At 42.0% G+C, this 72,089-nt stretch overlaps 2 protein-coding genes across 3 annotated transcripts; one reads left to right on the top strand and one right to left on the bottom strand.

The window, feature by feature from the left end:
* The first annotated feature begins 2,185 nt into the window (after positions 1-2,185).
* Positions 2,186-7,724, top strand: LOC147626632 (cytochrome b-c1 complex subunit 8-1, mitochondrial-like). Its single transcript, XM_086816695.1, has 2 exons — positions 2,186-2,530; positions 7,478-7,724. Exons 1-2 carry the CDS (start codon positions 2,361-2,363, stop codon positions 7,524-7,526), a joined length of 219 nt encoding a protein of 72 aa, XP_086672821.1. The 5' UTR covers positions 2,186-2,360; the 3' UTR covers positions 7,527-7,724.
* A 10,061-nt stretch (positions 7,725-17,785) lies between these two features.
* Positions 17,786-54,935, bottom strand: LOC147626631 (protein DETOXIFICATION 46, chloroplastic-like). 2 transcript variants are annotated; one of them, XM_086816693.1, is made up of 14 exons: positions 53,627-54,935; positions 53,305-53,399; positions 51,060-51,168; positions 50,921-50,976; positions 46,616-46,671; positions 39,012-39,150; positions 38,768-38,902; positions 38,560-38,628; positions 38,366-38,476; positions 38,093-38,221; positions 37,820-37,897; positions 18,752-18,823; positions 18,508-18,570; positions 17,786-18,347 (listed from the first exon to the last, which is right to left on the bottom strand). In XM_086816693.1, exons 1-14 carry the CDS (start codon positions 54,393-54,395, stop codon positions 18,252-18,254), a joined length of 1,977 nt encoding a protein of 658 aa, XP_086672819.1. In that variant the 5' UTR covers positions 54,396-54,935; the 3' UTR covers positions 17,786-18,251. The 2 variants fall into 2 exon arrangements, with proteins under 2 accessions (XP_086672819.1, XP_086672820.1); XM_086816694.1 differs by lacking the exon at positions 37,820-37,897.
* Positions 54,936-72,089: the final 17,154 nt, after the last annotated feature.

Here is a 72,089-nt window from a genome sequence, read left to right as displayed (position 1 = left end):
CGCCGTGAAAAACTCTTATTTTTTACAATTGTGAAAAACTTTAATGTGAAATACTCTAGTTTTTTTTACAGCCTAGAAAACTTTGATATAAAAAACTATGACATGAAAAACCATGATGTGAAAAACTTGTAGTATTACTACCATGAGAAACTTGAAGATCTGGAAGTGGCAGTGAAAAACTCATACTCATCCTATGGTGAAAAACTCTTGTTTTTCATAGTGTAAAACTTGCTGTACCGTAAAAAACTCTCCAGAGTTTTTCTTATTAGAAGAGATATACACACTAATTGAAGAGAAAAGAAGCTTTAACCCACGTCCCTTGTATTCTCCATAAAATTTTTAAGTGTTTAATAGTAAATTAGGGTGTTAAATAAGCATAGTTGCCATGGAAGAAACAATTTCCTCTCTCAAGTTGGTATTAGAGTAAAGGTTCTAGGGGTCCAACACCCACAAGACTTGGTCCAGGTAAAGTTCATGACCTAGTCCATAACTTTAAACATGCATATGAGATTTGTATGAGGCTATGTGAGCCATGCAAAGGTGTCGATTTTCTCTCCGGGGGTTTACGAAAAAATATGCATTGTTGAGGTTCGCCGGGCTTTCTTCTCCTCAAGCTTTTATGTTGCCTCGCCTCCAAGCACAAGTCACAAGGACTGCTACAAGTATAGCACGTGAGTAAAAATGAAGGGGTTTTTTAATTCAAAATTCTAAGGTAAATTTATAGAAATACATTTTACAGAAGGGGTTTTTAAAATTGATTTTGAAAAAAAACTCGTAAGTCCATAATGAAAAAGGGATCATTTTAAAAATTCATGAAATATTCACAGGTAAGGGGTTTTTTAAATACCCCTTGAATGTACGTGATACATAGGGTTTCTTAAGTAGTGCACCCCGTGAGGATTTTCTACGGTTGTAAGTAGCAAAAATACAGTAAAACAGGGTGTTTTTAATAAAAAAATAGGTAAAACAGGGTGTTTTTAATAAAAAAATAGAGGTATCTATATGAAGCCATTGAAGCATGAGAGCTTGGGCATAATGTTAACAATGTATTGAGCTAACTCTAGAGCCAAATAGCAAGTGATTTTTTGCATTGGTGGTAGTGAAATCAATCAAACATTGAGCTGCAAAGTTTACACCAATGTATTGAGCTAACTCTAGGGCCAAGTGATTTTGTGCATGTGGTGGGGTAGAGAGATCAAACAAACATTGAGCTATAGAGTTTATACTAAAACATGGCATTTATAGCTTTTGTCATTATTTTAGGTGACTATTTGAGGGCCTTGCTTAAGGTCTTTTCAAGATCCCTCTTGTGCGAGGTTTAGCCTTTAGATTAAGCTAAGTGGATGTGGTGATATCTCAGTAAAAGGTAACGCATGTTCATGTTGTGCCATTTCATGCTCACCATTATAGGATCATGTTGAAAGACTTTATACTTATTTAAAGATCTAGAACTCCACCCCATGCCCCCCTCCCCTCGCCTCCCCTCCTCCCCTTCCCCTTCCTTTTTTTTTGGAGACCTTGAGTGGTGCAAAACACAATGAACTGCAAGTGAAGAACCTTATGCATTTCACATTTTGTATTGTTTATTTTTTGACACATTAGTAGAGATTCATAGAAGGTGATTAAATGTAATACCCATCTTATGTCTAGTGAGAAGTTCCCGATTAAGATCAAGGTGTTCTTGGGGCATGAGGTGTAGGCAATTTTTGAAACTTTCATCTCATCTAACATTTATGAAATGAGCACAAAATGCTTGCACATTGTTTATCCTTAGGTATGTAAATGCCATAAGCTGGAGATGCTTATGATTATACTCCTACTAACATCATTCTCATTTTAAATGAATTAATCTAAATTTGAGCCTTTCATTGCGCTACCTTTTATTTTTATTTTTTGCGGGGGAGGGGGGGGTGATTTCATTGTTGTCCCTCTAAGCATATATGGTTGGCGTGTTAACTTGTGGCCTGTTAACTTGCCATTTCAATTGGGGTTATAGCCCAAATGGATTGGTGTGCTCAATGGCCATGTACTTCCAAGTCAACATCCACATGTGTGATGAGCTTTTGTGATGTGTAATAACTGACATCAATCCCTTGGCCATTGCATTGGTGTCATGAAATGGGTGTGAACTTTGAGTGTGGGTGTGGGTGTGAAGGAATAACTTAAATCAATCCCTTGGCCATTGCATTGGTGTGAACTTTGAACTTTGAACTTTGAAGAGACTGATGTGAAGAGAGGAAATGTGGCTTGTGGTTCCTATTTAGTGATTCTGGGCACGAGAAACGAAATCTGAGAGCGCGAACCCTAACCCAAGTTCAGCAGAGCCAGGGTCGGATCGAGGCAGGGCAGTTTGTTGGGCGATGGGGAAGGTACCCGTGCGTCTGAAGGAGGTGGTCTACACGCTCTCCCCGAACCAGGTGCACGTGATGAGGGGCCTGTGGAAGGATATCCCGCACAAGGTCAACGAGAAGATATCCAGCAGTTGGCTCAATGCGATATTCCTGCTTACCCCTCTTGTTGGAACCTACTGGTAAGTCCCCCCCCTTTCCCCCTGTCTGTGTGTGTGTTTTAGGGTTTTTCTCTGCCCGCAGCGTTCCACTGTGCAAATCAATGCTGCCTTCCATTTTAGGGTTTTTCAGAGTTAAAGAACACGTTATAGTTTCCGATCATCAGTTAAATCTTTCCGCCTCTGATTTGCGAGGGATCAATTGGATAACGTTTGAAGTGTTCTGTTTTAGGGCTTTCTCACAGCTAAACGAATGGTTTAGTGTTTGGGTTTTCTCTCGCCACATTTCAGGGTTTTCTCTGTCTGCAGATGAAATCTATGACTTATTAGGCCCACATACCTGGTACTCCCATCAGGATTAGAACAGCTCGCTCAAGAATTATTGTTGATGACTGTGTTAGCGACTCGCTTGCGAACTGAAGGTCCCATTTTGGCAGGAGCTTGAGGTTCAGATTGCTGCGAGTTAGCCAAGCCCTAACAGCACGATCTAGCGTCCCATACCTCCAGATTGCCTACTTGCTTGCAACTACCCTTGGCCTTGAGGTATATCGCCTTGGTAGATGCCTCAATCATGAGGATCCCTCCTAATAATCATAAGTGAGCCCAAGACTTCCTATTGTCTCATTGTTCCATGCCTTCTTGTTTCTCTTGTATCCTCTTCCATTACCTTATGTTGTTCTTGTTGCCATTTGTATGTGGGCTTCAATCTTTTCAATTCTCTCCCGATTGTGGGCATCTATATTTAGGAACACACCTGTATCTTGGGATGATCAATGTAGCCCCACCTCTTGGGGGTATATCTTTAAAAGCATGACATAATCTACACGAAAATGGTATATGTGCTCTTGCATCTGGGCTATCTGTGCATTGAAGTCGAGAATGTCTCCTTGCTGTGAGAACTTCACAATGTCTGCAAACAAGGGGACATGTGAGATTAATGCTAAGCAAAAGATGATTAATGCTAATCCCTACTATTGTTGCAAACTCAAGGGAGACAAGAGATGTAACCCCAATCAACTGTTTATTTCAAAAGATGAATATGTAGAATGCTTCTTGAATCTTAACGTAGATCTAGATCATGCATGCTATCCTATTGTGCATACAAAAGATGTGTTGTTGAATCGTGCTCGCTGGATGCTGGCATTCTTGCCTGGAGTTGCCTCACAGTAGTATCTGAGAGCAGTGTTTCCAATGTTAAACATTATTCGTGCATTGTTAGTATGTAACTCTCTTGAGTACTTATTCCTTGCTCATGTGGAGGACAATAGGACATTAGATTAAATTATGCATTGTAGAAGCTTTGCAAAACAAATGGTTATAGATTTGAGTTGGGATGTTTGTTCATCATTGTATATAATCTTGTTTCGACACTACACATCACAGTAGTATCTTGTTTGCCTCACAATAGTATTTGAGAGTAGAGTTTTCAATGTTAGTCAAACATTATTCGTGCATTGGTAGTATGTAATTCTCTCTTGAGTACTTATCCCTTGCTCATGTGGAGAACAATAGGACATTAAATTAGATTATGCATTGTAGAAGCTTTGCACAACAAATGGTTATAGATTTGAGTTGGGATGTTTGTTCATCATTGTATATAATCTTGTTTCGACACTACACATCACATTAGGTCTACTTGCCTTGTCTTTCTTTATTTGCAGTTAAGTTGTGACCGCTCCCTACAGGAGGCATACAGATCTCGAAATACTGAAAATACACATGACACCAGCACTGGGGCCGGAAAGGGCCGGCCCCCTCCTCAATACTTTTTGTATTTCTTGAAGTATTTATATTTGTACAAGAGTCATGGGCCTAATAGGCCAGATTCCTCCATAACATGGAGTGAGAACAATGAAATACAACAAGATTTTGTCGATGAAGAATCAATTGTCGTAGTAGATCAAATCACAGGCAGTCTTCCATCTTCATTGGGTGAACACCTGCCCTCACTAGTTGAAACCGATCCCGTCAAGTGGGAAGACTCCGTTGGACACCCACACGCTTAATAGCATATCTTTAAAACCACAATTTGAAATGGACAACTTAATTCAACTTGAAATTGAAATGAAAATGAAATGGAAAGATGGACACCAGCACTGGGGCCGGAACGGGCCGACCCCGCCCTCAATATATGATATATTTATTGGGAGTATTTAACAAATACAATGCTCCATGGGTTCCAAGAACCAGATGATGTGCATGTACATATGAAAACAGTACCAAACAAATATGCTTGAAGTCGACGTTCGAAGTAGATACTTGAAGCAGAACGACCACTAGCGTGGCCCAGTCTCTACGGTCCTGTGCTTTCACTGGACTCCGCGGAGAGCGCCTCACTGGTGTTCCGAGACCACGCACAAACAGGCGCTCTCGTACTAACCTGTGGCTCTCCCGATCTCAGCACCTTTGGACCGAGGTTCGCCAATAGAGCTTGGACTACCCGACACCGAACGGGTGTTGGCCGTATAGGGAGTCGGGAATCCCTTATCAGATTTAATACGAAATACTTTACTTAAATCTGAAATTCACTTACTTGTGGATGGCAGATAGAGGACCAATACCCGAGGTATTCGTGTAGAAGATGTAGCCACCCAGGAGAGGTGAATTCCTCTTGTAGTCGCCCGTGGAGAAGATGTGCAACCTCTTTCAAAGTAGGAAATAGAGAGGCAGCCTTAGGAGATTTAACACCTTGTTGAAGAAACAGCCACCTTGTTAGGATGGCACAGTCGCCTCGTGGTGAACTTAGCACAGCCACCAAGACAAGTATCACCGCAAAGACCACAGTCACCTGCTGTGAAAGAAGGAGTACCCACTTGCAAGGGAGGAGAGGCCTGGCTGCAGCGTGGAGAGAAGTTGGCGTGGAGGAGCAGAAACGTAGCTTGAACTGTGGCAGCTGCCTATGAAGATGGTGGGCAGCCCTGCAGGTAAAACAGGCGCAATGAAACTCGGTCGCTCCTTGCTTCATCTCAGGTGATCATGCTCTTTGCCTCTTCTGTGTTGATGCTCTCCATCCTCTTTTAAGGTGTTGCTGCACATAGTTTTTGCTACACATTGCTATGGCACACCTACATTGAGCTCTCACATGGCAGACAAAGATTAGGTTGCTCGTGATGCTTGATGGAGTGTGGAATGTTGTGAAAGGCACTGATGAAATGAAACTACATCGACTAGGTGTGAACGTCCTTGGGCATCGTCTCGTGAAACAATACGCTCGCCAACACTAAAATGAACTAGCCACAATACACATAATCACCGAAAGATACATCATTGCCCAAGATAATCTGCAAAAGAGAAGCATTGCATAGTACACCACCATTGGGGCCGCGAATGGGCCAATCCCCCCTCAATACTGAAATATATTATTGGAGTATTTTATTTGTGTACAAAGTTCCAAGGTCTTGCCAGCCAGATAATCCATGCAATGCATAATATGAAGGCATATTACCCAAACAAGTATTTGCCGATGAAGAATGTCAACGCCGGACTCGTCGAATGAGTCAATGCAACCAACCCTAACTCCTTATACACTTGGAGTTGTGTGAGACCACGCATGAACACGCGTTCTCGTACTAGAGCCTGGCTCGCACAACTCGCAGAGGAACGGGCTTGGTCCTCCCAAGTGTAGGCACACAAACAGGTGCTCACGCTCTACAAGGTATGGTAGGTACCCACAGTAGGTACACAAGAAGTACGGAAGCTACAACAGGTACCTACCAAGGAAATAAGCCAGGGAGCAGTTGACCAGCAAAAAAAGGGAAGAGGAAGAGAGAGATGGGTGCCAGCTTATAGGAGAAGGAACCGTGGAAAAAGGTGAAGAATGGGGGAGAGGAGGTGGAGGGGTCCAATCCCCTTGTGCCATGTGGCGTCGCCCACCATAATTAATGGTGGGCACCTCCATTAAGTGTCCACACAATTATGAGGCCATGCGTGGGTGCCCAAAGTTTGGGTTGGCCACACTTGAACACTTTTAACCCTGGCCTCGGGCACTAAGCCAATGGCCGATGCCCAACTTTAAGAAGTGTGAACTGCCAAGGTTATAAAACCTTTACAATAATAAACAAGGGTTAAATAAATAGTTACCACCTGCTCACATGCCTGTGAATTGGACATGTCATAGCAGGCACTCACATGAAAACAAGGCACGCGAAAACAATTTCAAGTAGGCAGAGATGCATGTATATGCATTATGCAATGGAAATTTCTCCCGTTCTTGGAGCCTGTAACTAGTAGGTCTTCCCGAGCACGGAACTGGCTCAGTGGGAAGCCTAAATTGGGATCCCTGACAGTGGGTTCCACGTCATGGCCACATTATAGGTGACACGAGGCCTGGCGTCCTGTAGGTGAAGCGAGTCTTGGCCTAAGTACGAGCGACATGAATCTCCTTGGTCTTCCGTACCTTGGCACGAAAATAGAGGAAGACCACTTGGGCGGCCAACCGGTGACATGAGAAGCCAGAAGGTGCGGAAACATCTCCACAAGTTCAAGCTTGGAATGGCTGAAATGACAAGGCATTGGCACACATTGGCCTTGGTCTTGCCGACATCCTTAAAATAATTAAGTCATTTTTCTCAGCATGCAGTCATTCTCAGCAAATAATCAAGTCATTTTTCTCAGCATTCCTTAAGTCTAGCATCAGTAGAAGTTATGTAGAAGGGGCCAGGGGTCAACCCCTTGGGGCTGACCAAGGCCTAGACCTTTACAAGCATTTATGCAACCTTTTTGTACCATATAAAATACAAGAAAAACCCTGACACCAATCTCTCTCTTCTTCTCTCTCCTCTGTTTTAATCATGTTTATTTCAGCATCTTGTTCTTAATCAGGCTCCTGAGGATCTGGGTAACAGTTGTACAATGCTTGAAGAGAGAGAGAGAGAGAGAGAGAGTCAACACATCCTTGGTATTTTTTTGCATTTCTTTGCCCTCTTGTGCTGATTAGCCTAACAAGCGAGTTTGATTTTGGTGGTTGTGCAGGTATTGTGAAAATTTTAAGGAGAAAGAAAAACTGGCACATCGTTACTAATTAAATCTCTGCAAGCAGAAACGACACTTAATAACTCCCTTTTTTTGTTTTCTCTGAACGAATGCCCGCTTTCCGATATTGAACTCATGTATTTGAAAAATAAGAGTGATCACTGCTTCAAGCTTCATGGTAATCCAAGTGCCATGTATCCATAAAAGTAGCTTGCTTTATATCATACTGTAGATTTCTTATTTGAAACGTTATGGTCTATGATTGCTCTTAAAGTGAACAACTCCGTGGTGGTCATGATAAGACAGGTTTGTGACTGTCGGTTGCTTGATTTAAGTGACTCTATGGGTCCCCTTCGGCTCATCATGACTCAGATCATTATGGGCTCTTATGAACTGTTTTGTGTTTCTACCTAAGACTGTTCCGGTACTGTATAGGAAGGATACCTCTAAATGCAGGCAGGATTCCTACCAACAACTACTTGTACATACCTAGCTCTAGCTTACAGAGTTCTGAAAATGACATCTTAGGGTGGTATGGCCTGTGAGTCAGTGTCAGTTATAACGTTTTAACACTGCTGTCTACCAGGCTAAAGATGATTTTGATTGAGTTTAGCTTGATACTTTATTGTGGTGAAGTTCTCTACACTGCTTGGCCTTGATCAGATGGTGTATGGTATCTTTCTTCTGGGTATGTATTTGCTGATGGAGTTTTAACTTTTGTTCTTTGGTTGTGAAAACCTTATTTGCTACATTTTTGTTCAGGTAAGATATGGTATGTACAAGGGCTTTGGAGTTGATGATATCTAATACATTTGTTCTAGTTTTCAATATATATACTGATTCAGCAGCGTGTGATCATGCCTTGTGCTTTTGTTGGTGTCTTTTTCCTTCCCCTGCTTATGCGTTTTGTGTTAAATTGGTCTTTGTTTCTCAACGATATGTTCTGAGACCACTTAGGTGGCTGTAATACCATGCGTCTTATTTTGATATACTTGCAATAATTTATTGCAAATACGTGAACATGATCTTCTTTTGCTTATGTGATTCTCCACCAATTCATTTGTTTCAACTGTATGCACGCAAATGCGCATGGGTTCATTCTTCACAAAGAGCAAGGTCCATATATATGAGAGGGGTTTCTTGAGAGGGCAGATAGCAAGCACTATGCAAGCTTAGCTGCGTTGTGATCAATGATTTCAAAGAGTCAGATTCATGAAACATTTCTACACACTAACACAGACCCCAAGATTTGGAGGGGATGCAACAAAGGGTGTGGAAGCTTGGAGCACTGACTTCCATCAAACCTTTCGAGCAATTATGACACTCTTAGAGCATGTCATCGTCAACGGAGGAAGTGTAAGGAGATTAGTAGCAAATTATGGCACTCTTAGAGCATGTTGTTTTCAACGGAGGAAGTCTCAAGGAGATTAGTAGCAAATTTTGGCTGAAGCAATGTTGGTCATTGTCTCCAACATTGCTTTACCCTCTTGAGATTATAAGTTTTACCAAGATGGTAGCTATGTAAAGGTGTATGCATGTACGAGTGTGAGTGTGGGGTTTGTGTAAGTATGTATGTATCTGAATGTGCGTGTGCAAAGTTGTGTATATGTGCAAGTATAAGTGCATGTGCATGAATGATAGAATGTGTAGCGGAAGAATTGAAAGTGGAAACACAGGAGAGAGAGAGAGAGAGAGAGAGAGAGAGAGGAAACACAGGTGAGAACTTGCTCTCACTATCATCACCAAAAGGAATACATGTCCCAAGCAAGAGGGGAGAACCTCGTATGTGAGGGATTGTAGCTAGACAAGCAATGAGTATGTGAGGGAGGCATGCCGACTATATATACACCTATATGTAGGCAACTAACTGGAGCAAAAAGTACCTCCATGAATGGGAAAAATACCCAGGACCATAAATGGGAAATAAATATGGGTAAAATATATGTGAGGGGGGTGACGAGTCCCTTTGACTAACATGGTCAGTCCTAGAGGCTAAAATAGGACACTAAATAGGACGCCAGCAAGTAGGGGATGATGTCTACCACCCCCTCTCAACATCGGATGTTGATCAAACTCCAAGAAGCTAGAGATGTCGTCTTCGATCAAAGATGCAAGACTACAGAAACAAGTACCAAGAAAGCTCCACAAGCAATCTCCTGAGCAACTCAGCTACAAAAGCAACAGAACAAGCTGCCAGGAACATCACTCCTCTGGAAGAAAACAAACAAGTAGGTTACGACGTGTTGTCCCAAATAATGGTTCCAAACCCAATTGTAAGAACACTCCTCGGAGTTGAATGTCGTGTATCCAGCTTGGAGAAGGTACGAAAAACCTCATAACCAACCAAGATTTGATCCTGTATATAATCAATCCTGGGAGAAGCAAATTGCTCCTCATTGGAACCCTCAAAAATAGAGTCAATCTGCTCCAACTGTGTACCAAGAGTAGCCAAATGTTGTACAAAAGCATTCTCAGAAAAGGTCGCCATCGCAAGATGTAAAAACTTTGTAAAAAAGATGGGGTCCATCTGCTCAAACTCTGTACCATGAGTTGCCCAATGCTGTACATAAGTACACGCCATTGAGGTGGGCATCGCAAGATGAAAGGACCACTTTCCCCTTTGAAAAAAGGTATCGTCGGATTGGTACAAGTCCAATCTGATTTTGATCCAAATCCAAAAAACTTTGGAAGTACCATTGTGTCCCAGGCACGGTTAGCAACCACAGATCCAAAGCATCCCATTGGGTCCAAAAAACCATCCTCCAAAACAACAAACTTGCAGAATTGGCAAGGGGAGGGACATCCTCAAAAGCATCACAAAGAGATGCAAAGATACTCCTCAAAAAGAGGAAGGGAAGCAGGGATATAAATTGCAGTGGTAACAAAGTTCTGAAAAGCATCACAGATAGCAGAAGACTGTTCCAGAAGTAGAACCAGATTCCAAGAATCATCAATAAATAAATGATCCATGTGAAAGGATCACTGCAAAGGGCAAAACACCCTCCTAGTTTTGGAAACACTGTAAAGAACACAAGTTCGGATGAAATAAACTCTGCTTAGGATCTCTGAAAAGATCACTGCTCTCCTCCAAAATTTGTAAACTCTTGTCACAGTAGAAGAAAGTCTCCACAGACAAAAAACAACTCCCAAAATCGATCCTCAACTGAAGTAGCTGGAGATAGGCTCCCTCTGAGTGTAGAAAACTCATGTGGGAGCAAAACACAGCCAAAACACTATTATCCAGCAAAAAATAGCACTCTACCGCCAACAGAAGGCAAAGAACATGTAGAAACTGGAAAACCGTGTAGGCCAGGAACAAAACACAGGTATAGATGTTTCAAAATCAGCAAAACACTAACTGAAATTGGAAATTCAGAATCCTCCTTAAGTACCAAACTGCCTTGAAAGCCACAATCCAAACAAGAAACCTCCTCTGCAAGTGATTTGTGTCCATTGGAGAAGAAAATGCAGCCAAACAAGGGCTACAAACTTGAAAAATTCAAGTCAACCAGAGTCCACACCTCCTATGAGGAAAAACGTTGAAGAGAAGATACCTTTGGGTCCAACAAATGAAGCCCAGCAAGATTGGTTCAAAAAAACGCAGTAACCATGGTTGCAAATTTGAAAACGTAGAGGTAAAAGGGACTGTAGAATAGGCTGAATATGGAAACACTGAAGCCTCAAATCAAGAACTATTGCAGAGAATAAGTACAATCAGGGGAGGGGAGGGATGGCACAAGATAACCAAAAGGGACAGGCAAAAGAGGAGCCCAGAGAGCTCCAAGAACAGGGCGTGGGCAAGCCCAAACAGGCCAAAAACGTAGCCTGTTGGAACAGCAATGGTGCTGCCCAAAACCAGAAAAGTGAAGTGGTTATGTGGTTTTGGAAGGAGGTTTTGAAAAAGGTGGTGGAGAAACGGTATTATCCAATGATTAAGGCATTTGTGCTATTGCCCAAACTTATAGAAATCAACCTTTCACTTCACCATCAATTTTTAATAATGCCCTAATTTTTTTAGTTTTCCTGTGCCAGTATTCTTAATGCACAAATTAAAAGCATAAACTTATTAAACAAAATTAAATAAACAAGAGAGCTAGAAAATGCAGAAGAGTTCACCGTCGACACAAGATTGGGTCGAATCTCCCTTGGTTGAGTGTGGTCCTCATACCACTCATCCATATTTATGTGTTAGAAAGCTTGCTTTTTCAAAAAGATAACTCCAAAAACAAAGCATAAGTGCGTTTGAGTTTTTAAGCGTAAAAGCTCTTACAAAAATATAGCAAGCTACAAATATAAAGTCTTGGGCCTACCAAAAAAATAAAATACTAATTGGTATGTATAAAAGTGAGGCCTTAGCCTCATAAAAATATTAACGCTAAAATATGAAACTATATAAGATGGTCATCACAAGTCTTCCAAAATATCTCATGGTGGTCCAACACATGTTTCACCCACGACAATTAATGCATAATCTGTCACTCAATCATCACCTATATCTAAAATAATATTAGTTAGTGCACATAGTTGATTAAATACATTAATCATAACTATATCATCATACCAGCACACGCAACTGGATTAAACACATTAATCCTAGTAGATGATATAAATAAAAGGTGCATTCAAAATAAAAAAATATCTTGAAATAAAATAATGGGCGTCTCCATAGAGGTTATGACTAACACAATAAGTAAGGGTATTTTTATCTCTTTCTCTGTTTGAGAGCTATAGTAGGCAGACACGGAAGTCACTATCTTAGATTGAAACATCCTCTTGGGTAAAGAAAGAAGAACTTGTTGTGTGCAATTAACTTTTCACGTTTTGACACGATTCGGACGCGTTTTAGGTCTCGTTTTGGCTCTATAAATGTTCTATAGGCACTTTGTGGGAAGTGTTGATTTGATTATGTATGTCCACTTTTTGGTTTGGTGTAAAGTTACAACATACATTTGGTTGTAGGACGATCTGTGTAGTGAAACGAAGTGTTGCAAGTGTTGGGGTGGATGTATGTTTATGCAATTGGTTCACATACAATGGTACTATAACAGGGTGTACAATACAGCTATTGAAGATTGTAGATTTGCTGTAGTGTAGAAGATTTTTTACAATCATTATTTGGTAAGTTGCTATAAGTAAAGATGTCTAACAGTCTATCCCAGATTGTGAGCTAGTCTAAGCTAGACAAGAAGGCATAGAAGTTCAAGATGACCAATTTTCTTATGGGAAAAGAATATAAGGAGTTAATTATAGGTGATGAAAAGGAGCCAGAGATTGTTAAAGAAATTTTGATCCCATAACAGGTGCAAGAATATAAGGCATAGCATGAAAGACATAAAAGTGATGTATTGGTTGTCTATCAATGCGATAGATTTTATGATTGTGTATATATACATGATGCACAAACACCTAAGGAGGCTTGGGACACCTTGGTGAAGATGTACAAAACAAACACTCAAGCTCGAAAGATGCAGCTAAAGAAGAAGATACAGAATGTGACTAGAGGAAAGCTAAGTAAACATGATTGCTCGTGGAAGGTTAAAGTTCTTAATAGATACCCTTGCTTCTATTGGATCACTATGTGAACTTGACTGGTCTTGGTAAAGAATACAGCTAGTTTCAGATCTCTATTGGTGTTTAAGAGAACATTCTTGATTCTTAGGAACTGATTACTCCCCTCATCAATGAAGAGATAAATATTGGGGGAGATTCTTCCTTTGGAGATGCAAATAAGCATGCTTTCTACTCAAATATAGGTAGAGATAGAGGCAAGTCGTTATGTAGAGAATGAGGTGGTGGTCAGTTTGGAAATCAAAACCAACAGCAATAATAAGAACAAGAAAATCAATCTCATATAGGTGGGAGAGGCCACTCTAGAGAGAGGGGGGAGCTAGACAAGCTGAGGTGGTTGGTAAAGAAATCAAAATGCAAATAGCATAAAGTGTGGCAAAGGACTACTATAAAAAGCAAATGATACCAAAAGTGAGAAGTTGTAAGCAAGAGGCAACTATGCATCATCAAGTAAACAAGGTGATGAAAAAAGTGAGCAACTATTTGTGATACATCACACATGCTCAGCTCCACAATAGGAGATGTGTTTGTTATGGGCTACCACACCTCCAAGAGGGAACTCAATGCATTCACCTAAAGGAAGAGCAATAGAACACAACTGTCGTAGGGCACTTACTAATGCTTCAAACTTGAGTCCCTTGAGGCCTCCAAGCTCACTTGTTTAGCTCCAAACCTCCAAGCTCCACCTCCATGCTGTCACCGTAGAGTCGCTCGCACCGTCGCATAAGGCGATCACTCTCTCTCACTCTCCCGCACAAGCATGAAACATACAAGCATAGAAGAGGCACAAATGCTACAATGCTCTCTCTCAAGACACAAAGAAGAGCTCTAAATAGCACAAAGGGGGATTGTGTCTTTTCATTATGAGAAAATGCCTTATATACATTTGGCCCTTATTCACACTTGGGCGCCCAAAACTTACTTAACTAAGGCCTTGGGTGGCCAATGTCTCATAATGTATAACTTTTATAGTGCCTTTTCATGACACTTATTAATGTCCTCAATTGGAGGAGCATACTTGTTAATCCAAAATAAGATTAAAAAAAGTTATTCTACATTGCCTATATCTTTCATGCCACCTCAACAAGCTGCCGACTACCACTAGGCTACCCAAAGCTTCTCATCAATATGCCATGTATCTGCTTGGGAATCGGTCCCAGACCATACCACTTAACCTCACATGCCAACTTCATAGCATATCCTTGATCCACACCTTTTTAGGTAAGCAGTAGCTTCACCACCGACTTAGGTGATGTGAGGATGTGGTCACCATTAGGAATGGGGTTTGTGGTTTCACCTCTTGTAAGGTGCTTATCCATCTTACCCGCTTGAATGGAAAATTATCTTTTGTAAGACGACGTTGGAACGTATACATTAACCTTACCTTGTGCTTAATATCGAATAGAGAAATTCTAAGGACTTTGTGTACATACTTGCTTAAGACTAGTAATAGAGGCCATATCATTTTTAAGTTTAGCCAACCTAGTGTAAAAACTAGTTACTTGTGTATAAGTCATTTTTTACAATAATCAATATACAATCATTCCCTTGTAATACTTTACTTGTGTGCTCTCCTCTTCTCTCTTTTTGTTTAATTGTATGCTATTAAATATTTCTTACTTGATGGATGCATGCTACATAGGTTTGGTTGTATGTTGCCTTCTTGTATTAACTTCCTCTCATTCCTTACTTGTTGTGAGAGAGAACCATCAAAGATTATCTCATGTTACCTCCATCTAGGTATAGAAAGCTCTCCCTTGACCCCCATGGCAAAGGAGCATTTTGATGTGACCAACGAAGTAAGGATGCAACGGATGAGCTAGAACACCTACATAGAGAAGTTACAATTTGCAACTATACGGTAAGACCCAATGACACATGCTTTGGCAAGGTAAGGTAACCTCTTCACTTGAACATATTTGGCACCGTTGCCACATGAATCACATTTTTTTTTCATGTCTCGCATCTCATAGCACACACAAACACATGCATCTATAACTAACCTTGTCAACTTCGACTCTCTGGATGAAGGGACCATGGCAAGTGTAAGCTTGACTCATGGTATGACCAATCATTTAGAGAACCCTCAACCTTATAGATACCTCCAACGAGCTTCAATACACGCAACCTTTGCTTCAATTCCAATTCTCAACACCAACATAAACTCACCCCATAGTCCACATATTTGACATGAAGAAGCGCACTCTCTAGGCATCATGCCATGTGCTCGGGATAAAATATTATATCGTGCCAAGAAGATCCGGACCACCATCTACCCATGCAAATCATTCCATGTTGGTCTTGGCACTCATTCCGCCAATCACAAGGTGCAGACTGCCCAACTATCTAATTTTAAAGGATCCCATACATTTCCACAATAGGAGAGGAGGTCTCGTATGAAGATCCTCTACATCGCCTATATCACTTTCCATGCCACTTTGGCGTGTTGTCTGCCACCCAAAGCTTCTCACCACTTTGCCCTACATTTGGCTCTTGAATCATACCATTTAACATTTCATGCCAACTTCATGAGGTATCCTCGACCATCTACCCCAGAAACAACTTCACCACCATGGGTGATACGAGGATACAACCATCATTAGGAAGGGGGGTATATCAACCACTTTGTAGGTTAAGATGGTTTCACTCGTCCAATCTACCACTTTGGCATCTTATCGACTCGAACGAGCTCTTATCTTTTATATGATGACGCTGGAACACATAAATCAACCTTACCTTGTGCTTAATGTCAAATAGGGAAAGTCTAAGGACTTCATGTACATACTTGCTTAAGACTAATAATAGAGACCAAACCTTTTTCCATTTGGCCAAGCTAGTGTGAAACTAGTCACTTGTATATGTTATTTTTTACAATAAACAATAGACAATCATGCCCTTATAATGGTTTACTTGTGAGCTCCCCTTCTTCCCTCTTTGTGCTATGTTATTGAATTCTTACATGCTAGACAGATGCTTGTTTGAATAGGTAACACGTTTTGCCATCTTACTGGCTCGAATGGACACTTGTCTTTTATAAGACAATGCTAGGCCTTACTTTGTGCTTAATGTTAAATACGAAAAGTCTAAGGACTGCTAGTGTGAAAAGTAGTCACTTGTATATGTGTCATCTTTTACAATAAGAAATACACAATCATTTCCTTGCAATAGTTTACTTGTGAGCTCCCCTTCTTCCATCTTCTTGCTTGCTTGCATTCATTAGCCTCTTCTTCCCCCGCCTTCTGTGAGAGAACCATCACGAAAGATCATCTCTTATTGCCTCCATCTAAGCATAAAGAGCTCTCCCTTCACCCCTTTAGCAAAAGAGCATTCCGCCGTGACAATGGAGTGAGGATGTGACTGAAAAATCTAGCACATCTACAAAGGGAAGTTGGATTTACCTCTTGAAGGCAAGACCCCATGCATTTGCAAGACTCAAGGTTATAATGGCCAAACTTCCCACAACGAAAACATGTACCCAAAAAAGAAGAGTTGGATTTTCATTACCCCCACCTATCCTAACTCAAATCTATAGTTTCTTGGATGTAGGTTTCTCAAGCTATGCACACTTTTCAAAGGCTTTACCCAAGGATGATTATAAGGAGCAAATAGAGGCCTACCAAGAAAAATGGAATATCTCCAATAGCTGGCTAGAGGCAAGGTGGGAAATCAACTCAAGTAGGACAAGCATTGAATAAACAATCCCAAAGACTCAATAATATGGCTATTGAATGCCTCTGGCTTAAGGACATCTTTCTCAAGCCAAGTCGAAAAGTATCCATTTACCTCCATTCTTCCACATGCAATCAAGCTTGCTATTAGAAAAAAAGGGATGTATTAGTCTTCTACGAGGATACAAATGAAATGACTTGATTCATGCACGTTTATTATAACCACATTTATCTTTGAGAAATGTGGCATTTCTTGTTGTTAACAAATCTCATATTACAAACGAATCACAAATCTCTAGAAAAACATAGCTACTTTGCAATATATATGATTGGTTGATTTCATTCCACTCAATAATGCTAGAAGATATAGTTACTTTGCATTATGTATGCTTGGTTAATTTCACTCCGCTCAACAATGGAAACCATGATTTTGCCGTGGTGGCAATTGGTTCCTCAAGGTCATTTGCATTTTTTATGAAGGATCTAATAATGGAAACCATTTATCTAAACATAGAGAAATTTGATTGTATAACTTCATTCTAAGATCCTATTAAGGATTCAAGTATACCACTAGGCATGAAATCTTTGCCTAATTATATACCTAGATGAATCCAAGAACATGCCTAAATTCACCTTTTAGGAACGTGCATATTATATACTCATGGTATTCAACCCACAAGACTATATAACTATCAACTCCATTATGCATAGTATGGACTAGATATTACGACATCCCCACTAACGTCATCACTGCCGTATCAAGATATGCTCTCACACACGCACTTCACACACACACACATAAGAGCATATATTCACACAAAGCCCTTCGTACTGGGTTTCTGTCAAACCTCCGGAGATGCAAGGCAGACTCGACCATAATGAAGCCTAACACTAAGAGAAGTAACAAATAGAAAGAATTAGTACAGCAAATAAGTAGTTGATAGGACAAATGCACCGCTAAAGATAGAAAGAATAAGCACATAATGAAGCCTAGCACTAAGAGAAGTAGCAAATAGAAAGAATTAGTACAACAAATAAGTAGTTGACAGGGCAAATGCACCGCTAAAGATAGAAAGAATAAGCACAATATCAACTGGCCGCAACTTGGACGAAAACTTGACAATGTCAAAATTGCATGTCAGCTAATATGGTTGAATTATATACCTAGATGAATCCAAGAACATGCCCAAATTCACCTTTTAGGAACGTGCATGTTATATACTCATGGTAGTCAACCCACAAGACTATCAACTCTATTATGCGTAGTATGGACTAGATACTACAACATCCCCACTAACGTCATAAGTGCCCAATAGTGGGTGTAGAACTCTGTATCAAGATAATGCTCTCACACATGCACTCCACACACACATAAGAGCATATATTCACATAAAGCCCTTTGTACTGAGTTTCTGTCAAACCTCCGGAGATGCAGGGCATGGTTTAATGGTACATGAAAACCACCCACAAATATATGCATGCCATAAAAATTTGCCCAAATTTGATTCAAATTGTACCCAATTCAGGCACTACATCAATCAGATTTCGACTTGCAAGAACTTCTTGTTGGTTTTCGGATCTCTTAATACACTCTTCCCAGACTTTAGACGCACATAGGAAGCAAGGAAGCGTGCCTGCAAGCAAACAAAATTTGCCAAGTACGCCTGCTCAGATTCCTTATTTTTTTCCATTTTTAAAAATTAACCCAAAACCTTCCTCTGTCTCACATGCTTTTTTCCGTCTCAAAAGAATGATAAGGATATGGAGCAGAAATGGCCAAGTAAGAATACATACTGATTGAAAGCAAGCAAGAGTCCACCAAAAACCCTGAAGCCCAAAACCCAACTTTTTTAATGCCTGCATAAAATCAAGAAACATGTGAGATCAACAGAAGAGAACACATTTTGAGATTTTTGAGATAAACTTTACAAACATAGGAAAAGACTTTATAGTGATCTAAAGAGTTAAAGAGTAATGGATTTAGTGGACGGTTAAAGAGTAATGCCAGCATGTAGACAGAAAACAAAAACCAAATTACCATCAACAAAGCTGAACCACCAATGAAGCATGACACCATACTCAAACTGAGAAACTTTAGGTCCCGACCCGCCTGCACAGTTAGTAATTGAAAAGAGAATGAGTTACTGTTGGGCGTATTCATTCCATATTTTAATATTTATTTTCTGAATCTGTTTATCTCCCATTACATCTATCATCTTATTACACTTCCTGACACTGATCACAAACATTGAGCTGGATCTGCCAGAGGCTAGCGACAACAGGGGGCTGGAGCAAGAAGGCTGTGACCACGGCAGCAGGGGGCTGGAGCAACCACTGGTGGGAGGCTGGAACCAGTGACAACCGCAACAGAGGTCTGGTGTTCACAAGTAGCAACCATTGGCAATCACTAGGCTCTTTCAGGCAACCATGACAGCCACACAGTCTAGGCGATCTGAAACAGCTGGAACACAGCGACAGTGTACTGGTCTAAGGAGGGTTGGAACATGGTGCCCACCACGCACGATGACCACACTGGACAGGAACAGTAACAAGGGGCTGGTACAGTGCTGCTGAAAGACCGGTTGCTTTTGAAAGCAAAAAGTTGAATTGCTTGCAACAAAGTTACTCAGTATATGAGAAAAACCTTCATGTCGTAACTCATGCTTTAAAGAAGCAGCATCATTAGTTGTATGGTGCTAAATTTGAAACCCCAACTCATCAAAAAAGTATCAAATGAATTTGTAATCAGCGAGACCTTCGTAGCAAGTATAAGCAAAGAGAGTTTAATCTGGAAGCCAAACCTAAAACACCCCATAGTAAGAATCCAGCTACATGTTTGTCTGCCCATGACCGATACTAACAAAAGAAAGCCCGAGAAGCACATCTGATGCACTGCAATTATCATACACACAAACATCCACAGAACATAGAAGAGTTGGTCTAGTACTCACCAGCGAACCATAGGCTCCAAACTATACGCAATGGTAAGCCACCTTCTCACAATTACTATTGCAAGAATAGACATCTATACTCCTGATACACGATTGTACCAAGTGTGCATGTGCATGTGGTTGCACAACTTTGCCACCAACACCAAGAGGCTTCCTGTTGAATGGACACTGCACAGTAGCCTTGTCTATGACATTTAAAACAGGCCCCTTTATGAGCTTCAAGGATTGTAGCAAAATCTAGTCAAGGTCTCTTTCCAGGAGGTCTCGACTTTGGTTGCTCAAAAATAGAGACCTGCCCTCTAGGTCTCTGGCCTGTTGCTTCTGCTCAACGGTTCTTTTTCCCTTTTCTCTTCTTCTTCGTTTCCACTTCGCTGGTCAGAAGGACCTGCAAAATCCTTCCGAGCGGCCGCAACTGTATCATCATAGATACAAGCGTGGGAGAAACAGGAATTAGGGTTAGAGTTCATTCATGGGAGACATACACAGAGAAGCAAGGGAGAGAGAGAGAGAGAGAGAGAGTTGTGGGGATAAGTCAACTCATGAGGCATGAGTGTGTGACTCCCCTATCACACATGTATATTGCACTAGTACACAGTGTGCACTTAGTACATTAAAAGTACTAAGTGTACTATGTACTATAACTTATGGGCTTGTACACACTATAAGGGTGGGCATTATGCCTTTACCCCAACAACCTCCCACTTAAAGGCAAAGTGCCCTTAAGTAAAGGAAAAGAAAAAATCAGCATGTACATGATAATATACAAGGCCATATCAAGGCTGAAACTGGCCTCATCCAATGCCCATCAAGTGTCTGCAATGAGCAAACCGCTCCGGAGGCAAACTCTTTGTCAACAGATCAGCTGGGTTGTCATCCGTATGAATCTTAACAAGCTGAATTTGCTTGTTCTCTATCACCTCTCTGATGAAGTGATACTTCACATCCACATGCTTCGTCTTTGCATGAAAAACAGGGTTCTTTGCCAACTGGATGGCACTCTGACTGTCACAATGCAACAATGGAATACCCCCTCTATAACCCAAATCAACCACTAACCGAGATAGCCATAATGCCTCCTTGCAAGCCTCTCTGGCTGCAATATACTCGGCCTCTGTAGTAGATAAGGCAGTGCACTTCTGCATCCTGGATATCCATGACACAGCACCTCCTGTGAATGTAAATACATAACCGGTAGTAGACTTCCGGTTATCTGGATGACCGGCATAATCCGAATCCGTGTAACCATGCACTAATGCATCCGGTTTGCCAAAGCAAATGCACATATCCTGTGTGCCCTTCAGGTATCTCATGACACCTTTCACTGCTTCCCAATGCTTCTTACCAGGGTTGGCCATGTATCTAGAAACCACCCCCATTGCAAATGCAATGTCCGGTCTAGTAGCAACCATGGCATACATGAGACTGCCACAAGCTGAAGCATACGGAATCTTGGCCATATCAGCCCTGTCTCTATCTGACTGTGGGCTGTCCATAGCACTGAGTTTCACATATGGAGGCAAAGGAGTACTAGTCTTCTTCCCCCCGTCCATATTGAACCTCTGCAAGACTTTGCCAATGTATTCCTTCTGAGACAAATACAACACATGCTGATTTCTGTCCCGAAGTATCCGCATACCCAAGATGTGATTTGCATCACCCAAATCCTTCATATCAAAGGTTTGATGCAGCCTCTGCTTCAAGGCATCCATCTCCTTACGAGATTTTCGGGCAATCAACATATCATCAACATACAAGATGAGGATCAATAGACTGCCATCCAAAGCTTTCTTGGTGTACAAGCAGTGATCTATGTCACTTCTCCTGAATTTCTGAGATTTCATGAATGTATCAAATTTATGATATCATTCTCTTGCTGCCTGTTTGAGCCCATAAAGACTCTTTTTCAGCTTGCATACAAGCTTCTCCTTTCCACTTACTGCATAACCCTCTGGCTGCTGCATATATATCTCCTCATGGAGATCACCGTGAAGAAAAGCAGTCTTCACATCCATCTGAATCAAGTCCAGATCATCATGCGCAACCAAAGCCAACACAGCTCTAAGTGTGGTCATTTTGACCACTGGAGAGAAGATCTCATCAAAGTCCACACCATATTCTTGCTTGAAGCCCTTAGCCACTAACCTGGCTTTGTATCTTGGCTTTGCATCTGGTGCAACTTTGAGCCTGTATACCCACTTGCAAGGCAAAACCTTCTTGCCTGCAGGCAAATGCACCCACTTCCAAGTTCCATTTTTATGCAGAGAATCCATCTCTAACTTCATGGCAGGCTCCCAAAGAGCCTTGTCTGCCCTCTGTAAAGCCTCTTTATAACATGAGGGCTCCCCACAGTCAGTGAGCATCAAGTAGTCAACCCCTGGAACAAACCTGTCAGGGGCTCTGGAGGGTCTTGTGGACCTCCGTACCCAATGACCATCATTTGCAGGTTGCTGTCCAGCCTGCATATCACCCATTGGTGGCTCCTGTTCCATGCCATAAGGCTGAAAAATCATGCCCGGTATCTCCTCTAACTGTGGTATATCCATAGGGATATCTTCTGCCATCTCTGGCTGTCCATTTGGACCATTTTCAGCACCATTTAAGGGCTGGTTTTCCTGCTGTAATGGCTGATTTACAGCCCTTTGTTGTTGTCCATGATGTCCATCATCATCAAAGATGACTCTGCCAGGCTCCTGTTGCTTTGCAGGCTCCTTATACATGCATGTTTCATCAAAAATGACATCATTGCTGCGTATAATCTTTCTATTCACGGGATCCCAAAGTCTATACCCCATTTCACCTCTGTCACCATATCCTAGGAATATGCATTTATGAGACTTAGGATCAAGTTTGGTGCGCATTTCCTTGCGTATGTGCACGTACGCAACGCAACCAAACACTCTCAAGTGCTTGTATGACGGAGGCTTCCCTGTCCATACTTCCTCTGGCACTTTCCCACCAAGCCTCGTGTTAGGTGACCTATTTATAAGGTGAACGGCTGTCATAACAGCTTCAGCCCAAAAACCATGAGGTAATGCAGCATGTGACGACATAGAACGGACCTTCTCCTGAATGGTCCTGTTCATCCTCTCTGCTGTCCCGTTTTGTGGAGGATCATAAGGAGTAGAGAGCTCCCTCTTGATGCCTTTAGCATCACAAAAGTCCTGAAACTGTTTGGACATATACTCTCCACCATTGCCGGAACGCAAAGCTTTCAGTGTTTTACCAGTTTGATTCTCAATATGAGCAACAAACTTCTCAAACACTGAGAATGTATCACTCTTCAAACGAAGAGGATAAACCCACACCTTGCGTGTGGCATCATCTATAAAAGACACAAAGTATTTTGCCCCTCCCAAAGAAAGCTGAGGCATCTCACATACATCTGTATGCACAAGCTCTAACTGAGCATCTTTCTGTCCAAGAGCTTTCTTGTGGGGGCACTGTAGTTGCCTACCATATATACAATGCTCACAAAACTGAAAACTTGAAAACTTTAGAGAAGGCAAGTAACCCAAACGAGACAATTGCTCCATTCCCTTGACACTCATGTGTCCCAACCGGCTATGCCACATAGAAATTTCCGGCAGCTCGGTTGCATTTACATTAGCATGGTGACAAACACCTGCATGCATAAAGTAAAGAGTGTCCACCTTAGAGCCTCTGGAAACAACCAGTGAGCCCTTACTAATTTTCCACTTTCCACTACCAAATGTGGTAACATAATCAGCATCATCAAGCTGTCCAATAGAAAGTAGATTCTTCTTGATCTCAGGCACATGCCTGATATCATGGAGCTTTTCTCCCACTTTATGTGATGAAATCACCAAAATCTGGTTGCTGCAGATTTTGGACAGCACCTTAAATGTGCTCTGTTGCCCTTCCAAAGTACTGTACAGCAGTACCAAGTGCTCACCAATGATGTACCAAACCTGTACCGGCAAGTACAGCAGCTGAAATTGAACCTTTTGGTCACTCAAAACAATGTACAGCCATGCCAAAACATGCACAAAGCTGTGCCAAATCTGTACCAGCAAGTACAGTAGCAATAAATGCTCTCCTGGCTGTCCAAATGAGTGAAAATCAGACTTTTACAGTCCTGTACACTGCATACAACAGTCCCGAACAGAAATTGGGCAAAAGCCCCTTGACTGCAAGCTGATTTCTGAGGATTCAAGGCATAAAAGTCTTGCCTGCTGCTTTGCCAAGCTCAACAAGCATACGAACTTGAAAAGCCCCTTGATTTGAGATCAATTTCTGATCATACATGGTACATTGACGCACATGAAGGCATCCAGAGTGTTCACGATGCTTCCCCCTGGCCACATATACATCAAATACATAAAACCCCCTTGATTTACAGGCACATTGAGTGCTTGTAAGGCATCAGCACATTATCCACAGCATCAAATGCGATCGCCTGCATGCAAATCAACCAAATCGGCACAAAAGCCCCTTGATTTGCACTGCAATTTACTGCAATTTTGCCCAAATGTGCGATTTTTCACATCATACAGCATGTATGAGTGCTTAATTGCACAATTACATCAAAAGCCCCAAATTATAATGCCCAATGTCCTGTCAATTGACTGCAAATGTGACCAATGTCACCGATTTCCTGCCAATTGACCTGGGGTGTGACCAATGTCACCCAATTTTGCTAATTTTTGCTCAAAATTTGAGCAATTTGGCACCTGTACCTGCTCAATTGCAAATAATGGACATAAAAATTCCCGAAATTGAAGCAAAATACCTCTAATTTTGGGCTGAATTTGAGGGGCAATTCTGATTTGAGGGGCAATTCTGATGTTGACTGCTGATTCGTGTGGATAATTAGCTGCTGCTGCTGTAGAGGACACGTGGCTGTTTTTGGGCAGGCGAAGGACCAGTTTGGGCAGGCGAAGGACCAGACGGACAAGCTATGGCTTCTCTCGCAGTGATGAAGTGCGGTGTGGCAACAGTGGCGGGACTGCAGCAACGCCTCACGACTGGAAGGTGGGCTTTGTCGGACTGCACCTTGGGTGACGTGGACCAGCGCTGTCCGCCCTGCCTTCGCTAATGTGTTTCCGCTCGTTGACGTATTCGCCTAGCGCTTGCACGATTAGAGTCGCTCACGTAGCCAGCTTGTTGTATTACGCCTTCGCCTGCGTATTTTTATGCCATCGCTCCACGCTTCTCGCCTTCGCTCAACGCCTGGCGCTGCTTTTGCTTCAGTTTCGCCTAGCGCCAGCTTTGCTGCCTTCGCTTGATTAGCTGCGCCTGACTCCTTGCTAGCTGAGAGCAGTTGTGTGGGGTTACGCCTTGTGGCCACCAACACTTTGCTGCGAGCCGGTGCCTGCTAATCAAGGAGAAGAGGGAAGAGAGAGGGATCACTAAGCTCTGATACCAGTTGTGTGGGAGAAACAGGAATTAGGGTTAGAGTTCATTCATGGGAGACATACACAGAGAAGCAAGGGAGAGAGAGAGAGAGAGAGAGAGTTGTGGGGATAAGTCAACTCATGAGGCATGATTGTGTAACTCCCCTATCACACATGTATATTGCACTAGTACACATAGTGCACTTAGTACATTAAAAGTACTAAGTGTACTATTTACTATAACTTATGGGCTTGTACACACTATCAGGGTGGGCATTATGCCTTTACCCCAACAAGCAAAATGTAATATATCCTCAAAGGATTTGATCGTTTTCCACCACACGTCTTTCTGATAATCCCAGGAAAGTGCTTGTGAAAAGCAAGGCAGACAGGAGGTCAGAGAACTTAGTAATAAACTCTCTCGACTCCTGGATGACTGCCTCAGATGTCCTCCCGCCCAACTGAATAGTCTGCAGTCAATGAAAGTCCACACTCCTGTAAAGCTCTCTCACAAAAGCCTCCGTAAACATAGTTGAAAGCTTCCCAAGTTCTCGGAGCAATGGGTTTACCTTCAAGGTCTTGCCACCACGTGAAGGCACCACCTCTTAGAAACATTTCCTCCTCCATAATCTTGTGCTCCTCTCGTTAGTGCACTATGGTGAAATGTGTATCCCACCTACTCAACCAAGCTCTAATAAAGTCCTGTAACATGCGGAAGCTTCGGCGGAGATTGGTAACTTCAATGCTCAGAAATCAGCACACTTGTCGCGACGAAATTAACACACAAAACTGAATATCCATATATATATATATATATATATATATATATATATATATATATATATATATATATATATATATATATATATATATATATATATATATATATTTATTCAAGAAAAAAAAACACAAAAGCAAAGCAAAAGCTAAGCCTAGCTCTTGGAGATTTTTGGGCTTTTGGGAAACCTTTATAAACCTCTCAAGTGGGCTTCTTGCCACACATCTCTAAAGTTCTCAAGTTTTCAAGCTCTCAAGTTCGCTCGCACTTTTGTTGTGCAAAGATCGAATTTTCTCTCCACGTACCCTCTTCACGATGTCGACCCAAGAATCAGAGTTGGAGCCCCTCGTGGAACGCGAAGGCTTGCCGGCTACGGACGGTACGGATGCCGATCTTTTTTATGATTTTGTGTCAAAATCAGATTTCCAAGAGTTCAAAGTAGCTCTCGAAGCTTCTTCAACGGAACGTCAGGCACAAATCGCAGCCCAGATGCAAGCTTTGCAGAACTCCATTGCTCTATTGACCACTACCCCCTCTACTTTCTCGGGTATGGATACCTTGGCTTCAGCTTTAGGCCCCAATATTACTCCGGAACCGTTCAGGGGCGAGCAAAAGCAGCGAACCAAGGAGATCGTGGACACGTGGCTACACAAGTGGCAAGTTCACTTTCAGTTTCATCCATATGATGATGGAAAAAAGGATCCAGTTAGCAGCAGGTTTCCTGTCCGGCAAAGCTTTGCTTTGGTGGAAGGAACTGAACCCTAAGCCAACGACTTGGGCACAATTTGAAGATATCTTCAAGAAAGAATTCCTCAAGAAAGAGCATGATTACGATGTTGTTGCCCGGTTTTCAGCTTTGACCATGACCTCGCAGCACCTCACTTATGAGGTCTACCTCCAGAAGTTTCGTGACTTGCAGATGAAAGCTACAAAGATGGATCCCACTACTCTTTTGGGGTTTTTCGTAGCTGGTTTACGCGACTCGTACCGATTACAGGTTAAAAATAACAAATGCAAAACATTGGACGAGGCCATCCATTCAGCTCGTATCTATGATGATACGATGGTCTCTTCCAAGTCGAAACCCGTTACCCAGCAGGGGAACAAGCATAAAAGAAAGTTCTCCGCACCTATGGCTAACACGACTGAAGGCAAGTCTTCGGACCAACCTTCGAAGAATTCAAGTTCGACACCAGCGAAGAAGAAACGACTCCTTAGGGCTTTGAAGCTCAAGAAGGAAGGACATTGTTTTATCTGCGAAGAAAAAGGACACATGCGTAATGAGTGCCCGAAGCAAAAGGGTACCAAGTCAAACGCAGGACCCAAGCCAAAGGCAGCTAACCAATTGTCTTTGACAGGTACGTCAATTACTGTACTTTCTCGTCCTAGTACTTGTTCTGATTGTCTGTTCAATTCTAAGGTATTTGGCTTGCATGATCTTCTCCGAGTTTATGGAGAAGTGAATGGCCATAAAATTCACATTCTTTTAGACCCTGGCAGTTCGCATAACTTTGTTAACTACAAACTTGTGCAGAAATTGAGTCTTGATACGACACTCAGCGACCATACCTATGAGGTACGTCTACCTGCGGGAAGACAAGTTTGGGATCGCAAGGTGGAGATGCTTCCAATCCAGATTCAGGACTACAAAGATACTCTGGAATGCTATGTTATGCATCTGGAAAATGTAGACTTGTTATTAGGGATTGAGTGGTTTAAGACTCTTGACGTCCAGATAGATTGGTCTAGTCATATTTTTTCTTTTCAGCATAGGGACACCAAGTATAGTATTTTAGGTGATTGTATCCATCCCTCTCAGGGATCTCTTGTAAATACAATTGATTTTGGAAATATAATGGATTCTTCTTTGTATACCGCTTTCCATTGTGTATTGATTCCACTTTCTTCTTTTTTCATCCCTTCCATGGATGTGAATGAATTAAGTGTGTTCGAAAGCAAAGAATTACAGAAGATACTTGATTCGTTTCAAGATGTATTTCCTAAGGAACTGCCATCAGGTTTACCACCTGAACGGGCAGTAGATCATCGTATTGACTTGATCCCTGGTGCTCATCTTGTGAGTATTCCACCTTATAGGATGAGCCAAGCTGAGGAAGATGAGTTGGCTAAACAACTCGAAGATTATTTAAGAATGGGCCAGATCCGTCCAAGTAAATCACCTTGGGGTGCACCTGTGTTGCTTAGAAGAAAGAAGGACAATACCTGGAGGATGTGTATAGATTACAAGAGATTGAACAAGCTGACAATTAAGAACCGTTATCCTCTCCCTAGATCAGATGACCTGATTGACCGGTTAGCAGGAGCGAAATATTTCACGAAGATAGATTTGCGTACTGGCTATCACCAGATACGTATTCATGAAAGGCATGTCGAAAGAACCGCCTTTCGGACTAGGTATGGCCATTACGAGTTTCTTGTATTACCTTTTGGGTTAACCAATGCTCCAGCCACTTTCCAGCAAATGATGAACGATCTTTTTCGTGAACATTTGGGAAAATTTGTGGTGGTGTTGTTGGATGATATTTTGATATATAGTCGTACTCTTGAGGATCATGTCAGACACCTCATGATTGTCTTATCTATTTTAAGACAGAATCGACTATATGCTAAGTTAAGTAAATGTGAGTTCTTTATGACCGACATCATTTACTTGGGACACAAGATCACTAGAGATGGATTGAGCATTGACTATGACCGAGTTCAGAAGGTTTTGGACTGGCCTATACCACGAACAGTGAAACAACTTCGTTCTTTTCGCGGTTTTGTTGTTTTTTTGAGAGGTAGGAAAGCTCGTTGGGCGGAGTTAATGCAAGATTTTGATTTTGAGATCCGTTATCGGAAAGGGTCCATGAATAGTATTGCAGATGCGCTTAGTCGGATTAGAGAGGTGAATACTTTGTCGTTCACCGAGATTTCTACTGACTTATTTCAGTCATTGAGAGGGCTTTGCAGGACTGATAGTTATTTTGGTCCATTTTGGCAGAAGATCCAGGACGTGAGCTCATTGATTGATCAAGACTCGATGACTGAGCAATCTACCATTCAGGCTGTAGGAAGCCAGTGGATGATTCGGAATGGTTTACTGTTCCGTAATGACAAAATTTGTGTACCACAGATCCCGGACATTAGGTCCAAGATTCTGAGGGAGTGTCACGACGCCCCTTCTGCTGGACACCCTGGGGTACACAGGACACTATCATTAGTGAAACACACTTTTTATTGGCCGAAGATGAAAGGGTATGTAGAAGATTACGTTCTCAAGTGTCAGATTTGTCAGGCAAATAAAGCTGAACGCTTTAGACAGGCTGGGTTGTTGCATCCTTTGCAAATCCCAGGTAATAAATGGGAAAGTATTTCCATGGATTTTATTACCGGATTGCCAAGAACACATCAAGGCCACGATTCTATTTGGGTTGTGGTAGATCGCTTGACAAAAATGGCTAGATTTTTACCGACCCGGAAGACTATTACAGCTACGCAATTAGCTCAGCAGTTTATCGAGCGATTGTTTAGACTGTACGGGTTACCGCAAGACATAGTCAGTGATAAGGACTCTAAGTTTACGAGTGAATTTTGGAAACTTGTTTTTGAGAAGTTGGAAACAACTTTGAATTTGAGTTCCTCTGATCATCCTCAATTTGATGGCCAGACTGAAAGAGTGAATCAGATTTTGGAGGATATGCTTCGAGCATATGTATCCAAAAGACAGAGTTCATGGGAGGATTATCTTCCTATGTTAGAATTTGCATATAACAGTACTAAGCATACGAGTACAGGGTTTAGTCCTTTCATGCTTATGTATGGTTTTCAACCAAGATCACCTATTACAGTAGGATTCTCAAGACTTCAGCATGATGCAGCACGTAATTTTTTGCAAGATATGCAAGAAATGTTACAAGTTGCGAAGGAATCTATTAGAAGTGCTCAAGACCAAGATAGGTTTTATTCTAATAGACATCGTTCACCTAGAGAGTTCTCTGAAGGAACGATGGTATATTTGCGAGTTCCAAAAGATTCCGAGACTTTACGGACAGGTAGATCTCCGAAATTATCCCCTAGATACTGTGGACCATTTCGTGTTACACGACGGATTGGTTCAGTTGCATATGAATTGAATTTGCCTTCTCATGTGAAAGTTCATCCTGTATTTCATGTCAGTAGACTTAAGGAAGTACTGGGTGGAGCAGATCAGTTAGTTACTCCTCAAGAAATCATAGATGTCCGGGACATGACATTTGTTCCGCACGAACCTGAAAACATTCTTGGATTTCGTAAACGAAGATTGCGTAGTACGCTTATCACGGAATACAAGATCAAGTGGAAGGATCGTGTTGAGGAGGACGCTACATGGGAGACATTGACTACTCTTCAGAGAGATTACCCTGGCTTTTTAGTGAGCTCAGGAGTGAGCTCTTAGAGGAAGGGGAGTATGTCATGTGCACAGTGTGTATCTACCGTGTGCTACACGCATCCAAGACTAGTTTCGAGGCTTTGGGGAAGCTTGGAACTAGACAGGCTGATTGACGAGCTGAGTTAGGGATATACTAACGGGCGGGCACCCAAGTATGGACGGACGGGCGGCCAAGTGTGGACGCCCGATGACCGGCCAAGAGCCTATAAAAGGGTGGCCAAGGTTAGTTATTGTATTATAGAGAGTCTCGCGAGTTTGTGAGAGCTCTATGGTCTTGGAGCCTGGATCTAGTGCTGCAGACGTGCACCTGCTTTACCCAGCCGAGGCCGACAGCAGTCTCAAGGCCCGCGAGAGCAGCTTCGTGGCGGTATGGGACGTCGCGAGGAGGAGATTGGTCGGTACGTCATCCTAGTTAGCTCAGCTCGTGGCTCGGTGGGGACAGCCAAGATTGTGGGCTTGCCCACAGCTGTCATGGTTGGGAGGTAAGTCAGGCCTGCACCCCCTTGCTTGTTTGTTTGTTCGTTTGTTTGCAGGATTCGAGTATCGATCACGAGGGGATCCGTGGGGATTTGACAGATTGCCACAAATGGCAAGCGGCACAAGCCGCCAAAGCTCCTTCTGCCACAGTTGCCACAGCCTCCCCAGCTCCTCCAGCCCCGCCTACTACCTCAAATGCAGTTCAACTTTTACCTTCCATACACCCTATGCCATCCGTGGTATTTGATGCTAAGCAGGAGGGTGAGAGCGATGCTGCTCAGAAGAGCCTCATCCGAGCTTATGGCTCTGCCCAGGGCCGACAGTTTGTAGTCCTTTTCAATATGGGTAGTTCTGAAGACGCCATCTCTCCCCAGTTGGCTAATAAATTGAACTGCACATTAGTCCCATATCATCTGGATGTGGACGGGTTGGCTAATAAATTGAACTGCACATTAGTCCCATATCATCTGGATGTGGACGGGTTTACACCTGGTCTTCGCACCCACATTTCCCAGAAGGCACAGCAATTTGCCTTTGAAGTTCAGAAGGCCACATTTCAACGAGATTTCATCGTCTCTCCTCTGTTGGGGTGTGACATGATCTTAGGAATTCAGTGGTTCCGTCAGTATGAGCCTATTCCCAATTGGGGACAGGACACTTTTACTATTTGTAAAGGTTTTCCTCAGCCTGTCATGATTCATCGGGATAGAAGCATTCTTGGCATCCCATTGATTTCACATCTCCAAGCCAGACGAGCTATCCGCAAAGGAGCAGAAGGAGCACTCCTTTATGTTCGTGCTCAAATAGCCCCTACCTCATTAGTAGCATCCGTTACATCTTCAGTCCCTCAGTTAGCAGACCTTCTATCCAGACACCAGGACATTATGCTTAGGGACGATCTCCCGCCCAGTCTCCCACCCTCTCGCCCTGAGGACCATCACATTGATTTGGTCCCTGGATTAGATCCTCCTAGCAGGTTTCCCTATCATCTTTCCAAAACTTTAGAGGGCGAGTTAGAAAAGCAGTTATCTGAGCTTCTCCGAGCCGGATTCATTCGGCCTTCTTCCTTTTTTTTGCTGCACCTATCCTATTTGTCCAAAAGAAGGACAAGTCTGCACGCCTTTGTGTAGACTACAGGGCATTAAACAAACTCACTATCAAGAATAAGTTTCCTATGCCCAGGATAGAGTACATTTTGGAGCGTTTAGACGATGCTAAGTTTTTCACTAAGATCGACCTCAAGAGTGGTTACCATCAGGTCCACATTTTTGAAGCTCACATTCCAAAAACAGCTTTTCGGACAGAGCGTGGTCACTACGAGTTCGTAGTCATGCCTTTTGGGCTTACAAATGCACCCGCAACCTTCAATAAGATGATGTCTAGGATTTTCGCAGTCCACATTGGGAAGTGTGTTTTCATATTCCTTGATGACATACTAGTCTTCTCAACCACTGCGGAGCAGCATGAGAAAGATGTGGAGAAAGTCTTGCAACTTTTGCGAGATCATATAAACGCCAAAAAAGTCTGTCTTTGGTGTTAAGGAAGTTCAGTATTTGGGCTACATCATCGGTTCCGATGGGATTAGACTGGACCCATCAAAGGTTCAGGAGATCTTAGATTGGGACATTCCTAAGACCGCCCAAGAAATCCGTTCATTCGTAGGTCTTTGTCAGGCCTATAGTACCCATGTCCATCAGTTTTCCAACCTTGTAGCACCTCTGACCGACTTGCTCAAGGGGGTGAAGACTCGCAGCAGAAAGTCTCAGTTACAGGTAAGGCACTTGATGCATTCCGTGCACTCCAGAAAGCTACCTCAGAAGCACCTGTATTAAAGTTAGCATCATGGAACGAACCTTTCGAGGTCATCACCGATGCCAGCAATGTAGCCATAGGTGCAGTCCTCCAACACGACAATAGACCCGTGGCATATTATAGCAGAAAGTTGGATGTCGCCGAAAAGAATTATTCGGTATATGACAAAGAGCTTTTGGGTGTGATCACAGCGCTCAAACATTGGAAGCCTTTTCTTTATGGACAGACTTTCACAGTGAAAACAGACCACCAAGCACTTAAATGGCTTCAGACTATGCCCAATGCCCAGTGGAGTGATCGACAGGCCAGGTGAAGTTAAATCTTCCAACAGTTTGGAGGTATGATTGAATACATCCCTGGTAAGCATAACCCAGTAGTAGATGCTCTCAGTCGAAAGTCCAACATCAAGGCAGTCCAAGAAGCTATCATTCTCGAAATCACGGGGAAGAACTTGGATAGTATGAAAGACCAATATGTCGACTTCCTTGAGTTTGGTACTCAGTATAGTTTGGCCCTCACTTCTGAGCCTGGCCACTATTCAGTACAGAACGGTTGGTTGTTCTACAAGAACCGTCTCTGTGTTACTCGAGAAAAGCGTTCTGCTCTTCTCCACGATGCCCATGACTCCTTAGTTGGAGGACATAGGGGTATCAACAGTACCCTCGAGAAATTAGAACGGTCCTTTTATTGGCCAAAGATAAGGCATGATGTCTATGCACATGTACAAGCCTGTAAGATTTGTCAAAAAGTCAATTAACTATTGGAAAAGGGCCAAAACTACGGAATGAAAGCTTGGAACAACGTTTGCCCACTTGTTTCAATCTCTGCTTCATGATACGCAAATAGACCCAATCCCCTTCCTTGAAGTGGACATCTCGTCTAGACTTATTTGCCTGTCTGCTATATGCTTCTTGAGCTTTGGTCAAGCGGTCCTTGACTGACTCAATGATCTCGGAAAATGCTTCCGTGGTTTTATTAGCCTCTAAAGATGGAGACACCATTCTTGTCAAAAGAGAAGAAAAACGGCGACCAAAGGCTGCTTCATATGGAGTCCGTCCGACACTGGATGAATGAGTGTCGTTCAAGATAGCTTGGACCAATGGAAGATAGTGCTCCCATTTGGACTGCCGGTCATAACAGTATGACTTGAGGACATCAAAGGCCAACTGGTTATAAATTTCTGTCTGGCCATATGTCTGGGGATGGAATGCACTAGTGCAACAGTTGTACAGTTTTAGAACCCAATATGCATTCATATGCCTATGCATCATTTAGAACATCCCAGAAGCCTTAGGGAATTTACTAGGATTTATCTGGTATTTTTTTCATATTTTATAGTATTTATTTAGCATTTATTGTCATTTATAAATATAAACTTTATTAAATAAATGACCAGCCAACTTGACCAGCCTCCAGTTAGTATAAATAGGCTTGCATAGGGCTTAGTTTCTCATTCAGTCTTCAGTGTGCTAAGAGCTTTCCTCCTCAGCCCTATGAGTTCCCTTGCCTTCAGCACTAGACTAGTCTCATCTAGCCCTTGGAGTGCTTGAGGTTGCTTCAGTCAGCCTTGTTCATCCAACACCTGCAGTTCAGCAGTCCCTACAGCCCTAGGCGCCTGCAACCAGCATCACTTCAGTCCCTGAATCAACATACAGCCTGCGTTTTCTACATGTGAACCAGCCGTACAGCCATCTGCGTTTACAGTTCAGTTCAGCAGCAGTTTCTGTCCAGCAGCAGCACACCTGCGTTTCAGTCCAGCATCATCCCTGCAGGTCTGCCTTTCAGTCTACAGCAGTTCTCAGCCCAGAATCATCAGTTTACATCAATATCCAACCTTCTGTGCATCATCCATACATGCAACAGTCATCTGGTGAAGGTAACATAGCATTCATAAGCATTTACAGCATTCTAAAATAGCTTAGAACAGCCCACCATCTTCTTTTCTCAGCCTCAGGTGTGCAGCCCTTCCTCATGCCCTTGGGAAGAGTGCATAGGCTCGAGATCAGGCCATCGAGGTGTTTCTACAGCCGTGTACAGTTCAGCCGATCTCCGATCCTCCGAGATCTTGCGTTTGGCTTATCTACAGTCCACAGTCATTCTCTCTAAAGAAATAAAGCAAATACTATCTCGTTATCGGGATAGGGGGCCCTTCAATGGGGGTAATTCGGGACCCAATCTGGTGTACAATTCTCATCTCTCTCTCTCATATCTCTTTAAAGTTTGAAGTATTGAAATGGATTGCTAAACTCGCGAAACTCAGGATACAGAAGACGGTGTGAGCATTTGTGTGACAGGATCTTCCAATACAAAGACTTCCGTTGCATATCACAGCAGTGCTTGGGAGAATCTTGTGAATTTTTCTCTCATGACAGAGGTACTCAAGATTCAGGAGCCTACCACCTTTGTTACAGCACAAGGGGATTTGAAGTGGATAGTAGCCATGCAAGCAGAATACGACTCCATCTTGAAAAGCCACATGTGGGACCTTGTACATTGTTCTCCAAGACACAAGGTAATTGGCACTAAGTGGGTTTTCAAAGCAAAATACACATCTCATGGTACTTTGGAAAGGTACAAGGCATGACTGGTCACCAAAGGTTTTGCTTAAGTTAAGGTTTTGACTTTCAGGAAACTTTTGCTTCTACAACTAGGAGATTTCTGTGGAACAGCCACCTGGTTTGTGGTTCCCGATTTCAAAAGCAAAGTTTGCAAGTTACGGAAGGCACTTTACGGGCTGAAAGAGCCCCCACGAGCATGGTACCAAAGGGTTGCTGCTTACTTAGTGAGTATTGGTCTATTACGTAGCCCTTCAAATGCAAATTTGTATGTCTTCTGTGAGCAAGGAAAGTATATGGCCATTGTTTTCTCTGTAGATGACCTTATCTTGACAAGGAATCGCCACACACACACAGATTTTATCGGTGATGTCGAGGCACCGACACAGAAGTGCCCAACGACAACGTGAAGAGGGTCAATGTCAAGGTGCACGTGCAAAAGCTCCAAAAAAACCAATGTGCAGATGGTCGTGGGGTCGAAAATCTCCGGGTTCGGTTTGGTCTGCATTCACAAAGGCGGCCAAAATTCAGAGTGTCCTAAGTAAGGCCTCAAGGGGCTGAGCTCAGTCCATTGCCACCCTGCGCTGCCCAAGTTCTTGCCCCCCAAAGGGCTAAGCTGAGCGGTCAAGTGCCGCAGGCTGGGCTAGGCTCGGCAGTGGTTCTCCGGACACTAGCGCTGCCGGCGAGGCTAAGACTGGGCAGACCGAATCAACAGAGGCAAGGAGCCAGGGCAGGAACGCAAATCTGACACCACAGGGGCTGTGGGCAACGGTTTTCTCTGGCGGGGACAGCACTTGCTCTGATACCAAATGTGGGGCCAAAGGAAAACATTCCTTGAGAGTTGTGTGATCAAAGGAGCATACCATTGGCTCTCATATCAGTTCCAAAGGTGGAGCATCAGGCATGATCATTCTCAGCAGGAGACCATAGCTATGTTAAGGGAAAGGAATTGCAGGCATGGGGACAAAGTGGAAAAGATGCATAGTTCTCAAGCCAGACTTGGGAGTGGAATCAAAGGAGTAACAGGTTTTCAGTTAAAGTACCACAAGTCAAGCAGTCAAAGTACATAGTTAGTAGTCCACGGAGGAAGGATGACAAGTTTCCAACCCATCATCAAGTTTCGCATGAGGGAATGTCACGTGCACACACATGGATACGGCTAATCCCTGAGTATTGCAGTAGATTTAGGGCACTAGCAGGCTCAGGTAAGGAAGAAGAAGCAAGTCCAAAAGCACCAGTCGGCCAGGTCATGAGCGCCATACAGGGGAGTCAGCAGAACATTACATGATATTTAAATGATTTTTTGTGCTTGTCTCTGCTGGCCAGTCGGATTGCTTTTGGGGTTCTCCCATGAGCCTATAATTAGCAAGTAATAGTTCAATCATAAGCATCTGATCCCAAGTTGGTGGCAGGTCATAGTCAGTCATCAAGGTCTTTTGGTCAAGAATTCAGTCCATTTTGGAAGGCCAAAGGCCATTGCAGTTGTCCAGACATATACATCTTTTTGTATCATAGTGATATAATGAAAAAACAGTTAATCTCTCTCTATCTATTCATTGCGTTAAGCATCATCAATGTTCCTAATAAGTAGGCTTAGGACTGGATCAAGTACAGCAAGGCTTCCGGGAGAAGCTCATCTTACTCTTTAGGCAGGCCCGGTAAGCCAACCGCAAATCCTAGTTGAGTTAAGCCATGTCACCATCAAGCGAAGTATGCATGGCATTGTGTAGTAACGCGATGGGGTTCTCCTACAGGACTCTTTATGCCAAGCCAGTTGTGTCGAACTCAGCCCTGGTGTAGTTGCTTCTAAGGAACTGGATGTCGGCAATCCGTCCCTACTCGCCAATGACACGGCTTGCAGGAGGTCCCAAATCTTGCCCCATGCAGGTCTACTACCGACCCTTCAACCCTTGCAAATCACAGCAGTGGCTTCTAACTAAGCCACTGATGTAGACAGGAGTAGAAGTTCCGCTTCCAATAAAGTGCCATTGAATGCGGCCTCAGTCGGGGAAGATGAAGGGCCATGGAGTGGGGAAAACCAGAAACAGCTATCCAACTACCAAACGTTGACCAATGAGTGAAGGGAGCCAAGAAACGGGGGGAGGAGGCAGTGCAAGCTGGGGGGCAAAGGACAGTGCAACAGGTGGGATGCAGAGGTGGCTAGGGAAAAGGGGAGTGCGTACGGGCTCAAGGGGCTATACACAGACTAACAGGGAGCTCCTGATTATGGATTAGCTTTGATGATAGATTCAATGGAAAACAAAGATCCCAATATGTGGCAAACATGTTTGTTTTGGTTGTGGTATATTCCAAGGTATCTTCGCAATATTATTCCAAGGTAAGATGTCCGCATGCATTATACGTGTCGATTGCTCTTGTTGCATGGTGCACGCGTGTTGATTGCTCTTGCCAGCTCATAATGGGCTTCTCTTCTTGTAGATGACCGCATGCTTACGCGTGTCGATTGCTCTCGATTGCATTACGCATGTCATTTCGCAGCAGGAGCAAAGACCACTCAGCTTTCTTAAAGTCAACACCCTCGCTTAAAATATCAGGCATATATGGTACTTAACTGGTCAGTAAGACTTTTAATTTTGGCTGTCTTTTTTTTTCAGGAGGATGTAAGGGTAGCGCCCCCTCACTTCACTGCTCAGAATATATATATATATATAAAAGCAAAAAAAACAAAAAAAAAACCCCAAAAAAAAGGCTAAGGGCAGGAGATAATTGCCAAAAAAACATTTTACCAATAATGTCCCTTCAAGGGAGAGCAAAGGTGGTGTGATCACAAGAGCACACAAAAATGGCACAGTGACTGCTCGCATCTGAAAGTAACAAATAGCGATTGATTATTAAAAAGACTCAGCTTGTCACTTACGATATATACTTCCAAAGCATTTAAAACTACTGTATGAAAGAATCTAGAGTCCATGGGATACCTCTTGGCCCTCCATACAAACTCTCAGAGCCAACACAGAAAAGCAGGAAAAAGATGAGCAATTGCGTAGAATCTTGCATACCTGATTGATCACAGCAATGTCTCTGGTGAAAACTTGAGGAAAGACCCAAGGGAAGCAGATGGCAAAGCACCCAAGGATAACTCCGCACAGAGCACCAATCAAGAGAAGTGATCGCAGTAGCATTTGTGCCTAGGATCACAGCATGACAAATTATTGATATGCTGTTCCAATCGCAAACAACATTGAAAAGTGATGGAGGACAAAAACAGCAGCATAAAGCATAAAACATCATCAATTACATAGCTTCCCTTTATACACACTGCCAAATCATACCTTTTTCAGGTTTGGATATTTCCCTTGGATAAGGGCAGGCATAAAAGACTGAGCAGTTTGACATAACGGCTCACCAGATACAGTACACGTGGAGTATATACCTATCATTACCTAGTGTAACCCCAAAGTTAGTCCAAAAGTTTGATACAATGTGGACTAAAAAGTTAATGAAAAAAAAAAGCAGTAAAATGTACCTGATGGGCACCAAGAGTTACAGCTCCCAAGGACGTAGACAGAAATGTAATAAATGCATAAAATGATACCTGAACAGTCAGAACATCACTCAGTCTGTCATGATTTGAAGATATCCTTTGAATGTGACACCCTTTATATTTACATGTCAAGAAACACAGAATTGATATATTTGAGAAAAATAGCACGCTTATAACGAATAATGCAGACCTTTGAAAGCATTGTCAGAAGGACTGGAGCAGCTATCTCAACCATATGCACTAGCTCCTTGGCTGATGGAACACATAGATCAAGGCTGTATCCTTTCCTATCAAGTGATCTCAGCATCAAATAGCCACCTATATACTGTAGTTGATACAACACACAAACTTCCAGGCTTAGGAAAACAGCCTTTCCCAGATTTTGTAAAAGCATTAAATACCAGTACCACTTGCAAAAGATAAAGTTGGGATACCTGGGAAACCATGGTTGCCCATGCAGCACCAGCAATACCGTGCCCCAAACAGGTACAAAGCACAATGTCACCAAATAAATTTACAAAACTGGCCACAGCCAAAACTTTCAATGGGCCCCACGAGTCCTTCATGCCAAGACTGCAAAGCACAACTAGCAATCAGCTCAGGAAAGAATCTTTAGCAATTCGAGAATGGAACAAGGTGTGAACAAATGCAGAACCACAAAAATGTGCAGAATGACATAATACCACCAGTAAGGGAAGGATGTGCTCACAAAACTGCCGAAATGACAGCAGCCAGAGCTCCCCCCCGACTGCGCACCAGCTCTCCCTCGCCAGCACCACCTTCCTCGCCTCGCTGCCCCCTCGCACTTCCCTCCCTTCACCAGCTTCCGCCTCCCTCCTGCTGCCTACCTCTTTGCTATCATGTGTTCACCCCCGGTCCTACTGCCTACTGCCTTCTTCCTTCTCACCGTTTGCTCCTGCCCCAGCCTGAGCCTTCCGCCCGTCTGATTCTTGGTCACCCCCTTTCTTTCACACACCTCCCGCCTCCTCACCTCAGTTTGTTCGCCCACCACATTGTGGAGTTCGCCTGCAACCGGTAAGCTTTCCCTCCTCTGCCAGCCCCGCCCTCCTTGCCATCCACACCTTTCTGCCCCCATTTTCAGCACACACACACCCACACCCACACCCCCATCCCCATCACCCAAACCCTATTCTCTTCAGCCTCTTCTTTGTGTCATGTGTTTTGCAGCTTTCAGGCAGTTTTTTTGTGACAAGTTTTGGCGTCTTCTAGTCTTCTCTCCCCCAAGAGGACTCCATGGCAGCCGCTCCGTCATCCCCAGCCAAGGCCGCTGTCCCTTGCCTTTCCTTCTCAGAAGAAGACCTCCAGCTCCTTGCTTTGGCAATCGCCTCCCTCGAGCCCTCCACCTTGGTCTACAAGATTGTGGGTAGCCGCCTGGCGCGTGGACAGCTCAAGGATCTTGTACAAGCAAGCCTTATCAGCAAGCCCAGAAACATCATTGATATTCATCTTTTGGGGCGTGGACACTACCAAGTTGAGTTTGATTCGCCTACAGCATCGAACACAGTCACGCAGCTGAACCCCATCACACTACGCACAGCCTAGGCCTTCTCTACGAGGTGGCAGCACGGCTTCAACCCAGCGTCCGAACTCTCTGGCTAGCATGTTAGGCTTTCCCATGACAGTCTACTTTCTTAGAAGGGATACATTCCCCTCCTCCCGGTGATAGGTGGTGTTATCAGAAGAGTGATGGAATTACCCCCCCCCCCCCCCCCCAACGCCCGCGCAGTAAAAATGCACAGCGGAAATGAAGACGACTGCTGTAGAGAGCAAAACACAGATGAGAGAGAGAGAGAGAGAGAAGCTGTGTAACTTTGCTATATACACACAAGAAAAATCCCGGAATACAAAATGGAGTGGGGGTACGGGACCACCCCCCCTATGTTGGTCGGCCAACAAAAAGACAGCCAAACAGCCCTACCGGGAAGCTCAAGTCCAATCTGGTGTTCAGCAACCAAATCAATGAACCAAACCGCTTACGAAACAAAGAGGCATCAACATGCTCACAAGGATCATCAACTGTAACTTTGGTATGCCAAGTCCTGGGAACCTGCTGAAGACCATACAAGGCCTTCGGAAACCTGTAAACCACCCCCTCTGAACCTGGAACCTCAAAGCCTAGAGGCTACTCAACATTCACCTCCACCTGCAAGTCACCATCTGCCACTTGCTTGGCTTTCCTACAAGTCCCATGGGAAAGAGCTTCCTCAACTGCAAGAGGCTCTTCGTCCCGATTGATACAAGACGTTAGAGCATAGTTCACCTGTAAAGGCTCCTCTGACTGATGAACGCAAGAACTGGAATGTTCCTACCTACTGCTGCAAACATCTGGCAAGCCATCCACCATCTGGTGCCGGAAAGCCTAGTGGTCATGACGAAACTGCCACACATCACCAAACTGAGAACCTGTAAGAGAGAGTGTTGAGAGTTTGCAAATCCCATTCTCCACTCCGCCTTCCCATACAACCTGGCCTGTCGCTTTGTCTCGGAGAGCAACAAAATGCTTCTCAAACTCCGCCCGTACACCAGTCTTGCAAACCTCATGTGTGCCTCACTGTGAATAGGGATAGTGGACTCGTCACCAATCAAGGTGTGACCTGTGTGTCTCCTGTAATAACTCTCGAGAAGGAGTCATGTGCCTGGAAGCACCACTGTCTAGAATCCAATCCCGAGTGTCCCTAGTGGTGAGTCCAACCGCCTCCCTGCTTGAAGAAGATGAAACGCCGGTGTCCATAGTCTCCAACTGCACAAAAGCCGAAGTCTTCACGGTTACTGCTGAGGAATCTGCACCATTCTCAGTGCTCCGCTTAGGACATTTCCTCCAATAATAGCCTTTCTCGCCACAATTGTTACTCTTTGTCTTCAAGGCATCACGATCCACGTCGGGCTCCTTCTCGAAAGACTTCTCCTGTGAACACTTCCCTTTGCCCTTATTGCGGCCTTGCGACCACTGGCTAGTCGTGGCCTCAGAACCTCCACCCTGTGGAGGGTTCGTAAAACGCTCTTCCTCATCCAAGACCATAGGCACAAGCTCCTCCCATGTGATGGTGCTGAGCTTGCCACTAGTGATCAAAGAGGAGTAGAAAGCTGAGTACTAAGAGGGCAGATGAGACAGCAAAGTGATGGCCATGTCCTCTAAAGATATCTCCTTCCTAGCCTGAAGAACCTCCTGCTGAAGAGCCTGCAACTTGTTGATGTGCTCCCACATCGTCAACGACTTTGCAGGATTCATCACCCGCATCTGAACTTCCAAGGAGATCCTCTTCATGGGTGATACCCTGTTGTACGGAGAAGCCAAATCCCTCTAGCCAGCGTCATATGCTTTATATGGTTGATCACCTATGGTGTGCAATTTAGAAAGATGAAAGAACGGACGCGGGTATTGACACGATCCCATAACTGTGCTTTAGCCTCCCGTTCCTTCCATATAGAGGGCAAACTCTCCGTCTTCCAACTCCGACCGTGGAACACCAACAACAATGAAATCAGCCAAGTCATAAGACTCCAAAACAGACTCCATCATTACCTTCCATATGCCATAGTTGTTCCCGTCCAACTGTCGGTCCACCGGGAACGTGGGGAGTGTTGGGATCTTGACGTGCTTCTTAGCCATCTCAAGCTCGGGGGGGTTACTTTGGTCTTGTGAAGGGAGGGTGGGTGGGAGAAAAAAAAGAAGAAGAGGCTGCGACTAATATGCAAGGTGGCTATCCAATGGTGATAGCTGCCTTCTACCCAATCTCCAAGTCCCGAACAGCCCAAGAAATCTCCAATCAGCACCAAAAAACTAGCAGTCCCGCAAGCTCCAAGGTCTTTAAGTAACAGTCCCGCAAACTCTCCAAAGTCTCGAACCTTCAAGCCACCTGGGGCTTTGATACCATGTCAGATTGCACAGCAGAAATGAAGACAACTGCTATAGAGAGCAAAACACAGATGAGAGAGAGAGAGAGTGTCACATGCACTCTGCACTCAGTGCATGGTGACAAGATGGCTCATCATCAGAAGTGCAACAGTTGTACAGTTTTAGAACCCAATAGGATGATAATTGTCGTACGCCGTGACCCCATTGTACATCCTCAGTCCAGGATAAGTCAGGCACGAGCTACGTAGGTCATTCCTCAGCCTTAGTGGGTCAGTCAGTCACTCAAGTCCCTTAACCCACTTGGAGAGAATCATTCATGCATGTAGAGTCGATAGAAGCCTTAGGGTTTGCATCAGAAAGCACTCTGCATCCTGCATAATATGCATTCATATGCCTGTGCATCATTCAGAACCTCCCCGAAGCCTTAGGGAATTTACTGGGATTTATCTGGTATTTTTTCCATATTTAATAGTATTTATTTAGCATTATTTGCATTATTGGGCATTTATAAATATAAAACTTTATTAAATGACCAACCTCCAGTTAGTATAAACAGGCTTGCATAGAGCTTAGTTTCTCATTCAGTCTTCATTGTGCTAAGAGCTCTCCTCCTCAGCCCTAGGAGCATTCTTGCCTTCAGCCCTAGACTAATCCAGCCCTTGGAGCTCATAAGCTTGCTTCTCCAGCCCTTGAGAACCCCTTGCTTCATACAACCCTAGGCACCTGCTATCAGCCTCCAATCAGCCTGTTTTCAGCATCAAAGCAGCCCTGATTCAGTCCTCTACAGTCTCTAATTCAGCATACTGTCAAGCCTCAGATCAACGCCAGCATTCAGCCTGCAGTACCCTGCGTTTTTCTGTCCAGCAGCAGAATACCTCTGCGTTTCTGTCCAGCAGCCTTAGTACCCTGCAGTTTCTGCCCAGCAGCCCCAAAAACCTCTGCGTTTCAGTCCATCAGCAACCCTACAGGTCTGCGTTTCTGTCCACAGCAGTTTCCAGCCCTGGATCAACAGTCTACAGCAGTTTCCAGCCCTGAATCTGCAGTTTGCATCAGTATCCAGCCTTCTGTGCATCATCCATGCATGCAGCAGTCATCTGGTGAAGGTGACACAGCATTCATAAGTGTTTTCAGCATTCTAACATAGTGTAGAACAGTCCACCTTCTTCTTCTCTCAGCCTCAGGTGTGCAGCCCTTCCTCATGCCCTTGGGAAGAGTGCATAGGCTCGAGATCAGGTCATCGAGGTGTTTCTACAGCAGTGTACAGATCAGCCACTCTCCGATCCTCCGAGATCTTGCGTTTGGCTTATCTACAGTCCACAGTCATTCTCTCTAAAGAAATAAAGCAAATACTATCTCGTTATCGGGATAGGGGGCCCTTCAGTGGGTAATTCGGGACCCAATCTGGTGTACAGTTCTCATATATCTCTCTCTCATCTCTTTAAAGTTTGAAGTATTGAAATGGATTGCTAAACTCACGAAACTCAGGATACAGAAGACGGTGTGAGCATTTGTGTGACAGGATCTTCCAATACAAAGACTTCCGTTGCATATCACAGAGAGAGAGAGAGAGAGAGAGAGAGAGAGAGAGAGAGAGAGAAGCTGTGTAACTCTACTATATACACACAAGAAAAATCCCAGAATACACAATGGAGTGGGCAGCAAAAAGGCAGCCGACTGGCTGCTGGACAAGCTCAGAACTGCATCAAGCAGTCGACCAACAATCGGCCAGGTACAAGGCTCAAGTCGGCCAACACAGCTCCACGCGGCCAGCAAATAACAGCCCCACAACCATGAAAAAACAGGGGAAAAAATACGGAAAGTGGGGGAAAATGGAGGAACATTGAGCAATGCTCCTGGGCGGGCACACCCACAACAAAGGCCCCTGTGAGATAATGTACAGACAGGAGATGACTGCTAACACCCCCCCCTTGCCGCTTCAGTTCTAGCACGGACGGCAGGGATGCCCTCTCCGCATGTATGCATAGCCTCTCCGAAGTCGGTCCCCCATGTCATAACGCTTCCTTGCCTCCGGCAAGCTCCTATTTTACAGAGAGCGGAGTACTCTAGCCTACCCGACCAATGCTTCATTTGCTGGCAGATGGGACATCTTGCTAGAGCTTGTCCATGGCTCTAGCACGATGGCGTAGAGCTGACTACGGAGAAGGTTAGGCAAACGTGATCAGCCCCCAAGGGTTTGGGTTGGATGTGAAAGGTGAGGATATCTGGAATCAAACCTAGTGTGTCCATGAAATAATCAACGGTACTCGATCCGCCGTTGTGGGGAAAGCAAGTTAGTCCCCCGGAGGATGGCCATCTAGTGAGACCGTTCTAAATGATGAGGCCATGTGCTGCTTTCCCCCAGCTCCAAAAAGAATCTACCATAAGCTTTAATGGCCCCCTCATCCATACAACACCTCTAATACCCCATCTCCTCTGTGTCCAAGTCCTATAAGATGATGTGGTCCTGCTCAAGTCAAAGACTGAGCTGTGCATTCCATCATGGCATTAAAGTCCCCCACAAGTAGTACCTCCCCTTGAGTTGCAAACTCCAAGATCTCTGTGTACAATGCTAAGTATGGTGATTGGCCATCTGTAGGAGCAAACCTCGAAATGTCTGGGGGAAAATAACACACTGCTACATAGACCACATGTATCTAGCCTTCTCATCTCTTTGGATCACAAAAAGTATGGTCCGAAGGTGTGATCGGAATAATACTGCTACTCCCCTAGATCCTCTAATTCCCCCACATGTCCGCGTCTCTCCTCTGTAGGTGGACTCCCATACATACCTTGCTACATCTTGTAGTTCCCTCCCCGGGCTCTGGTGTGCCTCTGTGTAGAAGATGACATCCGTGTCTGCAAAAGACTCTGAGAAGCTTCCTGGATCAGACCATACGGTGCCGTTGAAATTCCATACTACCATGTCCAAGATTCCTTTGGTCCCACAGACCCTGCACTCCTATTTGGGGTGTAGGTCTCGGATAATCACTCTCCCATCTCTATAGGCTGCCCATTTACCTTCATCCCGAGCTTTCTTCACCTCTATCATGCCTATCTTCTTTTATGTTGCCTTGATTGGTGTAAGGTCATCTTCAAGATACACCTTGTGTTTGGTGACCTTCTTGACTCTTGAGCTCCCTCCTTTTCTGCATGAAATCCCTCTTTTTTGTGCATCCCCAAACTTCACGATAAGAGGATTTTCTTTGGATGTCTCCTTGCCCACCCTCCAAGCATCTATGTATGTATGTTGGAACCTCACTTATCCCCATCATTCCACATAGTTTTCCCATGTCTTTTTGAGGTGATGCTCCCACTGGGAGACCCGTGCAGTGTGACCCCAACATTCAGGGCCTTGCACTGCCTTCTTTGGTCTTCTTCAAGAGTGTCCACCATGATCTCGCTTGCATCCATTGGTTTATGTTTGCTGCGAGCCTTTCTTTTAGTGCCTCCTTCTCGGCTGCCACTACTTCCTTGGTGGCTTGTACTTCTTCCACCCCTTTGTCAAGTGCCTTCTTTGCTTCAGCCAGCTCGGCTTGGAGCTTGGCATTCGCCTCCTTCAGCCATGCAATCTCTAGGGAGAAAGCCTCGGGCATAGACCACTCCCCATCTTCCTTCTCCTTGGTCACCTTGAGGGCCAAGAGTTCCTCTCTGTAACCCTGCATTTCCAGCTCCATGGCTTTCATCTCACCATCCTTTGCTTCCCTAAGAGTTGTGTGCTCTTCCTTACACCCCTGTAATTCCAGTTACATGGCCTTCACTTTGATATCTTGCTCTTGCAACTCCTTGATGGTGTGAAGCTCCTTTGTCAGTTCATTCCACGTGTTGTCTAACTTCTTGTTTAGCTTCTGTACCTCTTTTATCGGCAGCATTGTTCTCCAGATGGGACAGCCTGAAGAGATGCGAGTCTGTGGATCATCCCCTCACATAAAAAATGACTTGCATGAAGGTATATGAAGAAGAAAGTTTTACGTTGAGAATGTAAGTTTAACTCTGACTGTTTTGGAAATGTTCTCTTCTTACACCATCATTCTCACATGCTTTGCTGCTGTTGAAGTGAATTCAGGCTTGCAATAGCAAAAGCGCATGCACAAAAAAAGATGCAAGACTGCTAGCAAAGGAAGCCTGATGCTTTTTCTAGCAAGCCAGAGAGGAAGAATTTACCTTGCACTCTGTGCGACCATGCCAACTAATACTGCAGGCCATGCAAAACCCCTAATCTGCAGGAAGAAGCAAATTCACATCATGAAGTATTCACACGTGCATCAATAACAATAAATACCAAACGTAAAAATGACCATCTCAATCAAAGCATAGGAAGCCATGATTACCCAAAAAAATTAATAATACGGTACAAAATCATTGATTGTAACTGAACCCTTCGCTTATGCTCTTGCTACAAAAACCATGCCTTTATTTTAATGTCCATAAACACTTTTGACATAATGACACATAAATACATCTTTTAATGCTTCAAGCCAAAAAAATCAAAACACAAAGATAATCAAGTGGGGCAAGGTCTAAGATAAGAAGGAAGAAGATCAAGAACAACATTACAGTGAGTTTTGCCATTTTGTTAGCCTATTGAGCTTATCAGCCTGCCCCATCTCCTGGAGTAGTTTTCATGGTTGGACATGTATCCATGTCCTCTAATACGTGACTTTTGTGAATGTGCCCGAGAGCTTTATTGAAATAATAAGTCTCACCTGTTTACACTGTGCATGCTAATCCGACATCAGACTATCGAAGTAGACCGAACACAGGCTAAATGAGGGATAACTCTTCAATGACCACTATGCAAACCCAGAATGGAGGGATGCACATATGCTGGCTGAATGTTGCTTCGGGGAGCCTTGGGGCTGTAGCACAATAAAATGCTGCTTTGCTGAATGTATGCACAAGGCCAAAGGCTCTAGGCACACATCACTTCTTGAGAACTACTTGTAATTTGATTTGATAAGAATCATTTATGCTATTCCTGAAGCGTTTGCTTATATATGATTTTATGCTGCTGGTCGGTTATCTTCATGCTGTCGGCCTGTTTTGATGGGACAAAAAAAGCTATTTTTACAGCATTAAATGCTGCGCACAACATCCCTTTTGCCTTTTTAATGCTGGCCGAATGGAGCACTTCACAACCAGCTGCTGTTCCAGACTTAGGCTGGCCAACTGCACGACTTCCCCAACTACATGCTGAGCAACACTTGATGTTGGCCGACTAATGCTTCTAAGCATTGTTGATGCTGTTGGCCTGCTGCTGGGTGCTGCTGATTGGACCTTCGCCACTTCTATGGGCTGGTTATGCTGCCTACTATGCCCCATGGGCATGGGCTGGCCTTTGGTTGGTTGCTAATGCAAAAGGCTAAAGATGAGGTTGACCTCTACATGAACCTATCTGATGAATTCTCCAAGCGGCTAAGAGGACTGACACATGCAGACTCTCTATGGTTATGGAGACTGACCTATGTAGCTCGTGTCTGACATGTCCCAGACTAGGGCTCACTATGGAGCCCCGGCATACGACAAAATATTCCTAAAAAAGGTATTCCTACTGTAAATGTAAACATGTTGCTCTGAGATGCAAAGCCAGTGTGTCACATAGCATTCCAATGCAAGGTGCATGTGACAAGTCACCCCAAAAATAAACAAAAGGCAAAGCCAAGAGGGAGGCTTTTGATACGACTACCTAAGCAAATAATTAATCCCCCATGTGAGGAATCATTTTCAGACATCTAAGGGAAGCGTAAGCTTTGATACCATTGTAACAAGACCATAACCTCCAAGACAACAATTTATTCGCTACTTCTAAGTTCTGATATTTCCATCATACAATATCTGATTGTGCCCTTACTCATGACATCTTTTGCATCTGTGAAATTGACAGATTTTTTGCAGTGGCTTTTTCATTGCAATATTAACATCTCCTATTTCCCATTGCTGTTAAACAACTCTCAATTGTGCAAGCTAAGGTACCATTCTCCACACTTGTTCTCCTGCTCTGAAGCCACAATCCTATCGGCATCAGAGCACGTTAGCTTGGTGGTAGGTTCATGGCTTCCAAGTAGTCCGCCAGGAATTGAGGGTACTCTTGAAAGAACACTTCATCGAGCTATACGCCTTCATGGGTTCCATGGTCCTTGAACTTTGTGTAGAATTGTCTGTCTTCGATCGGATCCATTCTTCCACCTTTGGAGGAGAATCTATTCAGGCTCAATAACTTCGGCTTCGTCAACCACGCCTAGTTGTTGCTCAACTGCAATATCCTGCAAAGCTGGACCAATGTAGGGCTTCAACCAAGAAACATGGAAAGCATTATGCATAGTCCAACTATCTCGAAGCTTAAGCTTCATGGAGACATCATTGATCTTTTTGATGATAGGAAAGGGTTTGAAGCTATGAAAGGAGAGTTTGAGACAATGTTTGCACACTTGCTTCAATCTCTGCTTCATTATCTGGAGATATACCCAATCCCCTTCTTTAAAGTTAACATCTCGTCTTGACTTGTTGGCTTGCCTAGTGTATGTTTCCTGTGCTTTGGCAAGGCACTCCTTGACACTCAATGATATCTCAAAAATTTCGGTGGTCTTGACCTCCAAGGAAGGTGACACCATTCTCATAAGAAGCGACAAGCAACGGCGGCCAAATGCTACCTCATACGGAGTCCGACCAATGCTAGATGAATGAGTGTCGTTGACGATGGCCTCAACCAAAGGAAAATAATGCTCCCACTTTGACTGCCTATCAAGGCAATACGATTTGAGAACATCAAATGCCAGCTGATTATAGATTTCTGTCTAGCCATCTGTCTGCAAATGAAATGCACTCGACAAGTGCAACATGGTTCCAAAAATTTGAAGTAACCTTTGGGATCTCAGTCTAATGTTACACCTATGGGGTACCAATGGCGGATGAACACGCGAGCGATGTCTTCAGCTATAGCCGTTTACTTGCACGAGATCTAAATGCAAAATTTACTGAATTGAAGGGCCTTCGGAAACCGGCAAAGGTTAAAGCAACCCTGACTATTTCGTATGAGGAACTTTCTCTTTCTGGCATATCTGGCATGCTTGGACATGTTGATAGACATCCCGTCTCTTCTTAGGCCAATAGAATGCTTCTCCAGTGTACTGTTGATACCTCGATGACCTCCGACGAGTCACGGGCATCATGAAGAAGTGTCTCGCTTTTTCCTGAGCATGCATAGCCGATTCTTGTAAAATAACCATCCATCATGGATGGTATGTGACCCGGTTCTAAATGCACAGCCAATCTATACTGAGTCCCGAATTCCAAAGAATCCTCGTATTGTGCCTTCATACTGTCGAGATCTTTCCCCTATATTTCAAGCACACTGGACTCTTGCAAATTTTGAATTGTGCCTTTACGACTTTAAACAACAGCAACAAGGTTATTCTTGCTAGGAATGTATTCAATCATACTTCCAAACTGTTGGAAGATCTAACTCCATGTAGCTTGTCTATCACTCCATTCGGCACTAGGCCTGGTTTGCAACCATTTAAGTGCCTGATGATCTCTCTTAACTGTGAGCTCTCTCCCGTAAAGGAAAGGTTTCCAATGCTTAAGCATTGTCATCACCCCCTTGCCTAGTGGATGTGGTGCACGCGAGCAGGCTTTCATGATGGATAAGAAATAGTAGAGAACTCTTAGATCTAGCTATTATTGCAAGAAGGAGCACGTGATTAAAGATTGTCTCAAAAGGAAGAAAGATGAAGGGGAGAAAGACAGAGGAAAAGACAAGGACAAAGAGGAGAAGCCTCTGCAGGCTAACTTCTTTGAGGACCATCTTTTTTAAACATTTGTTGTTGTAACCTATCTTTGTGACTTATAGCCAGTGGGCTTTTTTTCTATGCAAGTCATCGTAGATGTCCCTAATGGATAGTCACCTCCAATAAATGCTACACAAACTCTCAGCAAAATCTGAATAGTAGGCTCACACGGCAGGACCTTCCAATTTGAGGCATTATTGAGTCCAAGGACAAGACCCTAAACCTTCCCTAATTTACTTTTGCACACAAATAATATGCTTATCCCTCTCCGAGGAAACCTAGCAGAATGTGATCAGAAAAGGCTATTATGTTTTTATCCTATCCCCCTTGAAAATGTTGTTTAGTGCATTCTCATATTCAAACATTGTCTCTTACATCTCTAATAAGAAGAATTTTGAAGTAATGCCAATCAGTCTCCTGTAAGTACAGTTGTTCTAACGCTGCTATGAAGAGAATCTTATTTTTCCTGCCAACTCATGTTGTTACGATGCTTTCCAAGACAAACGTGTATTAGTAGAGCAGAATTAAAGACTGAAATAACTTGCTTCTTACCGTCAAAAAATCAAGCGTATTTAAACCTTACAAGAAACTGACTAAATGTTGAAGAGATCAGATTATCAGACAGTAGAAAAGATGAAAGCTACTTTGGAGCCAGTGCTAATAAAATAGACCATTCGTGTACCTTCACATACGAACAAGCAGCAGAAACTAAACCCACATTTTGAGGCCCGGTAAATCCTGTACACAAACCACACAACAACAGGTTGATAATCATATGTAAAGTGAGCAGAGCTACGATTGGCAATAATCATTCTTGTTACCTTTGAGAAGTGGCTCAGTAAATGCTCCTGTAAGAAAGAACATTCCAATTCCGCAGGTCAAAGCCACGAAAAGAAGTCTAGACAAATGATGTGCTGCTCCAGTCTCATCCTGCAGCAACATATGAGAAGGGTTACAACCACTCTCGATGGTGGGCTCATTCTGAACTCATAAGGTGGCACTTAAGGCCACATCACCATGGAAGGCCAAAGCTCATCGCAAAAGCACACCATAACAAGGTGGGACTTTGGAAATACTGGAAGAGTGTCCTCTTGAAGATACACTACCAGCTACAAAGGTTTCCCAAGGAAAAAAAAAATAGGGAGTGGTCCAAGCCAGCACAACTGTCTCAAGAAATCTTTCCGTAACATCCTTCGATACAGGCACATATAAAAACAAGAGGTGGGATGTGAATAAGGGTGTGATTGGAAAATCAAGGTTTCAGGGAGAAGAAAGACAAGGCTTACATATCACTACACCTATAAGATCTCCACTGACCACACCCAAGGATTATTTGACCTAGAACCGAAACCCTGACAAGGTTTCATAGACCCTACATTATCCTACGCATCGCATGACCGTGATGGATTGTGACTAGCAACTCACCACCCAACTGAGGGTTCAAGAAAGGTTTCCCGAGGAATTAAAAAAATAGGGAGTGGTCCAAGCCAGCACAATTGTCTCAAGAAATCTTTCCGTAACATCCTTCGATACAGGCGCACATATAAAAACAAGAGGTGGGATGTGAATAAGGGTGTGATTGCAAAATCAAGGTTTCAGGGAGAAGAAAGACAAGGCTTACATATCACTACACCTGTAAGATCTCCACTGACCACACCCAAGGATTATTTGACCTAGAACCGAAACCCTGACAAGGTTTCATAGACCCTACATTATCCTACGCATCGCATGACCGTGGTGGATTGTGACTAGCAACTCACCACCCAACTGAAGATTCAATGCCCCCGAGCTTGAGGTCTAATTGCCACGATCCTGCTTGGTATTAATGGCCCCAACCTGCTTGCAGCTCCATGGCCACAAGAGCTTACATACTTCAGCTCCATGGCCACAAGATCTTGCATACTTCCTTGGAAGCCCCAAGCCACTGTGTGACTACTTCACCTCTTATGTCTAATAAGTGACTCCAAGGTCACTTCTATAGTAGTAACCGGGCTATTATTAGCCCTGGTTTTATTTATAAGCTTTCATGCTTTATTTATAAGCTTTTAGCCAATAAATTATTAACCCTAAGCTATTAAACATAAGTTCTAGCCAATTTAGACCTCTTCTTGTTAGAACCCTTAGCCCACGTGTGAACCCTCCAAGTCCTCATGCCCCAGATGCTAAGCACTTAAGCCTAATCATGGGTTAACCCTTACCTTAATCCTAAGTTAGCACATGCCCCTAGCCCTAATCCTAGGCTTGTCAAGACATAACAACACCAAAGCTTTCGACGACAGAAAGAGACACAAAGAGAATCAAACTACAATTGGAAGAGGAGAATAAGGTCAGAGAAGAAGTGTGCATTAAGTGAGAGTAGCATGGACCAGCCATGAAACAGGTTAGGGTGTAACATGGGTAAGCAGTTGGCTTAGGAGAGTGGATTAATGATCCCATAAAGCTATTAAAAATTGGGTTATTAATAGAGGCCTGGGGCCGATATAAGCAAGTAGGGTGATGTGTGGGTCTGGATCCAGTCCAGCCCTGCGGCAGGCTGTGGATCACCGAACGTCCGGATGGATGCCTGGTGTGGCATGGAGAGCATCTGTCGGTCATCGTGGGCAAGGTGGTCTCTACGCCGTACGGGTTGGGATGCCTCGCATTCAGGAGCATCCCCAATTTATATCTCCGTACTCGCAGGATATCTGGTGCAGTTAAGCCTATGGTTGGGTTGTTGGTCCGCCGCCTACTGCTTCCTGTGTGTTATCTGTGCATGTGCTTTGGTGCTCTGGATGAAGGAAGATCTTTCGAAAACGATGTGGTGCTGTCTCAGAGTCTGGAAGAGAACTGCAGAAACTGTCAAAGTTGAATCCGAAAAATGTGCACCCATTCATATCGTAGCTCTCATGGCCATTCATCTCTATTGGTAGACCTTGCACCTTTCAATTTACACTCTTCCATGCAACATGTTACTTATATTCCATAATTCCATACACAATGAATATGCCTAGGCTTACTAAGACAAGAGGGGTGAAATAAAATGCCTAAAATTATTGAGAAATATGCTACACACGAACTCATTCGAACCTGCTTTGCAAGAGAAGTAGCAATCAGATTGGAAGTTGCCACGGAGAGAAACATGAACACGTAGCACAATTGGTCACAGAACACTGTCCCTGGACCTGAAATTGCATGTAATAACGAGCTTGTTAACAGCTGCATTGTTAAGGCTTTAAACCCCCTCTACCCGTGTCGCTCAAGTTTGACTGCAGGCATCTGTACGAAGGCATGCTCACCCTAGTAATGGCATTTTCACACATAAATCACTAAATCGAGTTTCAATTCTTATAAATTTATAAGAAAATGAACGACTCCAATCGAGTTGTCATAATGTATGTATAGAACGCACCTAGAGCTGCAAGCTCAAGTGAACTGTTGTTGCCAACGACCGCTGTGTCGATTAAGCTCATCAATGGCCCAGACAGCCAGATTCCCAGGGCAGGGCCAGCAAACCTGACAATATCCCACATTTGTTGCAGGAGGCCCTTGTCTTCATCTCCCAGGAACTGCAAAGCTTCCTCATTGGTGGCATTCTGTACAGATGCCTCTTCGACGATGGTGGGTGTGCTTCCATGCCTTCTCTTATGTAGAACGTGGACTCTTTTGGAAGGCTTTTCTTCTGTAGAAGATGGCTCCATGGCGACTTCTGTGACAGCAGCAGACGACGAAGGCTCAGGACGAGCTATGGTCTTCAGAAGCTCCTTCTCCGCTTCTTGAAGAGATTGTACAACCTCGATCTCTCTGAGATCAAAAGGGACTCGTAATGCTGGCCCTGAAGATGAGACTGCGGCAGTGGTTGCAGAGTCTTCTGATCTGATGACCTCAACAGATGAAGAAGACGGAGAAGCCTCTGCTGCACCTGTTTCACAGCACCTCAATTGCAGCTTCGTATGAAGATTTCTCTGCACAGGCCTGTTTCTAAGCCTCTCTGATAGAAGTGGCGAGCTCAAACCTTGTCTTTTAAAGAGAGCGAAAGGGCCCGTGCTCTGAAAAGACACATTTGCACCCAAACCTCTAACGGATTTATCAACAAAGAACCTCTGCCGTTTCTGAGAAAGGCTTCCTGTGAGATAATTGATATGGAACTGGCCGACAAGCTGCTGGAAGGCGCTTCCCATAACAGGCTATGGCGGGATTAAGAAAATTTTGACAAAAGAAAGTATGCAGAGATAGGAGAGAGAGAGAGAGAGAGGGGGGGTATTAACAAAAGAAAGTATGCAGAGATAGGAGAGAGAGAGAAGTATTAACGTCCGTAGAATGCAACACGAAGGCAACGACCAACGGTGGGACTTCAACTCGGGTGGAAAGTGTTAAAGATTCGAAACGCGGGGGCAGAGAAAGCCTCCTGCGCTCCGATCCAAAACCCTGAACCTTCTGATCAGACTCTGATACGAAACACTGCAAAAGCAGATCTACAGAAAATGTGTGTTCTTTGAGATATGAAATGCTGGGAAGAAAGCGAAGCAGGGGGGAAGTCTGCTGCGAAGCCCTAAGAAAACAGACAGAAAAAGGCAGAAAGCTCAAGACCAGGGCGGAGATGAAAGCGAGAGGAAGAAGGTACGGTTTGAAGCAAACGCGTGTCTTGGTGATGGTGGAGAAACTGCAGCAGCTTCGTCTTCAAGACTGCTGCTGCAGAAATGCTCCAAATTTCTGGGGGGGAGTGAAAATGCAAAATCAAAAGAAAAAAATACCCCCAAAAATTACTTTTTTTAAAAGCCGATTGAGGAAGGGCAGAGTGGTTACCCTTTAGGGCCTTCACACACATGCATTGACCCTTTTTATTATTACAGGTAAAAGTAATATGTATAAAATCACCCTTCCTTTCCGTTACAGCTACACACATCACGTTACATAAAAACACGTATAAAGATGTATGTATGTGTGTTCGTATGTATGTACATGTACGTATGTGTCCATGTACGTGTAATCCATTGAAACCATACATGCTACAACAACTGGAAGATATGTGTATGTGTGTGTGTGCCTATGACGCATGTGTACGGCGAGTCATGCGTGTTGCATCCAAAATTCGAAGCTGACGAACTTGGTTTGAACTCAAGTATGTATACCTCCTAGCCATCTTCAATCTCCTTCGAAACACAAAATAACGAATACTATTTTTTTTAACTTCAAACAACATAATACTTAAGATAGACAAAGAGACAGACAATGACATAGAAAGAGAGAGAGAGAGAGAGAGAGAGAGAGAGAGGAAGGTAGAGTTGAAACATGTTGAGAGATGGAAAATAAGAGTGCGAAGACATAATAGAAGAGAAGTATTAAACTTGAGAAAACAGGAATTTCATATATATCACCGAGATAAAGAGCCAAATATAAAAGTTGGAACACAATTTGACCCTTGATTAAAAAACATCATCCCTCTCACAAAATCTCTAAGCAACTACCCTGGTTTCTAAAACACAGCACATCTTTTTCATAATTGCATTAAGTCAATTAACAGATATCTTTAGGCTTAATACTTCCACGCCTAATGTACGCACTTGATCTTTTAGAGAATCTACATGTTCTTTACATTGCCCATTACATTAACAGATATCTTTAGGCTTAATACTTCCACGCCTAATGTACGCACTTGATCTTTTAGAGAATCTACATGTTCTTTACATTGCCCATTACATCCACGTAGACATTCCCCGATTTGAACATGCACTTGATCTTTTAGAGAATCTACATGTTCTTTACATTGCCCATTACATCCACGTAGACATTCCCCGATTTGAACATGCATGTTCTCCATGAAAGAAATCATCTCTAGTCGGTTTGCCTCCATGCAACCACTACAGTCATGGATGCGATGGAGATGATGAGTCAACTCATTTCTTAACGTATCTCCACTTTGGCTGCCACTTCCACGATTCTCATCCCAAAGGGCCTCTAAGTACTCCTTGCAAGCAACTGAATTTTTCTCAGTGCGGTCGTATACATCCACCATAGTTTGTAGACGTTTAGAGCTTGTTTGTCCAGATGGAGACCTTGACCGAGCAAGGTGTTTTGCAACTCAAACATTCATCAACTCAAGCGACGTAGACAAAGCTATTTCTTCATTGGAAGAATCATCCACAGCCACTACATCTTTGGAGCAGTTGTTATCATTTTGAAGCTCCATTGGCTGAAATCCAAAATTAATATCTTAAAGCTCTACAATTATCTATATGTATCTTTGCCAACATATACCTAACCCTAGCAACCTACATGTATACCACAACAAAAAGAAGAACACAGTGATAAATATAATTGTCTATGAAAGGTTTTTTTTTTTGTTTTTTCAAGAATGTTTATCAATTAATATAAATGCATATATTCTCCAAGGCTACTACAATTCGTATATTCTATATCTATATATTCTGAACAATCTCAAAGACAGAAGTCAAAAAAATGAAAGATTTCTAACATATCAATATTACACTAATATTTGCAATATTACACTAATATCAACAAAAACACTCATAAGATAGAAAGAGATATAAAATGTATCCTGACACACATAATCCTCTCTCTCTCTCTCTCTCTCTCTCTCTCTCTCTCTCTCTAGGTAGTCCTCACTCTATGCATCCCTTTTTAACACAAAAATTGAGAGATACAATGACGGTATCCAAAGAACTAACTTGAAGTTGAAGAGAGAATTATACTTGAAAGCACCAACTTTGATTCAATTGTCCTTATGCTTGCTTCTACACATTCACACACAAAGACACATAAAATAACAAACTTATGATCTCTCTATTTCTTTCACCCTCTCCTAACTATATTTGACACCAAATACAAAATAAAGCGCATATTTTTGTGAGTATGTCAGAGAGAGAGAGAGAGAGAGAGAGAGAGAGAGGACCCATCCATCAATAATCTTAAATCTTATTACATTATCTTCACCAACTTTTTCAATGGAATGCATTTCAATACTTCCCTAAAAATGAACCGCTTTTCCTCGGAGCTCTTACATCTACTACCCACAATGTAAAAGCCATCTAATAAGCCTCTTTGATTAAAAGGAGCTTGAGATTATTATCTAGCCTATAAGGATCTAAGACTATATAAATATATATAGAATTAAGATCATCCCACCCATCAAAGCCAATAACTTTCCATTTTGGGCTACAATGATATCCAAAAAAGCCCGATTGGGGCGTCTCTTCAAAGAACATCGTATCCAACAATTTGTTATTGTTATAGGTCAACTTCAAGATATTTAAGGACATGTCTCTGCATGAAACATAATCAAGCTATATATTAATAACAATTTGTTATTGTCATAGGTCAACTTCAAGATATTTAAGGACATGTCTCTGCATGAAACATAATCAAGCTATATATTAATAACAATCATGATCTTTTTTATACTTAGAGACAATAAAAAAGAATAAAAAATACTTATACAATCTATCACCAATGGTTACTGAATAATAACAAAACCATATTTATTTTCGAAAGAGCTTATGCTTTGGGATACATTTGATAACCGCATCGAATACTTGTCGTGCTTGATATTTATCACCATGGACATTATAGTCTATTTCATAACAATCAATCAAGCCCAAGCTTTCATGAATAATCATGAGCGTAATATTTTCATTTAATTTATCTGAATCTAATCGTATACCAATAATTTGATAAACATCGTTCCATTCAAGAGCATAAACCGGCCAGACCACCTTGGACATGAAAATAACGATGCTCAAACTTGGCAACCAATTTCACCCTTTCCACAAAGGAAAGATTGCTTCTCATGTGCTAAAAAAAATGCAAGTCACCTCTTCCCCACAGATCTCTCTCTCTCTCTCTCTCTCTCTCTCTCTCTCTCTCTCTCTCTCTCTCTCTCTCTCAGAGCAAAGGCGCGCTCGAAGAAGGTGGGCTCGAAGAGCAAAGGCGCTCTCTCTCTCTCTCTCTCTCTCTCTCTCTCGTGTGCACTAAGAGCAAAGGCGTGCTCTCTCTCTCTCTCTCTCTCTCTCTCTCTCTCTCTCTCTCTCTCTCTCTCTCTCTCTCTCTCTCTCTCTCTCGTGCATGTTTTGCTAATCATCATGCTACATGATTAGCATGATTATACTATTCTCTCTCTCTCTCTCTCTCTCTCTCTCTCTCTCTCTCTCTCTCTCTCTCTCTCTCTCTCTCTCTCTCTCTCTCTCTCTCTCTCTCTCTCGCGTGCATGTTTTGCTAATCATCATGCTAATTGATTATTGATTAATTGCTAATCATCATGCTAATTGTTTTGCAAGTTAAGAGACTTACCTCTGCAGACGAAGAAGGAGCGAGAGGCAGATGCGAGGTTGATCGAGAGAGAAGAGACGGAGTAGAACGAAATACACACCTCCTTCAATTGGCTGTCGCCTCCTCCACCTCTTGCATTAGAATTTGGTGGCGGCATGTACCATGGCCATTTTTTCACAACACGTGTCATTAGAATTTTAGCCCTGTAAAGATATAGTAGATGTGTACCCTAGTTTACTTTATCTGATGGTCTAAAAAGGTGTCGCAATTTTGATCAATGCCATCCATTGATGTCATCTGACAAGGGTCTTTAAGACCCTGTGGCACTTATAGTCCTGAGGCCCTCCCTCCTTTCCTCCACATGCGTGATTTTTGGCGAGCACCCTCTCCCTTCAAAATTTACAAGTTCGGTGAATACAGCAAGTTTTTTGGTATTTCACAGTAAATTTTTACCGCCATTCTAAAATTTTGCATGTATTTTACACCCACAATGCTAAAAAACGGGCATGACAATGCCCCGTCTGAAAAAGCAACTGTGTTGCTCCATCTCTTCTTTCACATTTGCAACAATTTCTTCTTTCTCTTGGGTTCTTTTTTTTTGGAAAGTAAATATATATAGTAATAACAAAGGTAAACCTTTACAAAAAGTTAACTTCTCTAAGATACAACAGATTCATCATCCCACATTACAATTAAGAAGCTTGCATAAGAAATCCCACATGTCTTCTTCCCAAATAAAAGAAGATTGACACCAAGAAATATGTTAACCTAACTGCATACATGCTATCATTATAGCTTCAAAGGTGCACCCTTTGGGAGGTAACTTCTCCAAAATTTGCCCACCTACCCATACCTTCACCACTAGTCTTGTTCCCAGGGGATTCTCTATGAAGCCATAAAGGTGTAAATGAGGGTGTTTCTCCTTTAGGTACCATCTTCTTGTCCTTGGCCAAACTTGGGCAGCCTTGCTTTCACATCATAACCTAAATATCCCTACATATTATTAGCAGTTAGGAAACCTTGTATGTACAAGGGTCAGCTAATCAGCAAATGAACTAATCCTAGCCTGCAGAGAGTTTATTAACTAAAATATATCAACATCATTCATCTTATTAACAACCCTCCTACGAGTCTGCCATTCAAGAGCAGTTTAGAGTATCCCCCCCAAGAGTGAGAGTGTAGATGCAGAAGGCTATCTTAAAGCCAAAACCCAATTTTTCCATTACCCTTGCCGCCCGCAAAGGACCAATGAATCCTATCATTACCCTTGTCGCCCGCAAAGGACCAATGAATCCTATCATCTGCTTTCTCCAATTCTAGCTGAAGCATAATGCACTTCTGATCAGTCTTTTGAGCTACATCTCTCCCTATCATTGTAGAAATATGTTTTCATAAATGAACCTACCCAAGCATAATGCACTTCTGATTAGTCCTTTGAGCTACATCTCTCCCTATCATTGCAGAAATATGTTATCATAAATGGACCTACCCTTAATAAATCCATATTGTTTTCTTGACACTACCTCTTGTAGAACATGGGAGATCCTTAAGGCAATAACTTTGGCCAAGATTTTATGGATAACAGTTAACAAGGTTATGGGTCTCCAGTGATTAAATCTGCTACATGCAGCTTGCTTAGGGATGAGCTTCACCACTCCCTCCTTTAGATCCTTATCCAGGGAACCATAATTAAACGCCTCTCTGCAAATGTTCCATACTAATTCCTTTAAGGAAGGCCAAAAGGAGATGAAGAATTCCACAGAGAGCCCATCCTAGCCAAGGGACTTTTCCTTTTCTAGCTTAAGGAGGGCTGTCCAACGTTCATCCAGTTCTACTTCTCTCTCCAGCCACTTAGCCTTATCTACATCAATTCTTTGATTAATCAAACTTACGAGATTATTCTCAGCTAGGAACCTTCTTTTGGAATATCCTCTTTTAAGCTTAAGGTAGTACCCAATTTCTTTGCCACCTGGTCAATCTCCCCCAACTCCTACCCATTCTTATCAATGATTTATCCCACCAGTTCCCCATTACCTTTTTCTGCTACTAATTTGAATAGATGTCTATTAGGTTTCTTAGGCCAGCCCTCGATCCAAGGAACCATGACCCTCCATCCAATAGAGATAGATCTAGGAGATTCTCCACCATTATTAGTTGATTATGATATGTCTCGCTCAACATCATAGGATCATCCTAATTACATGTACGTACGCTCATGTTAGATGTTACCCTTTCTTTTTAGTTTTTCAGGGCTTGGTATAATATGTATGGTACCATTGTATCACTTTGGTCTCATAAACACTTGGGGTCTTTTATAGATGTTAATCTCTCTCTCTCTCTCTCTCTCTCTCGATTATTAATATCTTCTTATTTAAATACCAATACTTCTTATACTTCTCTAACTACATGTTCTCCTCCCTCCTCCCATGCCTCTCTCTCTCTCTCTCTCTCTCTCTCTCTCTCTCTCTCTCTCTCTCTCTCTCTAGTATCCAATTTAGCAATGTTTTCCATGTGATGATTATTAAAGAGCTAAAGTAATGTTAGTAAGATCTATTTGTAGAGTATACAATTAGCAATGTTTGCCACATAATAACATTTTAAAGACTAAACAAAAGAAATATTTGTCACAAAACTATCTTTTGAAGTGTTGCATTAGTAAATATTAATTGATGTAGACATAAAAATAATTTTCTCTTACATGATTATCAAGAATGACTATCTTTTGAAGTGTTGCAATCAGCAAATATTAATTGATGTAGACATAAAGATCATCTTCTCTTACACGTACTTGTTAGAGATAATTTTTCACGTGCTTTGTCTTATCTTTCTCTTGTTTACCATGTGAAATAATTGATAGAACTAGAATAGCAAACCCACAATTTTTTTCTCATTCATATGGCCTATTAAATAGGCAAGATACATGGCTACACTTTTACAATGATTGGTGCCTTTTGTTCATTGGCTTGTGCTATTGAGCCCTTTTCTAGTTGGACCACCTTGACTTTGCTCTAATGCAATTGGACCACCCTTTCTACCATTCCCTTTTATTTCTAAAGGTGCCATTGGCTTTATGTAATGTGAGATTGTGTGCTCATAAGCACATAGCTAGCATCACTATTTTAACAATAATCCTTAAAGCATATTCACACACACACACACACACACCCCCACACACACACACACACACACACATACATAATATAAAATTTAACAATTTAACAACATTGCAACTCATGCCATTATATATATGTTATAAAATTCAACAATGCAACTTATTCCATTAATTTAACAACATTGTATCATTTGAAGTGATATCATTGTATCATTTGAAGTGATATATACTTTAAAAAGATAAAAAATAACATCATTTGAATTACTTTAAGTGACATCTACTTTAGTGGTATACCATTAGAAGCAACATGTATGCAAACATAGAAAGAAATTGTAGCATAGACTCAATAAACTTAAAATGTGCAGATTAAATTAGGAAAATAAGATAATATTATATTGTCTAGAAGGTTTATTCATACAACTCAAAAATTACAAGCAAAATGGCGCACCCTACTTGAAGGGTAGGTTTGCACCTTAAAGAGTGCAAACATGACCTCTGTCTTTAAATGTGTAGGTTACTGCCTAAACATGTCTTCAGATGGTGTAACACCAAGATATGCAAGTACACATAGTCTATGTGCTTACATGCAAGAAATGGTATGCTTGAATTCACTGATGGATAGGTTTGCACCTTATAGACTGTGTGCAAACATGACCTTTGTATTTAAAAGCAGATATTGATGCTTAAACATGTTTTTATTATGATGGAACCCCACAATATGCAAGTACACGTAGTTCATTTGCTTGCATGTAAGAAATTGTCTATGCATTCACCTAACCTTGGAAATCCAAATAGTCACAAGAGGGCTTCTTCAATATGCATATTGCATACAATTTACCCCTTGCTATCGATCCAAATAGTCACAAGAGGGCTTCTTCAATATGCATATTGCATACAATTTACCCCTTGCTATCGATCCTTTTATTTGTAATAAGAAGACTTCACAACACCTTACAAGAGATGCCCAGTCAATATTTCCTACCTAGTGATATGGAGTAGTTGCATGTTTATTATGATGCCACCCACTAGCTTGTCTAATCGATGCATACGCATGTACATGCACAATTTTGAGAATCTTTGTCTTCATCCCAAAACCACCTCTTGTAATATGAATCTATGGTTAGGTTTGTGTTTACTGTAATGGGCCACATTAGTCATAAATGTATTATTCAAAAAATTTCATTGCATACACTCATTTAAAAGGTTAATTACATGCACTCATTATTATTCATCAATGCATATTTTTTAAGAAGATTCATTGCATGCACTTATTCAAAAAGTTATAATGCATGTAATTACCTTTAATACGTGGCAAGTAGAAATGAGGAGGCTTTTTTGGGGGTCCCTTAAACAATTGAACTTTTTGCTAAAAGTTTCTTCATCATTGCACACCAACTCAGAAGCAATACACTTCTTTCCCTATTGACAACAGTGCTATATACACATAGTTTTTGCTAACTTTCATGTGCTAGTCATTTGTAGTCTTCCATTCTTTTAGAAATAATAATTAGTTGTTGTCATCTCTCCCATGAGATCTTTTTACTTTTTAGCATTTATATGAGGTTTTCCAACAGAGTCTTTACCTCCCACTAACATGTTACTATTTGTGCTTTCTCACTTTAATTTGTTTACTTTTCCATGCATTCATGGTGCATTAAACATATAGAAAGTAGAAGTGATGGTTTCAACCTCTCATATAGAAAGTAGAAGTGATGGTTTCAACCTCTCATACAAGTTTTCCACACTAGTGCATAGTGCTATACTCAGATGTAAAAGAAAGCAACAAGGATAATATCAGTATATAAAAGAGAAGTGAATAAAAGAAAAATTACTCATCAAATAGTTTAGTTTAGTTTTTTTTTTGGGAATAATTAGTTTAGTTTAGTTCTATATTGAAATTGTTTAATTTCTTCCCTTTTTTTTCTCAAGTAATGTACGATCCCTAATGTCTTCCTCTTTTGGGGGGTGTTTGTGCTACAAGAAATGTACATTCATTTAAGTGCACATGTGCTAGTTTTTTAAAGAAGGTTTATTTACATTTTTTTGCATGTGTGTTGTCTATTAGATTCTTAAGTATTTTTATGGATATAAAATCTCATCTTCCAAGTATGTCTATCTCTGCCATGAATCCTTTTTACTTTTTGGATTTTTTGTGAGGTTGTCCAATACTAGTCTCTTTAGCTCCCAACTTGTACAACATCTTACTATTTGTACTTTCCCACGTTGATTTGTTTGATTTTATATGTATGCATCGACCATATAGAAAATAGAAGTTATCGTTTCAACTACTTGTACAAGCTTTCCGCTGTGGTGGTTGGATAGAGCTTTTATTATTTGAGTATCATAATTAACTAGGGGGAGTGTTTGCTACATAAAATGTACATTCATTTGAGTTCACATAATCACTTGTTGACATCTCTTTTTGGATTTTTTGTGAGGTTGTCCAATACTAGTCTCTTTAGCTCCCAACTTGTGCAACATCTTATTGTACTTTCCCACGTTGATTTGTTTGATTTTATATGTATGCATCGACCATATAGAAAATATAAGTTATCGTTTCAACTACTTGTACAAGCTTTCCACTATGGTGGTTGGGTAGAGCTTTTATTATTTGAGTATCATAATTAACTAGGGGGAGTGTTTGTTACGTAAAATGTACATTCATTTGAGTTCACATGTGCTTGTTTTTTTAGAACGTTTATTTACATTCTTTACATTTTTGCATGTGAGTTATCTATTAGATTCTAAAGTATTTTTAGGGATATAAAATCTCATCTTACAAGTATGTATATATGTATAAGATGATATATATCTATATCCACAAAATTTTTTTTATTGCCCTCCAGTTGTAAAAAGCGTTAGGGAGGTTTTTGTATAAGTAAGACAAGATTAATGAGTAGAGAACTTGTGACTACTTAGTATAGAATTAAGAATCATTTGTTGACATCTCTACCATGAAACCTTTTTACTTTTTGGCTTTTTTATAAGGTTGTCCAATACTAGTCTCTTTAGCTCCCAACGTGTGCAACATCTTACTATTTGTACTTTCTCACATTGATTTGTTTGCTTTTTATGTGTATGCATCGAACATATAGAAAATAGAAGTGATGGTTTCAACCACTCATACAAGCTTTCCACAATGGTGGGATAGGCTTTTATTACTTGAAGTATCATAATTAATTAATGTCTTATGTAAAATCTTTTTTCTTTTTAATTTTTTTATTATAAGGTTGTTCAATATCACTAGTCTTTAACTCCCAGCTCATCCAACATCTTACTATATATAATTTTTCACATTGATTTGTTTGCTTTTATATATATGCATTCATTTCTAATATGAAAATCTTTGGTTGCATTTTTTCAATAACGACATCAGGAAGAAGACGGACATAAAATTATTTAAGGAAATATTCTTGGGTTATTTAGAGGAGTTTAAGGATATAACAAGGAATTCACTTCACATGATATTATCTATAAGATTCCTCCCCCAGCCCTTCAAGATGTCCAGTTTCTCTCCCTGTAATCAATCCCTTTTTCAGAATAATAACAGATCTTGTTTCTATCTGTTTTGGCCTAGAGAGAGAAAATATTCTAGAGAGAGGTAATTCAGTTTCTAGATATCTTTGGATGGAAAAATATTCTTCTTATTAAAACGATTTTCCTTGAAACAGAAATTCAAAAAGAACTTTCCAGTGTGCAATTGGAATAAATTGAAAATAGGTAAAAAGGACCTTAGCCTGAGTGTCCAGATTTTTTGAAAATTTTGGATTAAGGTTTCTATGGACCAATAAGATTAATCCAAATTTAGGGAGGAGATAAATTGAAGAATAAAAGAAAAATCTCCCAAAAATGAGTAAATACTCACATAAGATGAAGAGTTGACTAAGGACAAGGTTTATTAGTTAAAAAAGAAGAGATATTTAGAGGAAATGATGCATTTTTGACACCTCAGTGTGGGGAATTCCCCTCACGAAGGAGGCACATATTTCACATGTGTGGATGAGTTTTAAACTCACAACAAATAATGAGATATTTTTATCTCTCCTCTCTCCTGTTTCAACTAGATGCAAAAAGTAAGCTAAACTGACCTAAAAATGGTCAAAAAGTGACCAAACTGATCTGGAAAATTCTAGAATCAATTTGCTTGGTTAGAGGCTCATTTTTTCCTATAAATAGAAGCCTCTTTCCTTGTAAAAGGTTAATAGTGCTTATGCACTGTTACTCTACTCCTCCCCAGAGTCAAATACATTGAATTTACTTGATAATTCAATTGTTTTTGACTAAATCCTCTCCAAAAGAACTGGTGGCCACTCTTGCTGCAAACAAGAGTAGAACCCTCAATCCCTCAAGCCAAAGGAAAGCTTACAAACTCCATGTAAGCTTAATTCTTACTTATTGTGAATTTTAAATCTATGGTTTTCTTAAATTTTATGCTTTGAAAATGTTTGAATTAAATTTTAAATTTTATGCTTTGAAATTTTATGCTTTGAAAATGTTTGAATTAAAATCTGATGCTATGCCTTGATGGAAAGGCCACCCCCTTCTCTTCTTTACAATTCAGTCCTTCTTAATCCTAGAAAGTTTAATTAAATGATTGATTAAATTCTTTTCATTGTTTACTGTCTTAATTTTTAAAAAATAAAGTAGATTAGAGATATTAGAATTCAAATTGGATTAATTCAAGTCATAAATTGAATGTTAAAATTGAGAAATGGTCAGTCATATAAAGGAGGTTATGGCAAAATTTTCTTAAATTTTGTGGAACTAAAGTTTATCATTAGGTTATTCTAAAAGAGTAATTCCTTCCGTTTGTGTATTCTAAAAGAATTATTTTTATTTCAAAAGTGTTATTCCCATTAAAATTGAATTTATGCATAGAAAGATGCATAAAAGAATTATTTTTATTTCAAAAGTGTTATTCCCATTAAAATTAAATTTATGCATAGAAAGATGCATAAAGGAATTTATTTTTATTTCAAAAGAGTTATTCTCATTAATTTTGATTTTATGCATAGAAAGATGCATAAAGGAATTTATTTTTATATCAAAAGTTTTATTCTCATTAATGTTGCCATATATATAGGCAGTGATGTGTGTGAACACACTTAGGACCACCGGGGCACTTTTTCCCTCTTTAGGAGGTTTTTTTCCCCCGACTTGTATATACGTCCATTATTCTAAGGCTAACTTATCTTTTGTACATTGACACAATCTAATACTTTGTGTTGTGTGCATTCTTGCTTCTTCTTCTCCAAGCTTGGTGTGCTTTCCTGCAACCCTAATTCCAACAATTGGTATCAGAGCAGGCATCGGCTCCTAGGGCTACACCGCCAGTACCCTCCGACTCACGTTCTCCGATTGAGGTGAGCTTTCACGAGCGCTTGTAGGTCCCTATACTTTGTAGACAAGCCCGTAGGGCTTGGCGTTCTCAGAAATTACATATGAGGTCGTTTCGGGCTCCGTTTTTGCATTTCAAGTTCTGCATAGGTGTTTTCGTCATCTTGTGCAGAAATTTTGACTGTGCAGTTTTCTGCAAAACAGGCATACGTATTCTATTGTGGACCGTGCTACATAGCATGAGTTGTTTTCTGTTCAGTCTTTGCTTCATTACAGGTAGCTTTTGCATTAGTTTCAGTCACTGGCCATGGTTGATAACAGTAATGATGTATTTCGCATGTTATCTGCTGATGACAAATTGGATGGAGACAGCAACTACCCACTTTGGGCATACATGATACAACATGTTTTGGTTGCAAAAGGAGTGTGAAACATTGTGCAGGGTATGGATGTACGTCCAGGTTTTGTGGATGTAGGATCTATTGAGGATGTTGCAGGTTCTAGCAGCTCTACTGTTGCTGCTGTTTTATCCACTGCTGATGAACAAGCTCGTTGGGATGGTAAAGATGTGCAGGCTCGTGCCTTGATTGCACTTTCTGTCAAACGTAACATCACCCCACATATTCGTTCAGCTAAAATAGCAAAACAGGCTTGGGATATTCTAGCTGGTTTGTATGCAGGTCGTAGCGAGGCAAAAATCTCTTACTTGCGTAAAGAGCTAGAATCGAAGATTATGCAGGAAGATGATGACATGAATGCTTTTCTTGCTGAGATTAAAGATCTCAAGGAACAGTTGATTTCTGCAGGTGAGATTATTCCTGATCATTCTCTTGTGCAGACTGTTCTTGATGCTTTACTTGAGTCATATCAGACTTTTGCTTCCACGTGGAGACTTGTTTACTGAGGACAGACCTGATGTTGTCAAGTATGATACTTTAGTCAACAAGCTCTTGCAAGAAGCGCAGTCCAGACAAAACAGGGCTAGGCAGCGTGCAATTGATCAAGCATTTATTGCTGCCCAGTAGTAAAGAAGTGGTAAGGCAGTCCCTTCCACTGTTTCTTCCCCTATTAGTAGGTCTACAACTTCTTCTCCTTCCACAAGTAGCAACAATAGGTCTGAGAAGGCTCTTGATAAAGGCAAGAAAAAGATCAGGTGCAACCATTGTAAGGCAACTGATCATGTCATTAAGAGTTGCCCTAAGCTAAAGACTAAAGAGGCAAAGAAGAAAGAGTCAAATGCAGCCACAATAGCGGATGCTTCTACAAATGCAGATTCTGCAAATGTGTGCAGGATACAGAATGGGCATTTAGCATGTATTGCCAGTATGACCCATCTATACATGATGCATGTTTGGCAATTTCTGTTGACTCTGATATTTGGTATTTTGACAGTGGTGCTACAAAGCACATTACCTCGCATCGTGATATGTTCACTTGTCTTGAGGCTGTCTCTAATGGGAATACTGTCACATGTGCCAATAATGCTTCTTACCCAGTGAAGGGTGTTGGTAAAATTATGCTTACTGTTACAAATGGCAGCGCTTTCACACTTTCAGATGCTTTGTATGTGCCAGGGATAAAGAAGAATCTATTGTCTGTCTTTGCGCTTGCTAGACTTGGATTTGTAGTCAAATTTGTGGATGACAAATGTACTGTTCATGATTTGACTTCTGGTGATACGATTATTGCATTTGGCACCTTATTTCGTGGGCTGTATAGGCTCAATTCGTATGACAAGTGTGTGGAAGATTTAGCAAATGCAGTTTCTGATGAAAAGGCAGTTTCAGATGCAAAACTATGCCATGCTCGTTTTGGTCATCTGAACTTTGCTAGTTTTCTGCGTTTGCAGAAATTTGATATGGTCGCTTCATTGCCCCCTCTTGAGGCACCATTAAAACATGTTTGTGAAGGCTGTATTTTGGGCAAAATGCAGCATTCTACGTTTCCAAAGGATGGTTCTGTGCGGGCCACTCGCAAATTGCAACTTGTACATAGTGATGTATGTGGGCCTATGCAAACTCCGTCATTTGGTAAACACTTGTACTTCGTGACTTTCATTGATGATTACTCAAGGCATGCATGGGTATATCCACTGAAGGCAAAGTCCGAAGTGTTTTTGTGCTTCAAACAGTTTATGCTTATGGTTGAAAATGTATCCAATTGTACTATGGGCACCCTCCATTCTGATCGAGGGGGGGAGTACATGTCTAAAGAGTTTGATGCATTTCTGGCTAGTCCTGGGATAAAACACCAATATACAGTGCCGTATACCCCTCAGCAAAATGATGTTGCTGAGACGAAAAAGAGGTCACTTATGGAGATGGCACGATGTCTGGTCAAGAGCCAAGCTTTGCCACATGCGTTTTGGCTTGAGGTTGTCATGTGTGCTGCATATGTACTCAACAGGTGTCCCACTAAGGCCTTGCAGTCTATTACTCCATATGAAGCTTGGCATGGCAGGAAGCCTTCTATTGGTCACTTGCGTGTCTTTGGTTGCTTGGCCTATGCTTTAGTGCCTGTGCAACAAGGTAGAAAATTGGATGATAAGGCTGTCAAATGTATTTTTGTTAGTTACAGTGCTAAGAGCAAGGGTTACAGATTGTATCATCCATAGTCAAAGCGTATCTTGATTAGTGGAGATGTTGTTTTTGTGGAAGATGCTGTGCAGCCTTTGTTATCATGTACCAAAGAGACAGGTGTGAGCTCACGGGATGTATTTGTGATACGTTGTTGCCTCTATTTACAGGTGGGAATTCAAATGTAAGTCCTAATGAGGCAAATATTCAGCCTATGCAGATTTCAAACGACATCATAGATCAGCCTATTTCTGATGCAGATTTACAGGATGTAATTCATGAGGATAGGGCTGAAAATGAGCAGGCTAGAGGTATGCCTAAATGGCTGGTGCAAACCTTGCGTGATAGTAAAATAGATGCACCTATGTCTAGTTGTACTCATTCAGGTTTTCAGCATGCCTCTTATGCATCAGATTGTTATGCTTTGGCTATGTCTAGTATGTGTGAAGAGGAAGAACCTCTTTCATTTGATGAGGCAGAAGAGGAAGAACCTCTTTCATTTGAGCCACAAAAATGAGAAAATTGGTTGGCTGTAATGCAAAGTGAATATGATGCTATAATGAAGAATGGTACATGGTCTTTGTGTGATTTGCCTATTGGTAAAAAGGCCATTGGATGTAAGTGGGTTTTTAAGTTGAAACGAAAGCCAGATGGCAGTGTTGATCGCTATAAAGCTAGACTTGGTGCAAAGGGTTATGCTCAAGAAAAGGGCATTGATTTTGATGAGACCTTTGCTCCCACTTGTCATATGACTACCATTCGTAGCATTTGTGCATTGGCAGCTCATAATGGTTGGAATGTACATCAGTTGGACATAAAGACTGCGTTCTTAAATGGAGATTTGCATGAGGAGGTGTATGTAACGCAGCCTCGTGGTTTTGTTCAAAGAGGGCAGGAAAACAAAGTGTGCAGGTTGAAAAAGGCTTTATATGTTTTAAAGCAAGCTCCACGAGCTTGGTATGAAAAGATACATGCATATTTGACTGCACATGGATTGTTGTGGCTCCGGATTGGTATGATGAAATGCTCATTTTCTTGACAGAAGGAAATTTTCCAGTAGACATGACTAGAGATCATCAGAAGCATTTAACTCTCCATAGTAAAACCTTTTTGGTGATTGCAGGCCAATTGTACAAAATGGGCATTGACCAAATAATTCGCCAATGTATACAGTCACATGAGCAACGGAAGCTTATCAAGGTTTCAGTGGTGGTGGCCATTTTTTTGGAGAAGTAACAGGCGAAATTTTTTTTAAAGATGGATTATGGTGGCCTATAGTGATCAAAGATGCATGGAAATTTGCTCAGGAGTGTGATGTTTGTCAATGGCTTGGCCAGCCGAGTGCAATGGATCGGATGCTACATAATCCAGTGCTCTCGATGGAACCTTTTCAAAAATGGGATCTAGATTTTATTGGACCATTTAAGCCTCCAGCTTAGCAAACTAGCAATAAGTATATCCTGGTAACCACGGATTATTGTGCCAAATGGGTGGAAGCCAATGCATTAAGAGATAATACAGCCAATTCAATAGAGAAAAGTTTCTTTATGAAATGATCATGACCAGGTTTGGTTGTCCAATCGAATTAGTTATCAGGATGATGGACATTTTCTAAATGAAGTGATTAAGAGATTAACTCAACAGTACATGATCATTCATAAGAAATCTATAGTGTATCCACAGGCTAATGGTCATGCTGAATCTTCCAATAAGATATTAGAGAAAATTTTGAAGAAAGTGGTCAATGAGAACCAGATAGAATGGTATAGAAGCTTGACTCCACATTATGGGCGTTTTGGACTACTTACAAGTTAGCAATAGGGCAAATGCCATTTTCCATGGTTTACATGCTCAAAGCAGTGGTTCCAATGGAGTTTATTACTGTACCCAGTTTAAGAGTGGTGGTGACTGCCCGATTATCTTTGAGAGTCCAAAGCAAACTGACCAGAACAGTTATTGGCTTTGAAGGAGAAGAGGTTGCAGAGCATTGGATATCCGATATCATCCAGCATCAGAGGAATCTGTGGATTGATCGAAATTTTTTATGTTAATGATTTATTGTTCAATTCTAGAATGGGTCCTCATTCGGATAAACTTAAATTGTAGTGGACGGGCCCATATCGGATATTTTCCAAACTTAGCACTGGCACATTTGAAATAATGACATTGGATGGTGTGAAACTGCCAAAGCCCGTGAATGGTTTTCAATTAAAGCCTTATTTTAGATGATTACCATAACCGGTGTATGTTCTAGTGTACACTATTTATGTCATACACATACATACCATGTATCTTGGCCCACATTGTCATCATATATTGGCTTGTGTATATCCAAATTGGGTTATTATTATCACATTATGGGTCAGCCTTTCTTTAATTTTCCTTCACTCACTTCATCGCCCCATCCTTTTGAATGTTGTGCGCCTTCATTATTATCGTCGTCATGAAATCGTGTGTAGATCTTTTGGCCATTTGGAATATCACTACCACATTTTAATGTTCTCATCACACCTACTTTTCATCTTTCGTTTTGTGCTCTTTTACCCTCATCTGTTTTGCTGTTC

Source organism: Cibotium barometz, chromosome 22, assembly GCF_041138505.1.
Source record: "Cibotium barometz isolate CiBa-2024 chromosome 22, ASM4113850v1, whole genome shotgun sequence".
Taxonomy (NCBI): Eukaryota; Viridiplantae; Streptophyta; class Polypodiopsida; order Cyatheales; family Cibotiaceae; genus Cibotium; species Cibotium barometz.
Note: the sequence above shows the minus strand (reverse complement) of the source record. Positions and strands in the feature narration are given on the sequence as shown.

What these genes read in the sequence shown, in the direction of transcription:
- LOC147626632 (XM_086816695.1), top strand. Translation starts at nt 2,361, where the DNA reads ATGGGGAAGGTACCCGTGCGTCTGAAGGAGGTGGTCTACACGCTCTCC. An exon ending in CCTCTTGTTGGAACCTACTG is followed by an intron (nt 2,531 to 7,477) that starts GTAAGTCCCCCC and finishes GTGGTTGTGCAG; the next exon opens with GTATTGTGAAAATTTTAAGG.
- LOC147626631 (XM_086816693.1), bottom strand. Translation starts at nt 54,395, where the DNA reads ATGGGAAGCGCCTTCCAGCAGCTTGTCGGCCAGTTCCATATCAATTAT. An exon ending in TTCTGACAATGCTTTCAAAG is followed by an intron (nt 38,629 to 38,767) that starts GTCTGCATTATT and finishes CTGACTGTTCAG; the next exon opens with GTATCATTTTATGCATTTAT. An exon ending in TAACTCTTGGTGCCCATCAG is followed by an intron (nt 38,477 to 38,559) that starts GTACATTTTACT and finishes GGGTTACACTAG; the next exon opens with GTAATGATAGGTATATACTC.